Source organism: Zingiber officinale, chromosome 9B (genome assembly GCF_018446385.1).
Source record: "Zingiber officinale cultivar Zhangliang chromosome 9B, Zo_v1.1, whole genome shotgun sequence".
Taxonomy (NCBI): domain Eukaryota; kingdom Viridiplantae; phylum Streptophyta; class Magnoliopsida; order Zingiberales; family Zingiberaceae; genus Zingiber; species Zingiber officinale.
In genome coordinates, this window is record NC_056003.1 from 44,204,046 (window position 1) to 44,276,134 (window position 72,089).

The 72,089-nt window shown below is 37.5% G+C and overlaps 1 protein-coding gene, 1 long non-coding RNA gene and 1 other non-coding gene across 3 annotated transcripts; 2 read left to right on the forward strand and 1 right to left on the reverse strand.

The window, feature by feature from the left end:
- Positions 1–24,966: 24,966 nt before the first annotated feature.
- LOC122025528 (glyceraldehyde-3-phosphate dehydrogenase 2, cytosolic) lies at positions 24,967–32,203 on the reverse strand. Its single transcript, XM_042584342.1, has 12 exons — positions 32,060–32,203; positions 31,945–31,968; positions 31,745–31,845; positions 31,373–31,488; positions 31,181–31,280; positions 30,003–30,149; positions 29,859–29,919; positions 29,660–29,757; positions 26,124–26,266; positions 25,630–25,713; positions 25,408–25,497; positions 24,967–25,293 (listed from the first exon to the last, which is right to left on the reverse strand). Exons 1-12 carry the CDS (start codon positions 32,061–32,063, stop codon positions 25,248–25,250), a joined length of 1,014 nt encoding a protein of 337 aa, XP_042440276.1. The 5' UTR covers positions 32,064–32,203; the 3' UTR covers positions 24,967–25,247.
- Positions 32,204–43,014: 10,811 nt separating this feature from the next.
- On the forward strand, positions 43,015–43,968 carry LOC122024168. Its single transcript, XR_006123351.1, has 2 exons — positions 43,015–43,132; positions 43,722–43,968. It is a non-coding gene; the product is annotated as an uncharacterized LOC122024168 (long non-coding RNA).
- On the forward strand, positions 43,230–43,305 carry LOC122025979. The gene has a single exon (XR_006123967.1). It is a non-coding gene; the product is annotated as a small nucleolar RNA Z199 (small nucleolar RNA).
- Positions 43,969–72,089: the final 28,121 nt, after the last annotated feature.

Sequence of the window (72,089 nt, forward strand, 5' to 3'; positions counted from 1 at the left end):
AAGATTTACTTGGTTCGGAGCATGTGACAACTCCTACTCCAAGGTCTGCATGTGAGAATACTTTCGATGGCCAATTACTAATTAATCGAAGGTTACAACAAGATTTATAGTTGAAGTAGAAGTAACTTTGAAATACAACAATACCGACAACTTGGAGAGTTGAATCCTTAGCACAATCGTCGTCGGGGCAGCTTTTGAGCGTCGAGGAGGCATTTTTTTGAGCAGCTCCAAGAAGCGGAACTTGTTCGGAATGTTGTTCTGAAGCTCCTGGTTGAAGGCTGCTTTTATTGGCTGTTTCAGACGCCTAGAACACATAGTTCGGCCAATCAACGTGTGCCACATCAGCTTGCAGATAACTTTTGGGTTCTGGGCGTCTAGACCGACTCCGAGCACCCGAACCAACTCTGAGCGGTCGGATAAGCTTTTTCTAGCCCCTTATTTTCTGTAAAATAGAGTTAGTCCAGACAAAAAAAATAATATATATAATATGAAATTTGACAGTCTCTGACTGTCCGGTTCTGACTTTGAGTTTCGTCAAAACTCTAGGTCAAACCGACGCTTACTGTTCCCTCTTCAGGGAATGTGTCCTCACCTACTCCTCTCAGGAGAAGTTACCTGTTGCCAAACCAGTCCTCCAAACTGACTAGACTTTTTCTCAGGCCCGAGGCTTCCGGACTTCATACCCGATGTCCACTCCACGACCCGTCCAGACATCCACCCGGTCCGCGACCACCAGGATTTCAACCTAGAGTCTCCGACTCTAGGATTTTGCCCAAAGAGCTCGACCCGCAAAGACTTTCCACCTAGGGTTACCACCCCCTATGACCAAGGGTTACCGCCCCTAGGTTTTTCCACCTGCTTAATCGCAGCTAGGACTTTTCATCACCTAGGGTTACCACCTCCTAGGATTTTCCACCTGCCTAGAATCCACTAGGACTTTTACCAAAGAACACTTAGGACTTTTCCTGCAAGCTCAATCAACCTTATTAGATAACAAAATAACTTAACTTTTGACCCTTTGACATAATCAAAACGCAGGTTCGATCGTTTGGTACTTCCCGCACCAACAATTTTGACCTGATGGGCGCCCAAGTGTGGAAAAGACTGTGGCAAGGTTTTGAAGGCGCGATTCAACAAGTTTACAAGGTCAAGCATCTACTGTCTAGTACCTCCTTGGAGTTCCTCGATCTACATAAAGTGTGGGAGGAGTTGTCTAACTCAGAAAATCTGGATAAGTGAGGAGTTTTTATCATTATTTTTTAGGGCTTACTTGTATTGGGTCGAGAGGTCATATGTAGAAGTGAAAAGGCTTTTGCGATTTTGTTCAATTGTGTAGTGGTCGGATGATGAGAGTATGTCTGAATGGTCGACCGGGTGGTCATTGAGTGGGTGCCGATCGAGAACCACTGTGAGGTCTTCCAATCACAAAAATACTTGGAGAAGAATTTTCGGAGCGCCTGACCAGATGGTCATATTGAGGGTGTGTCAATCAGGAATCACTGGGATTCTTCCAATCATACAATACTTTGAAAAAAAATTACAAAAAGCCCGCTTGGATGGTCATTGAGTGTGTGATGATTGGGAACCACTGGGATTCTTCCGATTGCATAATACTAGGAGAAGAATCTATAGGGAGTCCGACCAGATCATCATTGAGGGTGTGTGCTAATCAACGCCATTGATTTGGGATCAGGGAGCTACTAGCTCCCGATAAGGGAGGGTGAGCCCTTAAGAGTACATTTGTTGATGAATGCCACTGATCCTGGATCAAGGGACTACTAGCTCCCAATCGAGGGAGGGTGAGCTCTTAAGAGGGCATCTACTGATGGACACCGCTGATCTGAGATCAGGGGACTGCTATCTCCCAAACATGGGAGGATGAGCCCGAAGAGGACATTTGTTGATGAACACCACTGATGCAAGATCGGGGGGTTGTTTGCTCCTAATCAGGGGAGGGTGAACCCTTAAAATTGTTGGAACCTTGATATCCGCTAGAGGGGGGTGAATAGCGTCTCGTCGCAAGTTCGTCGGTTGTGTCTTGATGATATGCAGCGGAATACAAAGACAAAAGCAACCAATGCTAACACCTAGGGTTTACTTGGTATCTACCTCAAGATGAGGTGACTAATCCAAGGATCTACACGACACGCTCACTCCACTATGAAAACCTCCTTCTCAGTCGCAGCCGGAGGCGGAGAAGCCTCGTACAACACTCACACACAACACAACACAAATACAACAAGAGGAAACAAAAATACAACGCAACACACTCCTCTTGTTACTTACTTGTGTTTGTCGTCACCTCTTGAACCTTGGAGAACCTCCCCAAGTGCCTTCAAGAACTGGTGTGAGTAGATCGGAGAAGCTCGCTGTGAATCGCTGAAGACGACCCAAAAGATCGCAAGAGATCTGCTGAGGAAAATCTCTGCCTGTGCTTTATACAGTAGCTCTAATCGATCAAATTCATCCTCAATCGATTGCCACGTCACATTCGGACAATCTCAGCCATCCATCGCCTGCAACCTGCGCAACGGTCACTGCCCAATCGATCGACCGATCGATTGGGGCTGCTTGAATCGATCGGTCGATCGATTCAGAGTCTTTCTGTGCTCTCGCGTCCGCGCGAGAGCTTCTGCTGCCCAATCGATCGCCCGATCGATTGGGAGAGCTTCTGTGCTCGCGATTTCCTGACCCCAATCGATCGGCCAATTGATTGGGTCATTCAACAATCGCAACACACTCCAATCGATCGGCTGATCGATTGGAGCATGTTCAATCGATCGCCCGATCGATTGAACACCCTGGACTTGACTCAAACTCAAGTCCAGCTTCCCAAACCCAACTCTCGGTCAACCGTGACCTATTGGGTTTGCACACCTAGTATTTGGTTACTCCCGACCAACCTCGAACTAGCCTTCTAGCCTCCTCCATCAGCCTTGGATCCCTCATATATCTCCCCATCCTTCACGCCTTGCCTTCTGGAGCTTCCATCGGCCTCATCCTAGTTGTCGGGTTCTCCTCGCCAAGTCACACTAGGACTTACCATGCCAAGACCACATGCTTGGACTTACAACCTTTGCCAAGATCACACTTGGACTTTCCAATTGCCTGGCTCCTCACCAGGACTTTCCTTTTGCCAAGATCACACTTGGACTTTCCAGTTGCCTGACTCCTCACAAGGACTTTCACCACCAAGTCTGGTCAACACTAACGTACTTGGATTTTCACTCTTTCCAACCTTCCTATTGGACTTACCTTTGCCTAATCTCCAATTAGGACTTTCCCAATCAAGTCTCTTGTCAACCTTGACCTATTTGACTTCTCTCTTGCCTAACTTCCAGTTAGGACTTTCCCATATGCCTAAACTCTAGTTGGGACTTTCCCATTGCCTAAACTCCAGTTAGGACTTCTCCACTGCCTAACCTCCAGTTAGGACTTCACCACTGCCTACCCTCTAGTTAGGACTTCACCATTGCCTAATGTCTAGTTAGGACTTTACCACTGCCTAACCTCCAGTTAGGACTTCCTCAGTCAAGTCTCCTGTCATTCCTGACCTACTTGACTTGTCTTCTTCTCAACCTGGTCAACTCTTTGACCATCTCCACAACCGAGCGATTGCCCTAGCAATCTCCATATATTGTCAAACATCAAAACTCAAGTCTCGACTCAAGCTTGACTCAACTCAAGCTTAATCAAATTGGTCAAACTTGACTTAGGAAAATTGCTCCAACAATCTTCCCCTTTTTGATGTTTGACAATCCTTCTTAGTTAATACCTCTAAGTTAGGCTAAATCTCATAACCTTAACTTCTTCTTTATCACAAGGCTAAATCTCATAGCCTTAACCTTTCCATGACAAAGTATGAATGAAAGCCTAACTTAACCTTCAATTCTCTCCCTTTGTCACACATAAAAAATAGAAAACAACTCTTCTCCATAAGAGTTAACTCTTCATTGTTTACAACCTCATATGTTGTTAACAACCCCACAATGAAGATCTCATATTCTTCATTGTCTCCAAAGCTCCCCCTTGAGCTCTACTTCACTTCACAATGCTCATCCTAGAGCATGCATCAACTTCCCAATGAACCTCCCATTCATTGTATTCAATGCTCCCCTTGAGCAGTAATCTTCTTCTCAATGCTCATCCAAGAGCATATTTCACTTTACCAATGAAGGTCTGATTCCCTTCATTAACCCAATGCTCCCCCTTGAGCAGTAATCTTCTTCACAATGCTCATCCGAGAGCATTTTCATCATAGCAATGAAGATAATCAATCTTCCATTGCTCCCCAATACTCGACCCTAAGTATTAATTCATCACGAAGGTTTAACCCCCTTCTAAGGTCTTTGAAAAGATTTTTATGTTTTCAAAGAGTAACTCCCCCTAAAAACATGGCCAAATTTCTATCATTGCACCAACAATGACTTGGGATTCCTAAATAATTAGGAAAACTAAAACTCGAAGTTTTGAGGTTCAAAATTCAATAAAGAAGCTAAACCTCAACCTAAACTTCACCTAAGTCTACCTTAACCAATCCATACTTGTTTTCACATGAAAACTCACCCTAAATGTATACAAATGTATTCCAAAGGGGTTTGGAATGGTTAACGGGACTCGAAGTGACTTGAAGTGCTGAAATCAGGCTTTTCCAGTTCAGACTTCCCAATCGATTGAAATTGGGATTCAAACGATTGAAATCACTTCAATCGATCCATTGATCGATTCTGCAAGTGTTAGAGTGTATACTAAAAGCCTAGCTTTTGGTATAAACATTTATCTAGAAATAAGAATCACATTGGTCAAATGTTTACATTTATGATAAATGTAGTTGTTCAATTAATTTATATTGTAGATAACATGGTGTGTGGTGTCACACACAGAAGATCATGTTATCGGTTTCCTTATAAATTATAAACAGTAGCTCACGACTAAAATGGAAAGGAACAAACCATTGGAAGGTCGTAGTATAATTATGTATTAGTTTATCTTAACTATATAATTACACTAGTACACTTAGAGTGTATTGAGTAGGACCATTAGAGGTCGTTTCTTTTATACTGACTTTATAAAGAAACAAAGACCTCAGTTATTATGGAAGTGTGTGCTCTTAATCCTAATATAATAACAAGCACATATATTTGATATTTATTTCTTTAATTTATCAATGGGTGAGATTTAGTTCGATGAATCAATAAGCCCGATAAGTTGGGAAATGATATCACTTATAGTGTGTGTTGTTGATTATAGAAGGAAAGCGTGTCCTAGTGATCTAGGTTGAGAATGTCCCCAAGAGGAGCTCATAAGGATTGTCATGTTAAACCCTGCGGTGGATTTAGTCCGACATGACGATGAAGTTGAGTGGTACTACTCTTGGAGCTAGATATTAATTAAGTGAGTTGTCGTTAACTTACTTAATTAGTGGACATTGTTATCTTAAACACGGGAGACTAACACACTCATAATAAGAAGGAGCCCAAAATGTAATTTGGGATTGGTGCGTAGTTCAATAATAGTTCTTTAGTGGAATGAATTATTATTGATGAAATTAAGTTGTGTGTTGGCGAACACGGGATGCTTAATTTCATCGGGAGACCAAAACCAATTCCTCCTCTCGGTCCCTATCGTAGCCTCTAGTATATAGAGATTTATACCCACCATACCCACCTTCTTACCCATCCAATGGGGCCGGCCAAGCTAGCTTGGAACCCAAGCTAGGGCCGCCAAGTCCAAGTGGATGAGCTGTAGGGGCCAAAGCTTGGGTCCCAAGCTTAGGTGGCCGACCACTAGAATATTAAAAGGATTTTTATTAAAATTATTTCTTATGTGGATATCATGATTTTAAAGAGAGTTTAAAATTAAAATTTCCTTTTATAACTTTCTACAAAAGATTAAGAGAAGAGATTAATCTCTTTCCTTATTTGTAGATTAAAAGGATGGTTTTAATTTTGGTAAAACTTTCCTTATTTGTAAATCATCTACATGTTTAAAAGAGAGTTTAAAATTTGAAATCTTTCCTTATTTGTTAATTAAAGGAGGATTTTAAATTTTAAGAAAACTTTCAATTTTAATCATGTTCATGATTTAAAAGAGAGTTTAAAATTAAATATTCTCTTTTATAAGTTTCTACAAAAGATTAAGAAAAGATTTGATATCTTTCCTTATTTGTAGATTAAAAGAGATTTTAATTTTAGAGATAACTTTCTTTTATCCACATGTTTAAAAGAAATATTTTAATTTATAAAATTTCCTTTTTATTAACCACCATGAAGGGAAAAATTATTTGAGAAATTTTTATAAATTTCCGAAAGCAAATTAGGAAGTTTTAATTCTTGTGTGAATTAAAATTTCCTTGATTTGTGGAATGGTGTGGCCGGCCATTGTATTTGTAAAAAGGAAATTATTTTTAATTAAATAAAATTTTCTTTTTCATGGCAAAATAATTAAGGAAGTTTTTAATTAAATTTCCTTATTTGCCAAGACCAAGGATTATAAAAGAGGGGGTAGAGGTGCCTTCATGGGTGATCAACTCTATTATTCTTCTCCTCTCTTTTCCTCCTTGGTGGCCGGCCCTAGCTTCTTCCTCTTCTCTTCTTCTTATGGCCGGCGGCAACCTCTCTTGGAGCACTTGATGGTGGCCGGTTCTAGCTAGGAGAAGAAGGAGAGAAAGGTGGTTTTGTTTCTTGCATCCCTTGGAGCTTGATGGTGGTGGCCGGACCTCTACTTCTCTTGGAGAAATTGTGGTGGCCGAAACTTGCAAGGAAGAAGAAGGTGCTTGGTGGTTCTCATCTCGGAAGATCGTTGCCCACACAACGTCCGAGGTTAGAAGAGGAATACGGTAGAAGATCAAGAGGTCTTTCTAAAAGGTATAACTAGTAATTTTTGTTTCCGCATCATACTAGTTATTTTTGGAAATAATACTAAATACAAGAGGCATACGATTCTAGAGTTTCGAATTTGTTTTCGATATAGTGTTCTTTTGTTTTTTCTTTTCCTTGTGATTTGATTGTTCTTTCTGGTTAACCTAAAGTTATTTTAGGAAATTAAATATTAGCTTTCTATTAAAGGTTTTGTCTAGTCGGTGGTGGTTGCTCCCATATCCAAGAAGGCCATGTGCCTCGCCACGTCAGTACTGGGAACCTTTTATGGAAATTAATATTTAATGGAATTAATAACTTAAGGAGACTTGGGTCGAACGTGTTAAGTTCCGCAGGAGATCCAAGTCAAAACCTAAAAGAACAAATAGATTAAGTTTTGGATCAAACGTGTTAAGTTCCGCAGGCGATCCAAAATTTAATTTAAAAGAACACATGGTAGCTAGGAAAAGGTTCAGATCTTTGTACAAAATTTTTGTACAGAGGAACCTATAGGTTTTCCGAGTAGCAACCAACAGCAAGCTACTACTCGCAGAAATTCCCTCTGAATCGATCGACTGATCGATCCAGACTGGGCCAATCGATCGGCTGATCGATTCACTACCCTTCTGTTCGTGGGAATTGGCTTCCCAATCAATCGGCTGATCGATTGGGTTTCTGATTTCCTGAAATTCAATTTCAGTGAACTTCAGAAACTCCCCAAAAATTCTACAAAAATCTAAAAATCATGAAAATTCATGTAGACACTACTTAGGGTATATACTATCAAGGAAAAATAAGTTTCTATCAAAATACTTCCTATTTTCAAAGATTGACACAAACTTTGAAACTTGTAAAAACTCTAGTGTTTTCTTCCAAGTTTGTGCTCAACTATTCAATGATGATTACTATCAAAAGATAGCCTTCATCAAGGTTTTTCAAAGTACATTTAAAATCATTTTCAAAACCAATATCCAACCATGTTCTTTGGGGTCAATGCACATAACTTGTACATTAGCTTTCCCAATGATTGGAAAACACATAACTATGTGTTTTAATGAACCTAAAACTCAACAAGATGCACTAAATCAACATCTTGAGTTTTGTTCACCATCCTAACATCTCACTTGTATCTAATGTATACTAAAACACATACAAGTCACCTTATGATTCTTTGTGAGATGTAAATTTAGTTTTATCCTAAACTAAGGGATCATGCATATCTATCTAGACATTATGAGACTTATGATTATCCACCTAGGATGTCATTTTAGTAGAATCCCACTTGTTGGGATATTCACCATTCATAATAAATGTCTTTGTCCTTAATCACAAGGAAATTAACTTAATGCATGATGCTGCAAGGAAATTCACCACTCATAATAAATGTCTTTTCCATAAGGAAGTCACATCCTTCTTGACTTTAGATTTGTATCTCAAACCTCTGTAGCCATTAGATGACTCTTGCCTAGTTTTCCCTAGTTTTTGCTCATTTTGACCCTTAAAAATATTTTCCATTCTTGCTAGGGTCATTTCTAAATTATCAAGTCTTGACCTTAAGACTTAATTTTCTCTTATCAAATCCCTAGATTTCGGTTTCTCATTGAAACCTTGAGCATTTCTATTTTGGGACTTATATCTAAAGTCCTTAGAGTTATTTCCTAAGTAATTATCTACCTTCCTAACCTTATGCATGGTAGTTCTAGCATGAGGAATATATTTACCCTTAGTGTCATCATGCTTCCTACTTTCATGATAATTAGCACTAAAATAATAAGAATTATTTCTAGCATGCCTCTTATCATGTGTCAAAGGAATAGGTTCATTAAATGATACCTTAGTTTTTACCTTGGAAGCTCCCCTTAGACTTGTGCTTCCTCCTTTGACTTTAGTTGGCTTCTTCCCTTTAGGACATTGACTTCTATAATGTCCTCTTTGATTGCATGGTAAGCACACAATATGCTCCTTGCTCTTGTGTTCCGTGGGACCAACCACTTTAGGCTTCTCCTTAGCCTTTAGTGTCGTTTGGCTCTTCTTCTTAGCCAATTTGGGGCACTTACTTTTATAGTGCTCATGTTCCCTACACTCAAAACAAATGATATGATTTTTATCTTTAATAATTGAAATCTTTATACCTTTGCTTGTAGGGTTGATGCTTGATCCTCCATTTGATTTTTCTTGCAATGTAGAGATGACATCATCTTCTATTTCTTCCTCTTCACTTGAGGATGTGGACTCTTGATAACCATGATTTTACTGCATTATTTTGATTCATATACGCATGGTTTGATGTTGATTTCATAGTTTAAATCATGGTTATATCACATCTTGTGCATAGTGTGTATTTTTAGACTTAATTGCAAATTATATTATTTTTGGTGTTATTTGATGCTAATATTTAATTCTTATTTTGCAGGCATCAAAGGATCTTAGATTTGGATCTATTTGGACCGAAATTGGGCTCGAATCGGAGTCCAAACAAGAAGATCAAGCTTTGAAGCATTATGGACCGTTCATCAAGAATAGGACAGATCTGAACCATCCGTTGAAGATCTGGCCGATCCAACCTAATGGGGAGCAGATCTAAGCCATTGATGAAGATCCAGAAGTTTTGATCCAGATTTGAGTTCATCCAGCCATTGATCCAGCCAGATTAATCTGCACCGTTCAATGATGACTGTGCAGATCCGGGCCATCCAGTGATGATCTGATCGATCCGACCTACGGAAGAGTAGATCCAGACCCTAGATCAACATCAGTACCTTCAGATCGGATTTTGGGCAAACTTTCACCGTTGATTTAGCTCCAAATCAATCCCAGCCGTCCGTTCAGATCCAAATCTGATTCAAAACAGAAGCTACAGTACCCAGCTTCCTTCGTCGATCTCTCCACGCACAGCAGCTTCGTCCCGGTGGCATTTCTTCGGATTTCGACCCCTTTCCTTCTCCAATCCATTTCCCAAGCTTCAACCTCGGTGGATAATCTCTACAGCAGCTCATCCCGATCATTTGGAACCGTCGTTGGGTGTTCTCTCCGACGGAAATATGCTCTTGGATCTTCTATGTTTCAGCGCGATTTGGAGGTGTTCCTCCAAATCAGCGACTCCGATTCACATCAGCGACTATCGGCGGTGGTCCTCCGGTGTTCCTGAGCTCCATCCGACAGCATACCATCATCCGCAACTTCATCCCAGATCCAGAGCTCAGATTTGCAGATTTTCGGACCATTCTTGGGTTCGGGTTGTTTCCAGCGTGTCGGGGGTGGTCCGTCGGCACTTGTGAGTATTCCTCGAATTGATTTGCAGCTTAGAATCTCCACTGAGGTCCGAAATTGGGTGGTTTCGATTTTGGTACTCTTGTGTGACGGCAAGAGTATGAAGTTTGTGAGTTGATTGTGAGAGGATTGGTTTTTATTTCATTTTATTTCTTTTTCTTACTGTTCAACAGCTTAGAACAGATTTATTTTAATAGTTGTTATGTTTTAGCAAGTAGTTTAGCATTTCTTTACTTAATTGAAGCTTAGTTTAAGTCTTCTTTGAAGCTTGTTTAATTGATAAGTTGTAGGTTTCAAATTAGGGTTTAAATCATGCTTTAGATTAGATTTATTTCTGTCTTGTAATTTCATATGTAGTTTAAGTGTGGTGATGATTAAATTATAATGTAGGGTGACAATGCATTATGGTTTGATTGTTGGCACATAGGTAGGTTTTAGTTATGCTTTAGATTAATTTCTTTACTGCTGTGTTTTCCTTTGTAGATTTAGATTCAAGCTTAAATCCCCCCCAACTCCATTTTTATATCGAAAACCCCAAAAAATAGGAATAAAAGACAATCCTAAATTACATTCTACCGTTGGTTCCTCGGATCGATCCTGGGCTCGTTACTACAACATTATTGTTTAATTAAGGGGTTCAGTGAAATATACATTTTATTAATTTGATAAGCCTATTTGTGACATTTAATATAGATTTTAGGCCTTATCAACTCTTCCACTTCTTCATCTCTTGAGGATGTAGAAGATCTCTCCTCTTCCACCTCTTCCTTCTCTTTCTCTTCCTCCTCTTCCTTTTCCTCCTCGAATGTTGATCTCTCGTCAACATCGGATTGCATCTTTTCTTCCTCCTCTTCTTCGGATGTTGATCTCGTGTCAACATTGGATTGGTCCTTCTCTTCTTGGACCAATGAGCCCTTCTCCTTGGGCTCTTCCACTCCTTGAACTTGTGTAGGGTCTTCATGATAGGCAATGATCTTTTTCCAAATATCACTTGCATTTGTGGTTTCACCTACACTCAACAAAATATTAGAAGGTAGTAAATTATGCAAAATTCTCGTTACCTCCTTATCCATCTCCGATTGCTCTCGTTGCTCTTCGGTCCAATGCCGAGGTCGGAGGCGTTTACCCTTCTTGTCCGTAGGAGCTTCAAATGGGTCACTCAAGATAACCCATTGGTTCCAATCCATTTGGAACTATGTCTCCAGCCGATTCCTCTAAAAGGCGAAGTCTTCCTTGTCGTATGGCGGAGGAATCCGGATGTCCCATCCAAGTGGACCTCCCAAGTCCATCTTCTTCTTCCTCTAGCTTCTTGCTCTCTTGGCGGTTAGTCCGTAGAAGAGCGACCTCACTCTGATACCAATTGTTGGGACCTTGATGTCCGCTAGAGGGGGGGTGAATAACATCTCATCGCGTGTTCGTCGGTTGTGTCTTGATGATATGCAGCGGAATACAAAGACAAAAACAATCAATGCTAACACCTAGGGTTTACTTGGTATCCACCTCAAGATGAGGTGACTAATCCAAGGATCCACACGACATACTCACTCCACTATAAAAACCTCCTTCTCGGTCGCAGCCGGAGACGAAGAAGCCTCGTACAACACTCACATACAACACAACACAAATACAACAAGAGGAAACAAAAATACAACGCAACACACTCCTCTTCTTGCTTACTTGTGCTTGTCGTCGCCTCTTGAACCTTGGAGAACCTCCCCAAGTTCCTTCAAGAACTAACGTGAGTAGATCGGAGAAGCTCGCTGTGAATCGCTGAAGAACGGCGCAAAAGATCGCAAGAGATCTGCTGAGAAAAAGCTCTGCCTGGGCTTTATACAGTAGCTCCAATCGATCGAATTCATCCTCAATTGATTGCCACGTCACATCCAGACAATCCCAGCCGTCCATCGCCTGCAACCTGCGCAACGGTCACTTCCCAATCGATCAACCGATAGATTGGGACTGCCTGAATCGATCGGCCGATCGATTCAGAGCCTTTCTGTGCTCTCGCGTCCGCGCGAGAACTTCTGCTGCCCAATCGATCGACCGATCGATTGGCAGCTCCCAATCGATCGCCTGATCGATTGGGAGAGCTTCTGTGCTCGCGATTTCCTGACCCCAATTGATTGGCCGATCGATTGGGTCATTCAACAATCACAGCACACTCCAATCGATCGGTTGATCGATTGGAGTCTATTCAATCGATCGTCCGATCGATTGAACACCCTGGACTTGACTCAAACTCAAGTCCAACTTCCCAAACTCAACTCTCGGTCAACCGTGACCTATTGGGTTTGCACACCTAGCATTTGGCTACTCCCGACCAACCTCGAACTAGCCTTCTAGCCTCCTCCATCAGCCTTGCGTCCCTCTGATATCTTCGCATCCTTCACTCCTTGCCTTCTGGAGCTTCCATCGGCCTCATCCTTGTTGTCGGGTTCTCCTCGCCAAGTCACATTAGGACTTACCGTGCCAAGACCACATGCTTGGACTTGCAACCTTTGCCAAAATCACACTTGGACTTTCCAATTGCCTAGCTCCTCACCAGGACTTTCCTTTTGCCAAGATCACACTTGAACTTTCCAGTTGTCTGGCTCCTCACCAGGACTTTCACCACCAAGTCTGGTCAACACTAACATACTTGGATTTTCACTCTTGCCAACCTTCCTATTGGACTTACCTTTGCCTAATCTCCAATTAGGACTTTCCCCGTCAAGTCTCCTGTCAACCTTGACCTACTTGACTTCTCTCTTGCCTAACTTCTAGTTAGGACTTTCCCAGATGCCTAAACTCCAATTAGGACTTTCCCATTGCCTAAACTCCAGTTAGGACTTCTCCACTGCCTAACCTCCAGTTAGGACTTCACCACTGCCTACCCTCTAGTTAGGACTTCACCATTGCCTAATGTCCAGTTAGGACTTCACCACTGCCTAACCTCTCGTTAGGACTTCCCCAGTCAAGTCTTCTGTCATCCCTGACCTACTTGACTTGTTTTCTTCTCAATCTAGTCAACTCTTTGACCATCTCCACAACCGGAAGATTTCCCTAGCAATCTCCATATATTGTCAAACATCAAAACTCAAGTCTCGACTCAAGCTTGACTCAACTCAAGCTTAGTCAAACTGGTCAAACTTGACCTAGGAAAATTACCTCAACAAAGAGGACATTTGCTGATGGACGTCACTGATCCGGGATTAGGGAGGAGGTGAGCCATTAAAAGGACATTTGCTAATGGACACCACTAATCCAAGATTAGAGGGTTGTTAGCTCCTGAACGAGGGAGAGTGAGCCCTTAAGAGGACATTTGCTGATGGACACAACTGATCCAGAATCAGTTTCTTGCTCCCAATCGGAGGAGAGTGAACCCTTAAGAGGACATTTGCTAATGGACGCCACTAGTCCTGAATTAGGGAGGAGGGTAAGCCTTTAAGAGGGCATTTGCTAATGAACACCACTAATTCAGGATCAAGGGGTTGCTCGCTCCTGATCGAGGGAGGGTGAGCTCTTAAGAGGACATTTGCTGATAGACGTTGCTGATATGGGATCAAGGGGTTGCTTGCTTCCGATCGAGGGAGGGTAAGCCCTTAAAAGGATATTTGATGATGAACACTACTGATTCGGGATCAAGGGGTTTCTAGGTCCTGATCGGGGTGGGTAAGCCTTAAGAGGACATTTGTTGATGGATGCCACTAATCCAAGATCAAGGGACTTCTTGCTCCCAATCGAGGGAGGGTGAGCCCTTGAGAAGACATTTGTTGATGGATTCCACTGATCCTGGATTAGGGGGTTGCTTGCTCCCAATTGAGGGAGGGTGAGTCCTTAAGAGGATATTTACTAACAAACGCTACTAATCCTGGATCAAGGGGTTGCTTTCTCCTTATCAGAGCTGCATGTGCCCTTAAGAGGACCTTTGCTGATGAATGTCACTGATCCAAGATCAGGGGTTGCTTGCTCCCGATCGGAGGATGGTGGACCCTTAAGAGGATATTCTTTGATGGACGCCACTAATCTAGGATTAGGGGTATGCTGGTCCCGATTGAGGGAGGGTGGGCCGTTAAGAGGATATTTGCTTATGGACGCCATTGATCCGGGATCAGGGGAATTTCCAAATTCCGGAGGGGGAAGCGTCAATCGAACAAAGCCTATTTATTGATCAAAAGAGAGTACGTACAAGATTACGTACAAAGTATTCAAAACATAGCAAAATAGTACATAAAAGATATTTTTAGCTCCTATAAGGTTGTAAGTGGTCGGCGCTCCATGGTTGATCCAGTTCTTTCCCTTTGGGATTCTGAAGGTAATAAGCTCCTAAACTTAGCTTGCACATGATCCGATAAGGTCCTTACCATTGTGGTTATAGCTTACCAACATTCTCGATCGGTTTGAGTTTTCGCCATACAAGATCATCGACTTGGAATGCTCAGGGAATAACTCTCTTGTTATAAGTTTGGTGCATCCTTTGCCAGTATGACATGAGTTGAGCGGTGGTCTTTTCTCTGATTTTAGTGATGAGATCATGATCAAGAAGCCTAAGGTCAGTGTTGTCTTCGTCCTAGAGGGTTCACTTGGTAGATTCTTCACCAACTTCGACTGGGACAACAGCCTCACCTCCGTAGACCAAGTGATGGAGTCTGACCGATACTTTCTCTATGAGTGGTTCGGTAGGTTCAAAGGATGCTCGGCAATTCCTCCATCTAACTACCTTTTACATGATCCAGCTTGATCTTGAGTCCAATAATTTCGTGATTGACTACTTCAACTTGCCCATTTCTTTGTGGGTAGGTTACTAATGTAAAGGCTTGTTGAATGTCTATCCATTCACACCATTCTCTGAGCTTGTGATCTTGAAACTACCAACCATTCTCAGAGACAAATTTATACAAAATGTCAAATCAGCAAACAATATTTTTTCATAAGAACTTCATCACAGCTTCTCAATTATTTGAGCCAAGGCCTTTGCCACAACCCATTTGTAGAAATAATCGATAATAACCAAAAGAAACTTCTTCTGTTAAAGCCTGAATGGGAAAGATCTCACAATATCGATCTTCCATTGATCGAAGAGATAGGAGACTATTAAAGTTTTGAGAAGCTCGGTTAGATGATGGGAGAAATGCTGATGTTTTTGATAATGAATACAAATGGTCATGAACCTAGCAACATCAGCTTGTAAAGTTGGTCAAAAGTAACCAACCAATATAATCTTCCTAGCGAATGTCCGACCCCCGCTGTGATTTCTGCATATGCATTCGTGAATTTCTCATATGACATAATCAATATCATCATATCCAAGGCATTTAAGAAGGGGGCATGAGATGACTCATTTATATAGATGATCACCAATTGGGGTAAACCGACTCGGCCTTCTCTTAAGTATCCAAGCTTGCTCAAAGTTGGAGGGCAACATTCCATGTTGAAGGAAATAAATAAAGGGCATCCTCTAGTTAACAGGCTCATTCTGATCAAATTCTCGATCAATTAGAGAAATAAACAAGGTCTGTGTGACAAAATCTTCCAAGGTCCAATTAGCCAATGTGCTTGTCATTTTAACCAGCTCATTGGCTTAGAGATTGTCCATCATGGGGGTCTTTTGGAGGACAAGTTCATGGCAGTCTGCCTTGAGTTGAGAGAAGTCCTCAGCAAAACGCTTCAGCCACTCATTCTTTATTTTGAAGCCTCCTTCTATCTGCTAAGAGGCCAATTGTAAATTAGAATGAATAATAATTTGAGAGGTGTCGACACATTTGGCAGCTTGAAAACCAACAAGTAGAGTTTTTATATTCAACCTCATTATTAGAGACTCAAAAATTAAGATGAATAGACAGTTGAAGTACATGCTCTTGGGCAAAGATCAACAATATTCCCACTCTGTTTCCCTGTCTGGTAGAAGACTCATCCACATATATTTTCCACATTCCCTCTTAGTCGGGATTGGCTGCTTCAGTCATTAAATCAAGTAAACCTTATGCTTTGATGGCCATTTGAGGCTAATATTGAATATTATATTCACTGAGCTTTGTCATCCATTTAATCAGTTAACCTAAAACTTTTGGATTGGTTAACATACGTCCTAAATTGTTGTTGGTGAGGATGGTGATTAGATAAGATAAAAAAATTAACCGTCAAGTGGTCAGGACCAATCTGAACTCCAGCTTCTCAAGGGTAGTATATTTACTTTCTGCATATTTTATAAATGACTGAAAAAATAAATAGAACATTGTATGTTAGCCTCCTCCCTTAATAGGGCAGAGTCGACTACCCCTTCTCAAGGGTAGTATATTTATTTTTTGCATCTTTTATAAATGACTGAAAAAAATAAATAGAACATTGTATGTTAGCCTCCTCCCTTAATAGGGCAGAGTCGACTGCCCCTTCCACAGCTCATAAGTATAATAATAGTCTCTCTCCCACAACGAGCTTGAAAAGAAGAGGCAGATGAGATAAATATTCTTTGAGCTCGATGAAGGCTTGGTTGCAGCTTTCATTCCATTCAAATTTGGAAGTCCTGCGAAGTACTTTAAAGAACGGCAAGATCCAATCAATCGACCGAGAGATAAAATGTGAGAGGGTTGTCATACAACTGACCAGCCTCTGTGCTTCCTAAGGTTACATGGAAGGTCATATTTTTAAATGCTTGTACTTTTCTATGTTAGATTTAATCTCTCGTTCGGTAACTACATAACCAAGGAACCACCCACTTTTAACTCCGAAGAGACACTTGCTTGAGTTCAATTTGAGTCCATATTGTCTTGAGTGTTGCATGTCTCTTCTACATCGGACATTAAATCTTCAGCCTGCCCGATCTTGATGAGAAAATCATCAACATAAATTTCAATATTTCTTCCAATATGTTACTTGAACACTTGATCCATTAGTCGTTGGTAAGTAGCTTCTACATTCTTTAGTTCGAATAACATAATTTTATAACAAAAGGTCTCATTTGAAGTGATAAAACTGATATTTTCTTGATCCTTCGACGCCATAGAACTTGATGATAGCCTTGATAGTTATCCAGCATACAAATAAACTTCATCCCGAAGTGGAGTTCACTAATTGATGGATGCGAGAAAGGAGATAGCAATCCTTAGGGCATGCTTTGTTGAGATCCCGGAAATCAATACAGACTCACCACTTGTCACTCGATTTGGGTACTATGACTACGTTGGCGAGCTAGGTCGGAAATGTACTTCCCAAATATGTCCAACTTCCAAGAGATTGTTGATCTTTACTCGGATGATTTTATTTTAATCAGATCCAAAGTTCATCTTCTTTTGTTTGACCGATCGAGAGTTAGGGAATATATTGAGGTGATGCATCATTATAGTTGGAGAGACGTCAGTAATTTCTTGAGCCGACCAGACTAAGACATCATGATTTTTAGATAGACAAGCCACCAACTTTTGTTTAAGTTCTGGATGGAGATTGGCTTCGACCCGAGTGGTCTCATTTGCTCGTTCAGGATGAATTTGAACTTCCTCTTGTTCATTTGATGGTTGGTCTATTAGGGCATCATTAGCAACTTGTAGTGTTCTTGAGTTCTTTTGGCTTTGTGAGAGTCCGTTCTGGTAAAATCCACATAACACTTCCTAGCAGTTAACTGGTCTCCCTTTACTTCCTTGACTTTGTCTTCTATAGGGAACTTTATTATCTAATGGCACGTAGAAATCATTGCTTGAAAAGCACTTAGCGCCGGTCTTCCCAAGATGACATTGTAAGCTGAGATTGTATACACCACAATGAAAGGCGTCCATCGAATTCTCTCCAAAGGTTCTTCCCCTAAGATTAGGGAAAGATTTATTTGTTTGAGCAGCTGTACTTAATGTCCAGTAAACCCGAAAAAGGTGTCCATGGGCTGAAGTTTTGCATTATTGATTTGCATCTGGTCTAGGGATTTTCTAATTATAATATTGATCGAGCTACCTGTATCCACAAAAACCCTTTCCACATCATAATTAGATATCAGGGTGTGAATTACCAGGGCATCTTTATGAGGAGTTTCTAATCCTCATAAATCTTCAGGCTCAAAACTTATGGGTGGTCCAACTCTCTTTTCTTGACTAGTACCAAGTGCATAATTTTTCAACCATCGACAATGAGTCTTTCGGGCTCGGTTGCAATCTCCATCTGTTGGACCTCCATATATCATGCCAATAGTCCCTCTTGAAGGAACTTTGGCCTTGCCTTTGTCTTTTCCTTTGTCTTTATCAGCCTCCCATTGCGGTGAAGATATGTCTCTGGCTTGTCGAGGGGGCGTTCGAGTGCATTGATCCAACCAATATAGTTCATAATTATGGTGAGTGGTTCAAGGAGGAGTGCAATGAGAAGCTCCCAGAGACAAGAGCCTTTGATCTGGTGGGCGTCGATCGGCACCTCATCGAAGTTGTTCAGCATAGTTATAACAATCTTGGTGGTGTAACCCCTTGTTTGGTGACAGGCACAAAAATGGTCCATCATTTTAGGAAATCACCGACCTAACCCCTCAGCCGGATTTGGAACAGATTTTATTGTCTAGACTGCTCTTTCTCCTTATGAGTCATTGACTGGTGATATGTTGACCGCAATTCCTTATGTTGTAAGGGAGGAGGGGCCTTGCATTCAAAATGAACAGATGGTTTGGTCTAGGTGCCAATGTCTTTTCTCCGAGAAAATTGAACTTCTTCCATATAAACATACTTGACCAATTAGCCAAGCAAGTTATTAAAATTGGTCATGGTAAGCTCTGCGAGAAAGCACTCACTAGTATATCAGAGGTAGCTGAAGGAACATCTTGAGTCACCCGATTAAATCGCTGAATGCAATCTTTCAAATTCTCCTTAGGCTTCTGTTTAAGAGCAAATAAGTTTAGTGAAGTCTTATGATATCTTCTACTACTAACAAAGTGGTGCAAAAATACTATTTTGAAGTCCCCGAATGACCGAATTGATGATGCAAGAAGCCGATTGAATCATCTTTACACCAAACCCAAGAGTGTATTAAGGAACTTTCGATATTTAATGCCATTAGAATATTGGTGTAGCAGCGCAACATTCTCAAATTTGCATAAATGATCTTTCGGATATGTGGTGTTATTATATTCTCTGATCGCCAACACTCAAAAAAGAATACTTTTGGAGAAGGGATTGTCTTTTGGGTCTCTCGACCTGCTAGCCACTGGCGCTTTACCTCGAGAGGGATCTCGGGAGAATGTCTCTCCGGCTGATGATTCTATAGAGGGTTCCCACCAAAAGGTTATTCCTACTCGAGCAGGAGTAGTTATGCTTGAGGTGTCTCAGTCGGCCGCGTTTGTTGTCGTTGAGATACTGGAGGTGCCTCAGTCGAGGCAAAAGGTATATATGAGGGAGAAAGATTCACTATTGGAGGTTCTTGTGGACTCACCATTGGTTGTGGATTCACCGTTGGAGGTTGTTGCCATGATATTTGTTGTTGCTCCAGCTCCTCATTTTGCAACAGCTACAATTCTGTCGAACTCATCTTGCATTATAGTGATGGTGGTCGGCTTCCAGAGTAATCCATCTCAACGTCTCTATTCAAGACTTAAGATTCTCATAGACGGCGCTAATTTATTCCTATCCAGAGATCTTTGAAGGATGAGTCATCGGTTAGTTAGAGAGGGTGTTGACGAATTTGCTGAAGGGGGGAAAGAATCCTCCAATGTTGCCACCCTAAAAGAGAACAAAAAAGGGAGGAGCAGAGAGTGAGAATAGCGGTCGATTGCCCAACGATTCCACTCCGATGATCAAGAAAGTTTTCGGCGAGAAAGATGGAGCTAAATAGAAGAAGATGAACATTAGAAGATTAGATGTCCCTTAGCTTTATCTGCTATTGCAGACCACTTTTTATAACAACGCCATTGAATCTCTCTTACATCTGCATTAATGGTACGTTACTCATATCCGCATTAGTGGCACGTTACTCATATTCACAATAATGGTGTATTATTCATATTCACACTAATGACACATTAATTGCAGTAGGGACATGTATCATAATGTGGTGGAGGGTGTCCCCTTGGATGGGTCTAGTGGTTAGCGCATGAGGTGTTACCACCATGAGGTATGAGATTCGAATCTCGACAAAGTCGAGGTAAATGCATCCCTTATGTGCTAGTCACTATTCCAAAGGCTAGTAGCCGCCCGTGATTTATCTCCTCCGTGTTGGCTCTGGGACGGGTTGGCCGGGGCGCTAGGGGTGAGCGTATTCGCCTTTTTTGCGACTAATGTGGTGGAGGGTGTCCCATCGTATCCACTATCGTAACGATTTGTATCATTTGGATCATTAAGGCATATCCAATTGGTCTAAGGGGTGTGCCTCCGGTCGGCTTGACCATATGCCCCTGATCGGATTGACCATTTGTCTAGTTGGCTTGACCATATGTTAGGTCGGCTATACCATCCAAGACCAGAGCCCAATGAGAGATGAAGTATAAGGGGAACAAGCCTAATCAGGGTATGGGAATTTACTCAAGGATAAGTAAATTTGACTGAGAAGTATGGAGAGCGCCTAATCGAAAAAAGTAGAGAACCTCGATCAGGTGAAAGCGCATAACATCCGATCGGGGTCTCTCGTGGTTAACTGAATGTTTAGCTCTCTCCCAATTACAACCGACCGGGAGATGCAAATGTTAGTATTAGACCTAGTACCAATTATGAAAAGATTGACAAGGGCACTTTTTGTATCATATTTCACTTATTAATAAAAGGCAAAGTTGGTTATTATATTTACTTCAGTTTAATGCCGAATGAATAAGTATAATAATGTCCAAGGGTAGTAGGTTCTAGTCTACAATATATCAATTAGTTGAATTGATAGTGGGATGTTGTGGATATATAGAACACTACTCTTAACTATTCCTAGTCAAGCATTAATATACAAGGACAATATTAATGCGTTAAGACTAGCATGTAGGTCAACGGATGACTTAATCTCACAAGTCATGGATATAAGATATCAGGTTGACACATAGGTATATATTAGAGAATATATACTAAATGACCCGCCATGAGAATGTTTCATAGATCGTTATATGAGTATCATAAGCATTCTTATGTGACTATTAGTATGAATAGTCCTTAGACCTGAAGTCACTACAGTTCCCTACATAAGAAGTTGTATATTTTGGTATCGACAAACGTCACATATAATAAGGTGGACCATAAAGTCGATCATTGGGTATGGAATAAGTTATGCGGAGGGATGTAAGTGATATCTATCCCTTCTATATGACGGAAGTAATATCTGTGAGCCCCTTGATTAGTAGGACACAAGAATGCATGGTCATGCTTAAATAAATCAATATACGCTATTGAACTTATTTAATTGAGTGTGTCTACTTAGAGATCAAGAAACACAAAAAGATGATGACATGGTCTATGCCTCATTGATCAATCTAGATATCAATGATAGAAGGATTAAGTCATATAAGATGATAGACACAAAAAAGATTAGGTCGGATCTCGATATTCTCGTCACTTGGGTAGCAATGATGTCTTGCTAGATGTCACTCATTGTTTATGTATCTAAAATAATTTTAAAAACATCGTCAACGTTACGAGAACCTATTGGGTCACACACAAAGAACAAGTTGATTTGGAGATAGGTTCATATGATGGATCATTAGATTAAGTCTAATTCAAATTGGACTCATTAAGTTAGACTCAATTGGATCCAACTATTGGATTGAGTCCAATTCGAATTAGACTCATTGAGTTAATTTGGATTGATGATTAATGAGTTAGACTCATTGATTGATTTGATGTATTTGAATTCATGAAGGAAGAGGAGTGTTCAATTTAGAATTGATCATGAATGGATGAAGAGTAGTCAATTTTGAATTGCTCATGTATTGGATGTATTGGATGGAGGCAAATATTAATGTCAATTAAGACATTTGACATTAAGACAATTTCATGAATGAGTACAAAAGGGGTTTTGGATTAATTTTCATGAGGAGAATTTTGTTCTTGCTCTTCTTTTTCCTCTCTTCCTTCTCTTGGCCGAAACCTCCCAGTGTGGTTGCTAGCACAACTTTAGGTGGTTTTTATTCTCCACTTCTTGAGTTCATGAAATGGACGGAAAAGGGGTTTTGGATATTAATGTCAATTAATATTAATGTTAATTAAGGCTTGTTCATGTGGATACCGAAAGAGGCACGAACGTTTGATCGTGCTAAGATCCTAGCTGTCAAGAGTTCGTGTTCACGCACCAAAGGTATAACTCCCTTTAACAAATATTTAGTATATGATTTTCTTTCGCATGGATCTTCTAAAAAGGAACTTATTTTTTCACTGCTCTTTCTACATGTTTAGCGTTATAGTTTCTTACAGCGAATAGTCGTCCTGACAGATGCTCTCCTCGACTTAGCTTCTCGTGACTTTGATCTCCACCTAAGCATGACTTTGACCTTCGGGGAAATGTGGAAGCTCCTCATATTCACCACATCAATCTACATGCATAAAAACCATCACTCTTTGGTCTTTTAGTATTATGTTTTGTTTTCTATGAGACACATATTGAGGAGGGAAAGGAATCAACGTGGAAAATAAATCCTTGAAGCGGAGGAAGAGCAAGGAAAAGGAAAAGAAGAGGAGAAAAAAATCCACAGGGAGAAAGAGGAAAAGGAAGGGAAAAGTAAAAAAATCAACGAAGTCCACACTAGCGCATGAGACAACATAGGGCCGCCCTTGCGGTGTCGTGCAGGCGGCTGCTTACTGTCACCTGTACGGAAGGTGGGTTGTCGAGTGAGCCGGATGAGTGGTGCCACTTGAACGAGGCGGCCTCGGCCTTCGCTCGATGTCACCTCGCGCAGCGGTTGCTCGGTGCTACTCATGTTGGAAGCGGGTGGCCACATGGTGCCGCCGCACAAGGTGACCAAGTGGTGTCGTCCACGCGAGGCAACCTAGGCCATCGCGCGATATCACCTCGTGCAGTCACGTGGTACCTACCTATGCGATACACAACGGCCTCGCGGGGTGTTGCTGTCTGTAAGGCACGACCGCCTCACGCAATCGCACGGTGCTGCCATGTGCGAGGCGTGCTCGCCTCGTGCGGTTGTGTGGTGTCGCCCTGCCCTAGGCACAACCGCCTTATGGGATCCATGGTTGGCAATGGAGATGTGGCAAAGGAAGAGGGAAAAGAATATTTTTTTTGTCCTTTTTGGGCAAACAGAAAAAACCTAAAAATGATCCACTGATATATTTAGGAATCCATCTGTCCATTATTTGATAACAAATAAATAGTGGAAAGGAAGTGTAATCTATCCTTTCTCATGTAGTAAATAATAAAAGACTTTCCCTACGGACAACTTTTCTCAATTTTTAAATTTGCCCTCCCAACTTAATTGGACATTTTGAAAAATGAACATTTGGAATGACGTCAACTCCCAAACATTTTTTTTTATATATAACTCAGGTGTCTAGTTCTTACAATCCAATTGATCTTGGAGGCGATCAACCCGACCCCATGAAAATTTTCTACCAGTCTCCAGGATAAATCATGGAAGCGCTATACCAAGTCATCGACAATGTACCCCCGCGATCTTCGTCATCCCTAAGACTGTTAAACACTGAATCAATAATTTGCTTATGAATGCAAGCTCATAGGCTTTTTCCACCCATGAGTACTTCGGGCCACTGCCGCCCAATCTAAGTTTTTCTACTAAATTCAGTATCAACACATTTTCAACAAAGAATTGAACCGTGATACTCTCTTTATCTCCGCTATGTCTTAACCGCTACGCTGTGCTCGTGGGGATACTCTCAAACATATTTTGAATGTCATTGTTGTGCCCGTGGGGGCACTCTCAAACATATTTTGAATGTCATTGATGTAGTGATTCTCGATGTCCAAAAGTCATACAAGTGGAGGTTTTCTTATTGGCCAATGTTGTGATTTACTTTAATAGTAGACACAAAAAAAAATTAAAATTTTCCCCCTTTTTTTCTATAATTTCTTTCTATAATCATGAGAGATAATTCTTCTAGTTTGCTAAGAATTGGCCTATCAAGTGGCATATTTATAAAATTAAGAAATAATCGAATTTAAGATCGAGGACTTACCTTCCCATGTGATGACTAACTTCAATTTTCTTATTTACTCCCTTCCAATAGTTTAGGATAGTCATGGAAGACCGCTAAAATTTGAAAATTTCATCTTTCATAGAATTTTAGTGCCGCTAAAACCTAGTTGATTATGAAAATTTGAAACCATCTAACATTCTAAAATTAAGATTGTTATTAAAATTGAACCTAAATTATTTATAATTGGAAGAGAAAAAAAAAAGTGATGGTATGACAAAACTTTCTATGCTCTAGGAACATTTTAGGGGGTTCATTTGTGAGATTTGGATTATTTGGGTGTCTGTAGCATTTTTGTCAAAACTAGTGCATGTATCTAAACTAGCCTAAATTGGCAAGAAAAATATAGAACAAATCCAAAAGGTCCAAAGGAGACGGTAAGATGAAACTTGGGCAATTTAAAGTATTTTATATAGTAATTTTAAAGTATTTAGTAGTTTTTACCAGAACTGCTGCATGGACCTAAACTTGTTTACATTAGTAAACAAAAGAATTCATTTGTGAAATTTATATCACATTTCAACAACCAAATGAAGTCTTATGTAGACCAAAAATATCAATTTTTCTCGTCCATGAACAAAACTAAAATAACCCACACTCCATCATTATTTCCTACCAATTTTATATATTAAAAATAATTATCCTTTTCAACTTCATTCAATGAAAATCCATTTTAACAAGAAAAAGTAATTTCGATGAAACCGCAAACATCAATCCACATTTTTGTAATTTTTGCATCCAGGAAAAACTGCACGCTATAACAGAGCAGCTAGTCAATTGTTTTGAGCATATAAAAATAAGTAGTTTGAAAAGGTAATAAACTCCACTGACCCTAATAAGGCAATAATGGAAAATGCAGCAAAGTTTAACGGAAAAGCACACTCATTCAGCCTCATGTTCAGCTAAGTCACCTCAAATGGGAACGAGGGACATTTTATCACACAAATTACTTGATAATAGAGTCGTGTTAGGCATGTCCTGACCAATTATTTATTCGCGTAGTACCATTACTAGAGTACAGAACCACCACAGCCGGATGAGTGGAACAGCTTCACTTAGTTTTGGCAATATGACGGATAAGGTCAATGACGCGTGTGCTGCAAAGAAAAATAGATTAAAAAAAAAAAATTACTGCCCAAAACTTTTAACAAACCACCCGAAACTTCAATGAACAGGTGGGTGAAGTGCATTGAGGATGATGAAGTAATTACCTGTAGCCCCACTCATTGTCATACCAAGATACAACTTTGACAAAGTTGTCGTTCAGAGCAATACCTGCCTTTGCATCAAAAATGCTTGACCTAAAAGTTCAATTGCGATAATAAAATTATTAGTTTATAGCAAGCATATGCGAATTTCATGAGGAAATGCCAACGTAACCAACCACCATCTGGATAAATTTCCATATGTATATAGATAACGCAATGAAGTACCTGCTATCGCCCAAAAAGTCAGTGGAGACCAAATCCTCTTCCACGTAACCCAAGATGCCCTTCAGCTTTCCCTCTGATTCTTCCCTGTTTGCAATAGTTGTAAGTGTTAGTCAACGGACCTTCATGAATACATGCAACTGCAGCAAAATTATAAGTGTCGCATGAAACATAAAAGACTCGTGTTACTCGAGTCATGTCATTTTGTATCCATAAAAATCCCTATAACGGCACGGCGGTTGGGCTTCTTGATGCATCTCCCCCCAACATAAAGATTCATTCTCATATGTGATCAAATCACAGATTGACCCGTATGACACAGCAAAAGCATGTTAAATATGTGAATATATGCATGCATAAATATTTAAAAATGACAGTTGATTTTATGAATTAAACTCCATGTTCTATACATGTTCGGATGTAACTTAAAAAGAAAAGGAGCAATCTCACCATCTGACCAGACAAGTAATTGCAGCTGGTGACGAGAATGTACTTACTTGATGGCAGCCTTTATCTGCTCATAAGAAGCAGCTTTCTCGAGCCTGACAGTGAGATCCACAACAGACACATCTACAGTTGGAACGCGGAAAGCCATACCAGTCAACTTTCCATTCAAAGCAGGTAGCACTTTTCCTACAGCCTGTGAATAGTGAATTGAAGAACACATTATATTTAACAAACCAAACAAAGAAGTTAATTCAAACTTCAGACAATACAAAGATTTAAATATAGACAAATTATATCAATATTCAGCACAAGAAGCAATCAATGAGTTGTATATTTAACCTCTATAAAATAGTAAACAACATAACAAGAAATATTCATGAGTATGTCCATATTCAAGTAGCACTGCTCTTGAGCATGTTAAAATGCAGGCAATAAAATAACAATAAAATAACAAGGTTAATACTTAATTAGTAATGTTTTTAAAACTACTACATCTCAAAAAAACATTCGATCTAAGATATCTACATCTGTGGATGTGAATTAACATTAAACACCCCTACCTGGTTATAAGTGCAGCACAGAACAAGTGATTATCACAATTCTAAAAATCATTATCATAGATATAAATACATAAAAATTAGAAGTTAAGTAATTACAAGATATAATGATAATGACTTTTTCAAACAAGACCTGAGGGGTTGATACAGAAACAAGTATGCGGTAAATTAAAGAAGAATTTCATTGTTTGAGATTAGTAAATCACATAACCAAGAATAGATAGACCAAACAATAGCAATTAGATCCTAAAATACTCCCAGAAGACAAATGAACTGAAATTGATGGATCAGAAGAAGAATCTGAAATTAGACTTCAGAAGTAGCTGGAAAAGAGGCAACTGAAGTAGCTGGAAAAGGGTGTGAATTACTATAATACCATCACTACAATTTGCTGACAATCAAGGTAAACAAGGCAAGGGTAACACAATAATGCAACTTTGATTATACTAATATTGGAAAAATAGGAAGCACAAACAGGAAATAGATCAAAATTCTCAATCATAACAATCTAACAATAAATTATCTAAGAAACAAGCCACCAATAAGTTTTTTTTTTTTTTACCAAATTGCAGAGCCCAATGCATTAAGCAAGTGACATGTATAAAGTTTAGACACAACAGGAATTATCAGCAACAATGGCTAAGGCAACTGAATGGTAAATGAAGGCAATGTCTAACCCAACTTTAGTTGTGTGCTGAAAACCAAGAACCTAAGCAGAAGAGGGCTGGCAAAACCATCAACATAAATAAGAACACAAAAAAATGTGAAAATATATTAACAACAGAAGATAATAAGAAAAATGAAGCAGTCTGAAACCAGCTGTGGTCGCAGAACAAACTAAATGCACAATTTGAATCACCTGTGCGGACAAACCATAGTAAATCAAAAGCATGAACATGAAATTTATGGAGACAGCATAAAAAGTTTTGACGAGGATCAGTTTGATAAGTAACACCAAATTGAACTACGTATACAACATATTGTCCAACTTGCATTGTGTTTTTTAAGAAATGTTCTAACTGATGTTATTCTACCAAATCTTGTCATTGGAATAAATATCAAATATACAAGATCAGCGTCATAATTATTTGAGGCGTGAGGCACCCAAAAGCGCATAGGGAGTCATATGCCTTGCCGAAGTAAGACACTTTGGGTATAAATTTTTATAATTCAAACATATATAGGGAATTTCTACCAAAATATTTCACTAACAAAATTCAAAGATTTCACAAACTATTAAACAATAATATAAATATAAAATTCACTAACATTCAAATATTGAAATAGTTTATCTTCATAATCAAAAAATTAAATTTCAAATTAAAGAAAAATCAAAATCAATGGAATGAAAATTCTAAACTAAAATACAATTTGAATTTGTGAGAAACGAAAATACAGAATCATTATAATGTAAATTCTAGGAGAGCAAAAAACAAAACCAATAAGAGACCATATGAACTTAAATTTGTGAGGAAAAAAACATGTTACAACGAAACAAAAGGAGAAAAACAAGAAAGTGTAACCAAATCTTTATAATGTTGATGTTATAAGCAAGAGAAGAGTTCACATTTGACAAGGGAGTGGAGGGGAGGTTGATGCTTATTTTTTAGGGGAGAGGAAGAGTCGTAATCGAAAACATCAGTGGAATAAATTTGTAAGAGACTAAGGGAAGTTGATGTTCATTTTCTAGGAGAGAGAAAGAGTCAAGCAAGAAAAATATGTCACGTGCATGCAAGTTAATGCAACATAATTAATTTAAAGGGTATTTAAAGATATGGGTTAAACTTTAAAAAAAAATTAAAACTTCAATAAAGCATGGAAAATCATACCTTAACCTCTCAAAAAAGGCATGCGCTTAAGCGTGCTTCATTCAAGCCTTGTGCCTAGGCGACATGTTGTGCAGCTGAGGCGCTAGGCACATGATGAGGTGCACGCCTTACCCAAGTAAGACACTTTGGGTTTAAATTTTTACAATTTAAACATATATAGGCTAACAAAATTCAAAATATTTCACAAACTATTAAACAATGATATAAGTATAAAATTCACTAACATTCAAATATTAAAATAGTTTATCTTCAAGACCAAAATTAAACTTCAAATTAAAGAAAAATCAAAAGCAATGGAATGAAAATTCTAAACTAATTTAGAATTTGAATTTGTGAGGAACTAAAAAATAGAATCAGTATAATGTAAAATCTAACTAATTTACAATTTGATTATGTGAGAGAAAAACAAAACCAATAAGAAAACTTATGATCTTAAATTTGTGAGTAAAAAAACATACCGTTATGACGAAATAAAAAGAGAAAAGCAAGAAAGTGTAGCCAAATCTAGAAAACCGATGTTGATGTTGTAGGCGAGACCAGAGTTCACGTTTGATAAGAGGGTGGAGGGGAGGGGAGGGGAGGGGAGGTTAATGCTCATTTTTGAGGGGAGAGGAAGAGTCATGCAGGAGAAAATCAGTGAAATAAGTTTGCAAGAGAATAAGGGAGGTTGATGTTCATTTTCTAGGGGAGACGAAGAGTCGAACAAAAAAAATGTGTTGTATGCATGCAAGTAATGCAACCTAATTAATTTAAAGGGTATTTAAAAATATGGGTTGAACTTTAAGTGTGTCTTAACCTCTCAAAAGGCGTACGCTTAAGCATGCTTCATTCAAGTAATGCATCGAGGTGACTACCCATGCGCAAATGGCGCGCTTGGCCGCGCCTTGCGCCTAGGCACAGCCAGGTGTGCGCTTTACACAATTATGGTCAGCGTTCACTGAGTTGTTTACAAAATTTAACTGTACAGAGCCCTCCATTTTTCCTTCCAGTCTTGGGCTTGGCTAGGAGTGGTTGATGGTGTGACGGTGTCAATCCTAAGTTGCTGACAGTTTGATTGTATTTCAGCTGATGTCCTTATCATATGATAGTTCACAACTCATGACACGGGAACTTCTTTACGATTGAAATTTGACATCCAACGGAAGGAAAATGACATGCTTCCTTGAATAATAATTGTAAAAGTACGCCACACTTAAGTACCTTAGCTGCACCTGTGCTGCTGGGAATGATGTTAAAACTTGCAGCTCGTCCTCCCCTCCAATCCTTGCTAGACGGTCCATCAACAGTTTTTTGAGTGGCTGAAAGAAACTAAGTAGCTCAATTAACGTATCAACTATAAATGAAAAAGATTCATATAATTTTATATTTCAATATTTCATGGATCATCAAACAACATTACCAGTGATGGAATGCACAGTCGTCATCAAACCTTCAACAATTCCAAATTTGTCATGGATAACCTGTCATAGCAAAAAACTCCATCACACATTAATAATTTCAAAGCAAAACCAATTGTGGATTCTCATGCTTATCAGTTAGTCACCTTGGCAAGAGGAGCAAGGCAATTGGTGGTGCAACTAGCATTGGAGACGATGTCAATGTCAGATGTGTATGTATGTTCATTCACTCCCACCACAAACATGGGTGCATCCTTGCTTGGAGCAGAAATGATGACTTTCTTGGCACCACCCTGTTATCCAAAACAATAAACTTATGTTTTCAAGACATTAATAGTAATAGTTCCAGAGGATCTTCCATCAAATTCCTTGAAATTATTGAACCACAGCAATAATTTTATCAAAATCAGTTTGTTACCCTGTGAAAACTATAACATTTTGAGGAACATTGTCAGTATGAACCACTCCCCAATAATAAATATGATAAAAAAAAGGGAAAAAAACTAAATCTATAAATCAACCACATCTTTGGCACCAGAAATTACATAAATGCTTCAAAATGCTAAATGGAGGCAGGCCAATTATTTGACATCACCTTAATTATTTTTCAAAATGAATGCAATTCCATCCATTTAATTCATATCAAAGAGCAAAGCTTTAGGCAATTTCCTTGTCACTGGCAGTCAGTAGACAGGTATGCTATCCCACCAATTGTATAATGCTAGGAAAGTCTACATACAATTATGTAAGTTAAAATGAGGGTAGATAACATGAACTAGAATGAAGCTATTTGAGAAATGCTAGTTAAAAAAATGAACATATATGCTTCAAAATGCTAAATAGACACAGATCAATTCTTCGACATCACCTTAATCATTTTTCAAAAATCAATACAATTCCATCCATTCAATTCATATCAAAAGATCAAAGCATTAGGCAATTTCCTTGTCACTGGTAGTCAGTAAGCAGGTATGTTATCCCACCAATTGTGTAATGCTAGGAAAATCTACATATAATTATGTAAGTGTGCAAAAATGAGGCTAGATAACATGGAGTGGAATGAAGGAATTTGGGAAATACTAGTAAAAAAAAATGAACATTATTGGCAGGAAATTGCTCAATGTGTGTGTTACTAAATTGAATCAATCTCAATCAATCACTAGTATTAAGTAAACATAAATAACAAGATTAAGTATAAACAGCATAAACTATTCCTCATTCAATCAAATTGATCCCACTCATTCCAAAGCAAACTCAGATTAGTCTTCATCAGTTATAGATTCCAGCATCATAAAGCAACTTGGCATATGGTATCATCAACTACCTTCAAGTGAGCAGCAGCTTTGTCCTTGTCTGTAAAGACACCAGTAGACTCCACAACGAAGTCAGCTCCAGTCTCACCCCAAGGAATCTCCTCAGGATTCCTAAACACAACCACAATCTCAGTAAATAACACCAACCTAAATTTCAGTGACAACAGCAACTTCTTTCAAGCAGAGAATAGCATTTTAAACACCTGATGCCAAAGACAGTAACCTCTTTCTCTCCAAAGAGAAGGGTCTTGGAATCCTTCACTTTTATCTCGTGATGCTTCCATTGCCCATGCACAGTATCATATTTAAACATGTATGTCTACAAATATAACCGAGTTAGAAAGTCAGATCTAAGATACAGCTAAAGAAACATAGTATAAACTAAAATCATTAAAAATGTAATCCATAGAATCTACAGTTTGGATCTATATATGTAGCGACCATCCACTTCTAAATATTATATTTTGACGGAAGATAAATGAACAAAACACAATAGATATACAAATCAGACTAGTAAAGCCAAAAGAAAGCATTAACAAGCAACCGCATAGGTAGATCGACACGCTAAAGAGTACCATGTAATCGGTGGTAATGAATGGATCATTGACGGCAACGAGTTCCACATCCTCACTCTGGAGCGCGACTCTGGCGACCAATCGCCCAATCCTACCAAAACCTATAGCGAGCCAACAAAACAAAAGATAAACCCAACAGAAACCAAGATCGACAGTCGTAATTATAAAGACACTCCTGTGAAACAAAAAAGAAAGCCTACCATTGATGCCGATCTTGATCTTGGCTGCAAAAAGTCATACCAAACAAATGAAAGAAGAAACAAAAAAAAAAAAGAACAAAAAACAATTAAGGATAGTAGAGATGAACAGATATACCCATGGCGGCGAATGGACGCGGAAAATGATCTGATAAGAAAGAAGAATGAGTGGACGAAATGTAGCAGCTAGTGGGTGGAGTTTCCGCTGTATATAAAGAAGTCGGAGCAAAACACCATCGTCTAGGGTTTCTTCACCATCACCGCAGGAACTTTGTTAGTCAAACTGAACCGCCTACGTATCCGCAAGTAATTGGCTGCCAAGGGTTGGTGAGGATTGCTAGAGGACCATGATGTCGCTGACGAGGACATGCTGTTGACGATTGGATTAATTCGATCTTGCCAGTGCCAGCAGCATATTATCATAGGACACTAATTCATTATAATATTCATCATATTATTAAAAACAATATGAGTCTATTATCATATATTTATTATAACAATATATTTTTTTCATTCATATCTCTTTTAATATTAATACTTATTATTTATAGATTTCACCGTCCACTCACTCATCTCTTTTACTATTTTTTTAAATAATATTAAAAAATTTACAATTTTAAAAAAATAAAAAAAATTGAGAGAACACCTTTGAACACTCTCTCTCCTCTCTCTTATGAGTGGACATTATAATATTCACTCATAATGGAGAAGAGGTATTAAATGGATATTATAATGCTCATTTAACATCTCATTGAGGATGCTCTAATGGGATCCACTCGGGACATAGGGTCATCATCCAAGCGTGGAAAGTGAGAGCACTCTCTATACAAATGGATGGAAATTATCTTTGGTTGGAACTCAATTTAATATCAAATACATGATTCAATAGAATTAAAATTGTCAACTTGAGTTGGGTTCATCAGGTTGATCCGTCTTGCCAAACAATTTAAATTAAACAGGTTGGGTTCAAATCTTATCAACTCAAGCCCACCCACGAGCCAGCCCGCCTAGGCATGTAACTCGCGTGGGTCGCCCCGCGATGGGCTTGGATTGGCCCACGGGTTGAGATATATATATAAAATTACGTTTTATGTCAATTTATTATCTTTCTTTGTGATAATTTTGAAATAAAATAGTATTTTCTATTAAATATATGTACTTGTTTATGCCCCTTTATATTTAAAATATTTATTTCTAAATATATTTGATTGATGAAATCTTTCCAAAATAATATGTTGAAGATATTAAACTTATTTTTTTATAAAAAATGATGGGCTCACGGGTTAGCTCGCCTAACCCGCAACTCGCCTTTGATTGGGTTAGGTTAGAGATTTCTCAACTCACCAAGATGACGGGTCGACCTGCTCCGTCCCGCCAAATGGTTAACCCGCCACAGACCGACCCGCCTCGTCACGGATTGACCCGTCTGATAGCTCTAAATAGAATAAGGGCATCTTCAATAGCTCTAAATAATTTTTTTTAATAATTTCAATATGTCACACTAATATTATAATATTTGTTTTTAACCATAATATCATGATGCCGCAATAGGACATCCAGGTTATCACCCATGCACCCGCTATTCAAACTCCAACTACGGCATATTTGTAGGAATTTTTCCTCCAAATGGGGCACGTAACCAAAGGATGTTGGACTTGTAGACTGGCTGCCATGTGCGCTTCCCGATTTGCCCTGGTGGTCGGTGGAAAACTTCCATAGGGCTGGACCGATCATCCTAGAAATAGTCAATGGGGCTAATTGGGATTATCACTTTATTTTTTTAACCCTATGTGGTAAAGTTGATTCGCTCGGCCCCAGCTCCCCCGCCAACCCGTCCCTAGGCTAACACGGAGGAGGTAAATCACGGATGGCTACTAGCTATTAGTGCAAATGGCCAAGACACGGAGGAGGTCATGCTCGGTCACGCCAAATTTCGACCCCAAGATCTTATGTGGTAACACCTCATGTCTTAACCATCGCACCGCCCTGAGGGGACTTATTTTTTTAACCCTATGTTTCTAAGAGAGGTGAAGCCAATAATTAATAATGACATTTAATTACAAATGATTTTTAAAATAATTAAAAACATAAATTATTTTATAAAACATTTAATTATAATACTTTATTTCATAAGAGGGTTAAATGCTAAAATCTAGCGAATTAGAAATGGATTCTTTCTTAATTTTAGGATCATTATTAAAGATATTCAAATAATAACATATTTTATAAGTTAGTTATATTATTTTCTATTTATTTTCATATTTAATTTTTAAAAATTATCTCTCTATATTAATGATTAATTATATTTTTAAATAAATGTATTATTTAAACATTTATATTCATTTTCTAGCTACCCAATTCTGGCCATTGAGATTTACCTATTTCATAAATTATTAGTAATAATTTAAGTGTTTCTTTTAAAAATAAATATATTTGAGATAAGTTAAAAAAATATACAAGTAACTATAATTAAATTAAATTTTATAAATTAATAAATATTAAATGAAAATTATAACTTTAATAAAATGAAAATTATAAATTAAATTAAATTAAATTAAACATCATTAATTTATTGATTTATTAATTATAAATTAAAAATAAATTAAATTAAAGATATAATTAATTAAAATATAAAATAAAAATTATATAGCGATATTAAATAATAAATAATAAATAAATATATGTGATTTATAATGTAAGTCCACAAAAAAAAGTTGTATAGAGATTTTTTTTTGTTGTAGGGAGAATAAGAGATTTTTATACTTTAATATGGTATTGATGTGACATATTGGGAACTACAAAAAAAAATTATTGAAAGGTTTAACCATTGGAGATATCTTAAATGTACTTTTTTGTGATATAATTCATAACATATAATTGTATGATTTTATGTATATTACATCAATTTCGATACAAAAGGGTAGGTTTAAGTTTTCACTGTTGCTTTTAAACTATAAACCTCAAACTTTACCTCTACAATGGTTCAAATTTTTTTATTCAACTTTTTTTATTTTAAAACCCCTTACAAACCTTGCATTGGAGAGACAACAAAAAAAGGGAAATTAGCAGGTAGAATTGGAAATTAATCGAAAGGCCCATCATACAGACGTTCTAATTTTGATTGACCTTCCACTTATTCATCTCTTTTCACTTTTTTTTGCCCCTGGGTTATGGTGCAGTCGTAAGGGCGCTCAGTTGTCTCACATGCACTCACAGTTCGATTAATCATTTTTTTCTTTTCTCTTTTCTTTGCATTTAACTTTTCTCTTTTCCTCCCATTAAACTTTTCTTTTTCTCCTTTACATGCTCCATATAAGTTTAAACTTGAAACACATATGGAGAGTCCAAAATAAATAATGGATGATACATTTTAACTCCTTACAATTTCAGAAATCCTTGGACTTGAAAATAAGTATAATCTGAACTCTCTGGGTCGATCATTTTGACCCAAACTCACTGATAGATCTAGACTACTTAAATTTTACAAACATGCACTCATCTAATAAGGTTGAATGAGAGAAAAATAGATATGATATTAAATCTTAGTTCTAATCAAGAATATGGGGAGACTAGGACTACGTTTGGCCTAAGCCTCATTGAGCCTAATCTGTTATCATATTAGGACCAAGTTGGTTCTGGTCTCCCTACACCAGACCCATAATGTTTTTTAATCAGAACCAAGGTTTGACATTATATCTATCTTCCTCTCACTCAAGCTTACTGGATGGGTGCAAGTTCACAAAAATCTAAATAGCCTAGGTTCATTAGTGAATTTCGGTCAAAACTCATCGATAAACTTAGAGAGCTCATATTACACATATTTCGAGTCCTGTGAATTTCTAAGATTGCTAGGAGTCCAAAGGTATCCTCCATTACTTATTTCTGACTCTTTAAAGGTGCTCCAATATTATGTTAATTTTTAGGTAAAATCCTTGAACCCAATCTCCTAGATACTAAGACCACGTTGGGCTTGGAGTGGGGAGGCTAGGACCATGTTGGACATGATCTGCTCTAAGATCAAGCCCACTGTGGTCCTAGTCTCCCCACACTATGCCCACACTGCTCATTGATTAGAACTAAGATTTGACATCATATATAGCTTCCTCTCACTCAACTCTAGCGGACAGGTGTAAGTTTGTAGAAATCCAAATAGCCTAAGTCCATCAATAGGTTTGGTCAAATCCACTGATCTACCTAAACAACTCAGATTGCACTCATTTCAGGTTCTATTTATTAATATTGTTTTTCTCTTTGCTCCCCTTGGATCATAGCCTCGATATGGTCTATCGAGGTAGTGTATCTGATCCTTGGGGACTCAATATAGTCCAAGTCCAACTTGATTGACCAAGTTTGACTTGGGGACCCATGCTTGAACTATGGTTTTATTATTTCTATTTACTAAAGATAAATATGATTTATATTTTATTTTGGTCTTAAATCCAAGTCCGACTTTGTTGTAAACGGCTCGCTGTTTTCCAAGAATCAGATCCAAATTCTTAGAACCCATAGTGAATCGTTCCAACGTGTCCTTGAGTTCTTTAATTTGAGTTTTCAAATTGGAATTTTCTTCCTCAAGTTGTTGGACTTGAGTTGAACTTCCAATTCGAATAGGCTCAGTTAAAGAACTCGAGTCTGTCACTTCCTTAAGGGTTGTTACCTCCTTTTGGAGTGACTTGACCCGAACATTGGATTTAGCCAATTTCCTAAGTAAGTAAGGAATTAACTTTTGCAAATCATCTAATTGAGTTTCGGCAAGTAAGGCACTTACAGTGGGGTTCGGTCCTTCGGAAACAGATGCGGATCCGTGGCTTTGCTCGGACTCAGTTTCCGACTCGCTCTCGGTTTCTGAATCGGACTCGAACTCGGACTCGATTTCAACAACATGTGCTATTACTGGTAGAGCAAGAAGGCTCGCTTGCTCTTCTTCATCCGATTCGGATTCGTCTGATGACTCGGACCAGGTTGCTTTCAACGCCTTCCTCCTTCGTTGCTTCTGATTTGGACAGTCCGGCTTGTAGTGCCCCTTCTGGTTACAGCCGTAGCAGGTGACTCCACTCTTGTCCTTCATGTTCGTTCGAGTCATCTTTTTTAGTTTGAGTCTCTTTTGTACGCGCCTTACTAGATCGGAAATAGCTTTGTCGTCTTCATCGTCTGAGTCGAGTTCATCTTCCGACTCTGGTTCGGTTCTTCGTCGTAATCTCGGTTCGCGTGTTCGACTGGTACCTGCAACCAAAGCAACCCCCTTCTTGGTTGGCTGTGCATTAGTCTGCTCGTGAAGTTTAAACTCAGAAAATAACTCATCTAATTTTAAATAAGACAAGTCCTTGGAGACTTTGTAGGCATCTACCATTGCTGTCCACAATGTACTCCTCGGAAATGAGTTTAGAGTGTACCTTATGACGTCCCGATTCTCGATTTTCTGCCCGATCGCATGAAGAGAGTTGAGGATGTCTTGAATCCGTGCGTGGAGCGAACTTGTCGTCTCTCCTTCCTACATTTTTAGATTGTACAGTTTATTAAATAATAAGTCACACTTACTTACCTTGGTTTCCGATGTGCCCTCGTGGAGTTCGATTAATTTCTCCCATAGCTCCTTTGCCGTAGAGAATGGACCAGCTCTGTTGAGCTCCTCCTTGGTCAGCCCACACTGGAGGGTGCAGGTCACTCTGGCGTCGGCTTCTACCTTCTTGATTAGGGTTGGATCCCAGTCCTCGCAAGATGTAGGCTTGCCATCTTCGTCGGTTGGTAGTTGCAGTCCCGTCTTGATTATCATCCAGGTGTCGAACTGGATTTTCAAATATGTCTCCATTCGCCCCTTCCAATACCCGAAGTCTTCTCCGGAGAAAAGTGGGGGACGAACAGTGCTGTAACCCTCTTGTTGAGCCATTTGTAACATGCAAAATAGAAAAACAAGAAGATATGTTCCAAGACTGGGTCTTGAATTAGTAGTGCGGGAAGTATAATAATAAATACGAACTTGAGCGGTGTTGCACCGACTTCGAGCAAAACCGATTCGAAGAAGAAAAAATTAGAAAATAACTAATTAGCTAATTATAATTTGACTCCGAAAAATCAGAAAATGACCACGAAAAAAAATACGTGATTGGTGGTTGCACCAGATCAACGCGACCCCGCTCTAATACCAATTATTGGATCGATAAGCGCTAGAGGGGGGGGGTGAATAGCGCTCGCGGCTATTTCGTTTGATTATCGGAATCGTAAAAACTCGTTCAGAAATAACGCAGCGGAAAGTAAATAAAAAAGGACACGAAGGATTTACTTTGTTCGGAGCCTAGATCAACTCCTACTCGAAGGCCCGCGATCCTTGATTGCTTCCGGTGGGCAACAACTATAAGTTCGTTAAAAGTACAATAAGAGATTTACAATTGTAAGCACCAAAACAGATTATACCGACAATAACAGAATCGAAACTGATGCTCCGGGTCGTCGGTATGTCGTAACAGCACCTCAGAATGATCTTGTTAGCAGCACGTTGAAGAAAGGAAGCCTGGAAGTTGTTGTCTTAAGCTGGACGTTGAGTGCTGCTTTTATAGTAAGCTCAAGGCGCCTTGAAAGCCTCCGAAGGTGCCTCCACAGCTCCGAGTCCACCGTGCAGATGAGCGTTGACCATTCTGCGCTTATCCCATCTGAAGGCGCCTTCATGCACCCGAAGGCGCCTCCATCCGCTGGTCCAAGACGCCTTAAACCTCTTCCAAGGCGCCTTGGACTGTGCTGCGCTGGTTTCTTCTGGTTTGCACCCGAGGCACCTCCAAGCTCCATGGAGGCGCCTCGGCACTGTTCAGCCGAGGTCATTTTTGCACTTTGGTCCCTACAAGATATGTTAATCCTAAAAATATCCTGCAGCACAAAGTTAGCACAAAATAATAATATAAATATGAAAAATGGAATGGTATGACAGTCTCCGGACTGTCCGGGTCTGACTTCGGATTTCCGACCGGAAACCCTAGGTCGACCCGACGCCTACTGTTTCCTCTACGGGGAACGCGCCCTCACCTACTCCACTCAGGAGATTTACCTTTTGCCAGTTCGGTCCTCCAGACCAACTGGACTTTTGCTCAGCATTCGTTGCTTCCTGTCTTCATGCTGGACATCCGGTCCTCGACCCTTCCAGACTTCTACCCGGTTCGCGACACCAGGATTTTAACCTAGGGTTACCACCCCTAGGATTTTTGCCCGAAGCTTCGACCCGCCAAGACTTTCCGCATAGGGTTTCCACCCCTTATGACCTAGGGTTACCACCCCCTAGGGTTTTCCTTTTGCCTAACCGCAGCTAGGACTTTTCTCCACCTAGGGTTACCACCCCCTAGGGTTTTCACCTTGCCTAACCGCAGCTATGACTTTCCTGAAACACTCAGTCATACACATTAGATAACAATTAAACTTAACTTTGAATCCCTTTGCCATTATCAAAACTATGGTTCGATCGTCGGATGCTTCCCGCACCAACATTATCTATTTCTATATGTTGTAGGTGTTAAATTCCATTTTAGTTTCTCAATAGGTATGCCTGCTGCTAGTTGTCTCTATATTTTGTAGGTATTGAAATATGTTCCAATTCTTCACCATGTGTATAAGTCTTTAGTTGTTCCGTCAGGTATTGAAATATGGGTAGGAACTGAATTTTCCATTTCTTTCATCTCCTTCACGAATGTATAATTCTGTGTCTTCTTTAAAGGATAAAAAGTATACAGAATGAACGAGATGTGCTAATGATAAAAGTATAACATGAACAAATAGGTTGCTTAAGTTTATCCCTGCAGAATTTTAGTGCAGTTTAGACCTCTTTGTAGGCAGATTTGATTAAGCTAGTAAGCAGATTTGATTAAGCTGATAGTGCAGAATTTTGATTAAGCTTGTATGCAGAATTTTGATTAAGTTTGTGTACAAATTTGATTAAGCTAGTAAGCAGATTTGATTAAGCTTGTATGCAGAATTTTGATTAAGTTTGTAGGCAGATTTGATTAAGCTAGTAAGCAGATTTGATTAAGCTTATAGTGCAGAATTTTGATTAAGCTTGTATGCAGAATTTTGATTAAGTTTGTAGGCAGATTTGATTAAGCATAGTATGCAGATTTTTGGTTTAAGCATTCCGATGTTAGAAGTTGTTTAAATATTTCAGTCTTTAAGGAAGCATTCTTTTATTAGAAGTATTAACAAGTTTAAGCAAGATAAAGAAAAGAAAGAAAAAGGCCAATGCCTTAAGTAGATTCCAAAGTCAAGACTTTAGGGATTTTGACACACAAGGTACTTGTTAAAATGTCAAGACATTTAAAGAAGAAGTAATAAAAGATAACAAGTATTTTATTTTTAAGAGGCTAGTACCCGACTTCCGAGGTTGTCGTTAAATAAATCCAGGTGACCAATTCTGTGGTCTTGGCCCTGGTAAGACCGAGGTCTTTATCCTCGTAGGACTGGTGGCTCGCTACCCCAGTTTCTATTAGGGAGCGCACTTTGGTACTAAGCATGGGCCCAAGAGAAGTTGATCATTATTTTGAAGTATTAAAAGTATAAGCTTTTGAACAAGTAAAATAAGTTTCACATAAGTAAAAAAGTATAAAGTATAAGATTTTAAACAAGTGAAATAAGATTCAGAAAGTGTTTAAAATTCAGCAAGTTTAGTTTTTTATGCTAGCATGATTGTATAAATTTGTTTTACATGTTTAGCATTTCAGTATGTTTCTTTTGCTTGTAGATGAGCATGAGTAGTTTTCCTTTTGAGCATTCAGCTTTTAGATTTCAGTATATTCACATGCATATTCGAGTTTTGTGAGTTAGATAGCGCTTACTAAGCAATTTTGCTTATAGTTTGCATTTCCTCTTACTGCAGATAAAGGAAAAGGAAATCTATAGCAAAGGAAGGCGACAAGGAGGTGCGGATGGATGTGTGATGCCTGGACTATAGAAGCCTTGGGACTTAGTTTAAGAATTTGTTTAGATTAATTCTTTATTTAGGTTGATAAGAAAATTTTGGAGTAAGAAGTTGTATTTCATTATGTTTCCGCTATTCATTACTTGCATGATCTAATTTATTAAACTGCGTGGATTGTGTTATTTTGCTTGTGTATATATGTTTATGTTGTCACCGGTACAGGGGAGATGCTGCCAGAATTTTTCGGTAGGAACTTCTCTGGGACGTGACAAATTTAAGTGTTGCTAATATTAGCATAAGTAACACTAGTTAGTAGGGTTAATAGTCAAGTAACGGTCACCTTAGAGAGTAGTAAGGAAGGTGGGTCGTTACATTATGTGCCAAAGTTTAAAATAAATCTGTCGACTGATACAGTCAAATCGATTTACTTTAGTATCAAAGTTAGTTTTGAGCAAAATCGATTGATGGTTCAAACGATCTCAGATTGATATAAAATTAATTTCTATGTATTTGTTTAGTTTTCCTGATTATATTCATACATTTAAATATTAATTTAATCAAATATAGTAAGAGCAGTGATTTTTTTTAATATGAATATTTTGGAAAATCGAATTCAAACATATTCGTGTTTAAAAAATTGTTGCTCTAAATATATTAGTTCAAATTGACATTTGAAAACATGAATATATCATGAGAACTAGACAAACACTTAAGAATTAGTTTCATATCATTCTGAGTTGTTTAAGTCCATCAGTCGATTGTGGGTAAAATTGACTAATGGACCAAACATCCTCGAATTGATATTTACTTTTTTTTTTTACGTGTTCATCTATTTTTTTTACTATGTTATTGTCCTCAAATATCAATTTGATTCCATATACCGAGAGCAATGATTTTTTTTTTTAACATTAATTAGATTTTTTAAACATATTCATGTTTTCAATATATTTGATCAAATTGATATTTGAAGGCATAAATATAATTAAAAGAATTAAATGAGTATATCGAAACTAGTTTTATGTTAATTTGAGGTCGTTTGATCTATCAACTAGTTTTACTTAAAATCAGCTTTCATACTAAAGTAAATTGATTCAACTGATTTTTATTATCAGTCAACTGATTTGCTCGAAACTTCAGCATAGAAATAAATAGATTTGATTGATATTAAATATCAGTTATTGATTTCCAAACAACAATCCATTCGACTGATTTATTTTTATTAGTCGACTAATTTTTGGACAGACGGGTAAAACGAGAAGTGAGTACATGATTTGATAATCTTGAAACTAACATAAGTGATTTGGTAATTTCAGGAATTTATCTATGTGATTTGGTAAAAAGTTTAATATATTTTTTTTAGCATATAAAATTTGCCTCCGTGACGAGTTCTCCTAATGACACTGATAGTGTAGATGATTCTACAAAAGATAAAATTCGTCATCCTACCATTCTGATGCAATCCGAGCGCAACAAAATAAATATACTAATTTTAAAAAAAAATATATCCCAAGTCCTTAATCTTATTTATATCCCTGATAAATAAAAATTTATGTATGACTCCGCTAGTGATATTCATACGTACTAGATCATGAACTTAACACGATCCAGCATCCTTTGATTACGTCCCCCATTTAGAGGAAAAATTTCTATAAACACGCTATAGTTGAAGATCAAACTACGAGTGTCTAGGTGACAACCTAAATATTCTACCATGACACCATAATCCTAGGATTAAGGAAACTAAATTTAGCCATCATATGAAAAAAATAATTTTTCAATCTTTATTAGAATTTGATCTTTATTTAATTCTATAAATCTATTATATGATAATCAACTCGATATTTATCAATGCTCATGATGGCTCATACGAGTACATATTTTATGTGTTGATTAAGTCAAAATAATATGGATATATGATAAGTGTATGAAAAATTATGTACGAAAATATTGATTGAATTCGCGAGAGAATAATTTTTAGAAAATAAAATTCCTTCACATAAAGAGGTCATTTATTCTCTGTGGAGCCGATGGTCACAGAAATTAATAAATATGAAAAATATAATGTATAATTTACATGATTGGCCTTCCGTTAGGGAGGGCTGACCGAATCGATCAATCACAAATTCGGTCGACTTAAACAAACCCAATTAGGTTTAGGGTTTCCAAAGGGCTATAAATAGCCCCGCTATCGTATCTCAATTCCTGTGCGCCGGCTGCTGCTAACGTTTCTCCTCTCGTTGCTTTTGCTGCTGGCTTCCTCTTCAGTTTCATCATCTTCTTATTCGTTTCTCCTAACCCTAGGTGCTACTTTCTTAGATTAAACTTTCCTCCTCTGGTCTTCTCCTTTCTATTCGTTTTGATGTTGCTTTCTTTGAATAAACTTTTGTTTTTCTTTGGGGAATCAAGTGACGAGAACGTTCTGCAACAAAATGATGATTTATTTCATGATTTTGGCTTATAAGTCTCTGATGATACTCATACTTTCTTTTTCTTCAATTTATCGTTGGATTGTACATCTTTTGAGCGTTTTTTTTTGTTTTTGGATTTCCTAGTAAAATTAGGTGGGATATGATGTAAATTATTTGGTCCGTGTTTCTGATTCTATAGTGACAGAAAGCATTATATCCAACTCTGATCCCATCATACGCAATCTCTTTATTAATAAGCTTTTTTTTTGTTTGGAAAACAAATATTTTTATTTCTTTGTTTGCAAATTTCTTGTGTATTTTCTCACTTTAGAATGATTTTGGTTGAAACAATCGACTAGATTGATTAAGTTGACTTAGGCTTGAGTAGCAAGATAAAATCTAGTTGATTAGTAATGTTGACTTACTTTCATTGGTAATCCTCTAATGATTATTGGGTATATGCTTGTTCCATTTGATTGTAGGTTAAAATTGAGTTGTTAGCTGAAGAGCTAAAAAGTGAAGAGATCACCTATTTTTTTTTGCAAAAGTGCTCAAAGGTCTACGATCATGTGGATCAATTTAAGTTTTGGTTATCTTCATTTTTAGTTTATTATTATTTTTTTAGAGGAAGCTTATTGTAAATCCTTGGTATTAGCTCTTGTAAAGGATGATTGTAATGGATTTAAGTGAGGCCTTGGAAGCATGTTATATAGTTATATTTTATTATCATATTTATTTTTTTATTTATAAAATATATATTTAAGAAGGGAAGTTTTCGACGTAATTGTAAAGTTAATGTTGTGTTCTAGAGGTTATGAGTTATAGTTTTGGAAATAATCTTTTGTAAGTTGCGGACGATATATCTTATAAATTGTATGAGTATGTTCTTTTTATAAGCATTTACGTAATCACCAAGATCTTATCTGTCAACTTTTGTTTAAATCTATAGATAAAATGAAAAATACCTTAAGCTTGTGTGAAATAAAGCACGAGGCATGTGAATTATTTTTATGCGTGGTTAGTTTCTTGATTGTGATTAGAAAACGCATAACTCAGCGAAGATTGGTGGGTGCATAGGAATAAACTAGATGAACATTGGTTGTGATTTGAAAAAGCTTAAATTAGGGAGGATTTTGGGTCGTGAAGAAACTATATCAATAATATACTCAACATAACACTAATGAATAGTGTAATCAATAAAAACATAATTTTGACTTCTTGTGTTGATGTTTATGAAGATGGACATTGGGGTAATAAATAGGATAAAAAATTAAAAAAGTATTTTGAAGTTGATGTAACTAAATAGAATACTATTAATGAGATATATGATGAGTTTTAACCTTTTAGTCTAAGAAAAAAACCCATAGTAGTCTAAGATATGTGACCTATTAGAGATGTGTTAACAACGTCCAATAAATATCAAATTTTATTTTCAATCATTATTTTGTTAAAGTGTATCATGAATTGAACTATAAGAGTTTAATATTTTTTAGAGATTGAAATGATATATATATATATATATATATATATATATATATATATATATATATATATATTTATTTATATTTATTATTGTAATTTTCTAATACTTATTGATCTTGGAATTGATAAGAGGTAGACCACATGTGAGCTTATTATTAAGAGCACATATATTGAACAATTAATAGGATATTATAACGTTCATGGGCGTTAAAATCAATCCATGAAGGTGTTATAATGTTCATAGGATAATAAAAACATTGAAATCGTTCAATGACACATGTTGTCATTTAGATATTTCCTGATTAAAATCATGTACATTTTTTGATTAATCCTAGTGATGGGTGAAAATTTTTTATAATATCGAACCGATCATCTCAAGAATAACTAATGAAATTAATCGTGATTATCATTTTTTTTTCTTCCTTCAATGAAATGAACACGTTTAATGATTCATTGCACACGTTTAATGATTTGCTTTTATATTTTTTTCTATGTTCCTATGCGTGTCCCAAAGTTATTTTTTTATTAATATATATATATATATATATATATATATATATATATGTCTGTTAAAGAAATAAAAATAAAAAAAATTAATTTTTTGTTCAAACGGATAGTTTTAAATCTTTCCTTTTGATTTTTCAATGGATAGTAAAAAAAAAAAAAAATTCATCTATAAGTATTTATCATCTTATTTCAAACATCTAAATCTCTCTAAAAATATTTTCTTATTTTTTTTCCAAAATGGATTAAAATGATTGACAAATTTTTAGATTTATGAATTATTAAAACTTGCTGGAAGAAAATCCTTCTTAAAATTTATAATTTTCATCAAATTATTTATATTTTTTATATCTATTAAATTATCCACATAATTCATATCCACTAAATTCATATGGTCCATATTCATTAATTATTTATATAATCCATATACATAAAATTATCCATCTAATTCACATATAATCGGTGCACCTTTTATATCTTTGATAGAAAATGATCGGTTTACTTTGATTTTTGTTCTAGAGACTTAACTGTTTGATCGTGAATCCTCAATTGAACTCGTAAATTTGGAGAAGGCGGATTCTGACATTCGGGTAGAAGAAAACGGTCAACATGGAATAATGTTGAAGACGAGGTTTTATCGAGGTCGTTTGTTGCTATTAGTGATGATTCAATCATCACCAATGATCATAAGGTAAGGTGGATGTTTTTTAGGGACGTATTGCAAGCTACTACAATGAGAATCGTCGTCCATGTACATCTAATAAAATTGCTAGTGTCAACGATCACACTGACGTAATACTATATAAAAAAAGGTATATCTCTTCAACGTAAATTACAATAGTATTTATAGTGCGTATCAACGACCACAATGATGAGGACATATTGCAGCTTGCGTATGAAAAATATCACGAGGAAGTGACCCTTTACATAGAGATCAGGTATTTTTGTACCTATTTGAAATTGACCTCAAGACCTATTATAGCAACACTCATACAAATACCAACTAAAATAACTCGTTGGGGCAGGTTGAGATCCTATCTTGATCTTATAGGTGTTACTCTATCTCTAGTTAAACCATCAAACATATGCACATCTCTATTGTATCTTTTTAAGCACATCTCTATTGCATCTTGTTGTATAGTTTTCTAAGTGATATCCAAAGTACTAGCGGAGCGCCTGGAAGTTATGGATTGTTTATTAGATTGGGCATAAATGACTTTTCTCCAAGACTATTTCATAAGTCATCCATCTCGAGCATGTATGGAGAATCGTAAAAGGCCGTCCAATGTTTACTCCACAGTCTGTTGATCACTTTGTTGGCATGAAGAAGGTAAGGACCTTGGAGTCGGGGGCAAGCAACACCTCATCTAACTAAGATGCGAATCTACATTTAGACCTAAATGAAGAGAAACTCGTCCAATGTATCAGAAGGCAAAAAAAAGAAAGGGAAAAGACAAAATGAAATCAGACATTGAAGATATGACAATAAATTTGGACAATATGTTTACAAAATTTATTCAGTATACAAATATAAAAATGACTAAAGTTGAAATGAAAAAAAAACAACTAAATGTTGAGGAGATGAAAGCAACGTTGCTGAGATGAAAGTAAAAACTACCTTAACCAAACTTCAACTAAAGGAATAGGCAAACATTTCGAAGGACAGTTCAGAAATGACAGAGGAGCAACTTATCATTCATGAACATCTATGTTAAGAGATTAGGGAAAGATGAAATGTGTAATTTTCATTTATTGTACTTTTTAATTAATATAAATTTTGATTATTATACTTTTTAATTAATGTAATTTTCTATTATTATAGTTTTTCAATTAATGTACAATTCCTAGTTGATTAATATAGTTATTGCAAAGTATCCATTGGAATATAGTTGTAATATAGCCATCGACAAGAAAAAATAAATAAACACCTTGGAGTATATAATTCTTCATTCTAAGAACATTCCTCCAAAACGTTTTAATATTTAAGTAGCACCAGCTCCGACTCGACAAGTGAAAATAAAGTTCAAGTTTAAGTTCTTGATGAAGATTATGATCTAGGGAATAAGTTAATGTCATTGATACTTCAACAAAGTCGACAAATAGTTTAAGCATATCAAAATAATAACAAGATACAATGAAGAAGAAGGTTCATCTAAAGAAATTGTGAAGCCGGACATGTAAGACTCTTCAATGATTATTTCTCCACAAACCCGATGTATCCAGATCAAATATTTTGAAGACGATTTCGCATGCGAAGAGATTTATTTTGTCTCATAGTGAATGTACTTGAGAGTCGTTCATCATATTTTCAGCAGAGGGACGATGTTGTGAAAAGAAAAGGCTTGTCACTACTATAAAAATGCATGACTGTGATTCACCAATTGCCTTATGGAGTCTCAACCAACCATCTTGATGAGTACCTATGCATTGGTGACTCAACTGCCATCAAGTGCCTTTTCAAGTTCTGCGGTTAAACTATTTGGTGATCGATACTTGAGAAGACCGAATGCTGATGATGTTCAACTTCTTTTTCAAATGCATTATGAGAGGCATGACTTCCCTAGAATGTTGGGCAGTTTTGATTGCATGCATTGGAAATGGAAAAATTATTCAGTTGCTTGGAAAGGTCAATTTACAAGAGGCCATGGATCACCAATAATTGTGCTTGAAGCGGTCGCATCTCAAGACTTGTGGATATGACATATATTCTTTGGTGTCATAGGTTCACATAATGATATTAATGTGTTGTATGAATCTCCCATATTCAATAACATCTTGCAAAAAAATGCCTTGAAGATTAATTTCACGGTCAACGAGACTCAATATAATAAAAGGTATTATCTAACAGATGGAATATATCCGGAATGAGCTACTTTTATGAAGGCTTTTTCTTGTCTGAAAGATCCCAAAAGGAGGTTGTTTAAGGAAAGACAAGAGGCGGCAAGAAAATATGTTGAACGAGCATTTTGGGTACTCTAAGCTCGATGGACAATTGTCAGAGGTCCAGCTTATTATTGGTACAGAAAAAAGTTAAAACATATTTTATTATCATACATTATTTTACACAACATGATTGTTGAAGATGAGAGAGTGATAGTTGACATTTTGGGTATGAGATTTTGATTTTATTTTGGGGATTTTTAATGCGCTCTTTTAGTTTAATTATCATTTTTCATATGACATATGAATTAATTCATTATTCAGAGCTTTGAAGATTTTATGTTATAATGAAGGGGTTATTTGCTAATATTTGTGATTGTTTCTTTTAGGTATTGAAGAAGGAAGTAATTGAGGCATCGATTAGATTTTATGGGAGATTTGAACCATTGATGAATTTTTGAAATCTCAGATTTAGATTTGAGCAGTGATGATCGTCGAATCAGATCTAGAATTATAATTTGAGATTTGAATCGACGATGGGAAGGGGATACAAAGAGGAAGGGGAGTGCACAGACCAGGGGGTCGGCGATAAACACCAGTGAAGAGAAGGGAAGAAGGAGGAGATGATCATCAATTTGAGCAGATCCCTTTCCCTTACTTCTGACAATCTTCTTCCTTTTGGAGTTCCACCACATCCAGCCAAAGAGGAGGGTTCCCTTCCTCTTTCATCCAAGTCTGTGGTTACAACCAGTTACTTTAGCTAGATTCAGAGCCATCCACAAGATCAGTGAGTGCTTAGGGGAACCCCAACTCATCAAATATCTACCATTAGATTCCAATTCTACAGAGAATTACCTCCAATCCCCAGCTGAGTCCACTTTTGTTTTGTCCATTTTCATGAATTTGAGTTAGTATGAATTTAGGGGGGGAGGGGGATTCTAATTTGTTCTTATGCATATCTGAATCATTCTTTGTTTTGTTCCTTGGGATGGATACATGGATTTTGATAGTGTTAGTTCAAGAGATAGATTCATGTTTCTATTTGATTAGACTCTATTTTCTTTTTCTCACTTGGTATTGAATGAGTTGTTGCTATTTTAACTTCGTTCTTTATCTAGTTTTGTTCAATTCAATAATAGACATCTAGTTTAGGAGAGGAGGGGCACTAGAATTTACACTAGTTCGGTGGCATTCATAAACACAATCATTGGATGTCTTACTCCATGAGTGTTAACTAGTTTGTGTTCCTTACCTAGCTAGAGATTGTGATTTGGAAGAACCCCCATATCAAAAAAACCATGCAGCAGAAAATCTGATCTAATATTTACAACACTTTTGTGAGGTCTTCATGAAATGCTCCCAGGTTTTTTTTCTATTATGATAGTTTGAGAGAAGTTCTAAGGGGTATTTGAAACCAAGTTGTTATGACACGACCCTTTTGGTTATTAAATTTGACGTCGTTATCGGGGACCTCAATGGTGTTTGTGAATTTTTAGATTGACATTTGCTTCTTCGTTTGTTACTTTGTAGACCGTGATTATGTAGTGTGTAGTGTATGCCTAGGAATTCCAGCAATGAATTGGTTCAATTTGACCCAGAAATTGAAAGGACATTCCATACTAGAGAGCTCAAAGGGATTTGCCCTCTATATCTACTTCCAATCATATGTCTTAAGATCCTGCAAGGAGAATGACCCTTAACAGTAATAGAACACTTAGAGAGCTGGCAACATTTGGTGGTTCATATAAGCCTTTATGCATTCAATATCCTGAGTTAGAAGTGGGTTTTGAGTTGAGATCAAGGATCATCCATTTGCTTCCTAAGTTCCATGGTCTTGCTAGTGAAGATCCGAATAGACATTTGCAAGAATTCCATGTAGTGTGCTCCACAATGAAACCTCATGGAATTTTAGAAGAGGACATCAAGCTCAGAGCTTTTCCATTTTCTTTGGCTGATGCGGTGAAGGGTTGACTATATTATCTTCCCTCTTGTACCATTACTTGTTGGAGTGATATGAGAAGAGTTTTCTTGAATAAATTATTTCTTGCTTCCAGAACAACTTTAATTAGGAAAAATATCTATGGTGTACAATAATCATCTGGAGAAATGCACATGAGTATTAGGAAAGGTTCAAGAGCTTATGTGCTAATTGTCAGCATCATCAAATAAGTGATTAGTTGCTCATCCAATACTTTTATGAAGGATTGTTAATCATGGATATAAGTATGATTTGTAAAGAACTAGAGCGCTAAACACACTTATGCGCAGCGGAAACCATCTAGTTCCTCCAGGAGATCCATGCGAAGGGAAAAGAAAAATATACTAAGTTTTCTAAAAGAGCATGAAAAAGATTATACCTTTGATGCGTGCACACGAACTCTAGACAACTTGGATCATAGCACGATCACATGTTAGTGCCTCTATGGTATCCACACGAACAAACCTTGCCTCCATTTGTCTCACAAATTCACAAGTAGGAGAAAGAAAACACCTAAGGTTGTGCTAGCAACCTAGAGTAGGTGTTTCGGCCAAGAAGAGAGAAGAGGAAGAAGAAAATGAAGATCTATCCAAAAAATGAAGAGAAAAATGCTTAAGTATTTTTATCCAATGAAAATACTTAATGAGCATTAATTTAATTAATGAGCCTTAATGAGTTTTTACACTCCATTAACGACCACACTTGAAACTCTTCATTTTAAATTCAATTTCAAAAATTGAATAAAATGATTCATTGAATTTCGAAATTCAATGAATATCTCTATTAATCCTCACTTGAGTCTAATTCAAGTCTAATTCACTTAAGTCTAACTCAAGTCTAATTCAATTGAGTCTTACTCAATTAATTTCATGCAATTTCAAATTCAATGAATCACATTTCATTAATTTGAATTGACTCATTGAGTCTAGTTTAAATTGAACTTAATCTAATAATTAGATTCAATTAAGTCTAACTCAATAAGTCCAATTCGGATTAGACTTAATCCAATGATTCATCTTATGAACCCATCTCCAAATCTACTTGTTCTTTGTGTGTGACCTAATAGGTTCTCATAACGTTGGTAATGTACCCAAATCAACATTTAGATACATAAGCAATGAGTGACATCTAGCAAGACATCATTGCTACCCAAGTGACGAGAAAGTCGAGATCCGACCTAACCTATCCGTGACTATTATCTTGTATGACTTGGTCCCTCTATCCTTGATATCTAGATTGATCAATGAGGCATAGACCGTGTCATCCTCTTATCAACCTTTATGTTTCTTGATCTCTAAGTAGACATACTCAATCAAATAAGCTCAATATCTCATATTGACTTATTTGAGCATGACCATGCTTTCTTGTGTCCTACTAATCAAGGGGCCCACAAATATCGCTTCCATCATATGGAAGGGATAGATCCCATCTATATCACTCACATCCCTCCGCATAATTCATTGCATACCTAGTGATCGACTTTATTGTCCACCTTGTTACAGGCGACGCTTGCGGATACCAAAGTACACAACTCCTTATGTAGGGAACCGTAGTGACTTCAGGTCTAAGGACTATTCATACCAATAGTCACATGAGAATGTTTATGACACTTATATAACGATCCATGAAACATTCTCACGACGGGTCATTCAGTATATATTCTCTAATATATACCCATGTGTCAACCTGATATCTCATATCCATGACTTGTAAGATTAAGTCATCCATTGACCTACATGCTAGTCTCAACTCATTAATATTGTCCTTGTATATTAATGCTTGACTAGGAATAGTTAAGAGTAGTGTTCTATGTATATCTACAATATCTCACTATCAATTCAACCAATTGATATGTTGTAGATAAGAACCTACTACCCAAGGACATTATTATACTTATTTAATCGGCACTGAATTGAAACAAATATAATAACCAACATTAACTTTTATTAATAATGAAATATGATACAAAATTGAGCCCTTTACAATCATCTCATAATTGGTACTAGGGCTAATACTAACATGATTGATACTGCTAGTGGGGGGGGTGCTTTAGTTAGTAAGATGTCTGATGAAGCTAGGGAATTAATAGAAACTATGGCAGCAAATTACAACAGTTTGGCACTAGACCCATGGTGGCAAGAGGTGTTCACGAGGCTCATGTTTGTTTTTCTGATCAAAATTGAGTAGAGAGTAAGTTGGAGAAAATGATGACCAAAATTGAGCTTGCAGCTAAGCAAATATCATTAGCTCAATAACCTCAAGAGTAGGCTACAGAACTAGTGCAAGCAATGAGGGCTTATGGGTTTTGTTCTAGCACAATACATTCAATAGATGTTTGCCCAAGTTTGCAAATAGATGAGCGATTTTTAACAGCTGAACAATCTGTAACAGCAACAAACATTTTCCCTAATAGACCTCAGTATCATCAATAACATCAACAAGCAGTTGACAAGTTAAATATGATCATATGTTACCTATTTATAATCTTGGTTGGAGAGATCACCCAAACTTGAGGTGTGGAAATGTTACAGTTACAGTTCAATAACCTTTCCGATAGCAACAAACTCAAACTTCTATGTTCTCTACAGCATAACAAAGATCCCCTAGTTTCTATAACATCCCTCCTAATATAAACCAACAATACCAACAACAAACTCTATAATTTTAGTAACAAACTCCATAGTTTCAACATCAATTAAGGCAAACTCTTGTCACTACTCAATCTGATTTGTCAACCCAGGATTCAAGGGAACTTATGCAACAGATGATGCTCCGGCAACAACAACTTTCATTGTAGTGGGCTCACACAAGTCAACAACAACAAAGAACTACTGTTGCTATACAGAATATTGAGAGACAAATGAGTCAAATGATATCTCATCAGGGACAAACTTAACCACCGAGTTCAATTAAAATACATTCACAAACCATTCCAAATCCAAGAGGTCATGTGAGTGCCATCACCCTTAGGAGTGGAAAGTCTACCTCTGATCTTATACAGAAAGTTTTAGCTGAAGATTCAGGTGACGTGGATTCAGATGTGCAAATCCAGTTTGGGTATATTCCAGCTGTGTAAGTACCTTCGAATGTGCCAATACCATTTCCCCAAAGACCAGTATAACCTAGGAAGGGTATGTTGGTGGAAAGGCCAAAGAAGTCTAGGTGTTAGTGGATATTTTCAGTAAGGTGGAAGTAAATATTCCTTTATTGAAGGTGATTAAACACATTCCAAAGTATGCTAAGTTTTTGAAGGACTAATGTGTTCACAAGAAGAAGCTAAACGGTGATGAGTTGGTTAGCATGGGTGGGAGTATTTCTACATTATTTCAACCCATGTCCTAGAAATGCAAAGATCTGAGAGTATTTACCATTCTGTGTGTTATTGGTGAAAACAGTTTTGAAGATGTCATGCTAGATTTAGGAGCATCCATAAATGTCATGCCAAAATCAGTTTTCCAAGCCCTTGGAATAGACCCTCTTCAACCAACAGAGATTGTAATTCAATTGGCCAATCGACACTACAAGAAAAAGCTGAAAGACAATACTTTTATGTGTTATCTATGTGGCTGAAAAAGCGTTGTTAAAAGTATTGTTATAAAAAACCCACTCAAAGACAACGCTTAAAAATAATTGTCATTTTTTACAATTCTATGTGAAAATCGACAATAGACTTCGGATATTATCTGAAGTAATAGGTAGATAATTACCGAAGTAGACGCACGTGAAGTAAAAGGGTCAATTTTTTACTTTACCACACTTTTACCGAAGTCTATCACCGGTCCAAAACCAGTTCAAAATCGGACCATTTTTGAAGTAAAAAAACTCTATTACTTCATCGAGACTAGTAAAATGACTGAAGTAGTTGATGATATATTACTTCATAGGTTTCGTTGTTTGACGAAGTAAAATAGGTATACAACTTCACAAATTTTGAATTCTGGTGCAGTAAAAGTTTAATTTTACTTCTGCATAATTTGTCTTGGTTGAAGTATTTATTATTGTATTACTTCATCGTAGTATAGCAGTAATAGAGTATATTTTACTACAATAAAAAAATTCAATGTAGCGAAGTAATTTATACGAACTACTTCATCAATTTGATCAGTAGTGAAGTAAATAATTTCTTTAACTACACCACTATTTAAATTTAGTGAAGTCTTGTTTGTCGTATTACTTCATCATTTATTTATAGTATCAAAGTAATTGACCATATTTTACTGCAATATAATTTTAATTGACAAAAATTTAGACCACCAAAATTAAACAAATATATCACAAATATGTATCAAATACAATCCAAAAGTGTATTCATAAAAGACATGTTTAACCATAACCCAAAAACTTTTATATCCAAAAATATCTAAATACATGTCTAAAATTTATATCATAGCCTACACTTAGGCACCCACATAGAAGTAGACGAATTCGCTCCATTCACTTCTGACTTCATCATACTGAGATTGATTGTAATACTGTTTATTTTTTGATGCTGCAAACTAAAACATTAATAGAAGTTTGAGGATCAATAAAAAATGACTCAATATTTTATAAAAAAAATATTTCATAAAGAAGAAATTCACCGTTCTCTCCAATTGTGGATCTTCATCCAAGACTATCTCTTTCATGTACCACATCACACAATATCCACATTCAACACCACCATTTTGTTTAAGATTACCCTAAGGAAATTGAAAATGTCATGCAAGAAGTCACAATCCAAATAATAAAAATTATTAATTGTTGTCTAAATACATAGTCACAATACATACTGTCAATTGTTTAAAACCTGGTCCTTTTGAAATACCCCTTGATGCATTGTATATCTTGACTCCACTACATTGTAAACAATAGAAAATTATTTTTACAACCTATAATGAATTGAATGCATTCAAAATCAGTATAATCTACTACTTACTTGGTCACAATAGTTTGACAAGCATAGTCTCGGTTCCTATTACTCAAAGAGTCCAATAAATATATCATATTCTTATCTTCATTAATTATAGTCAAGATCCAATGGTACTTGTACAAATGAAAATATAACATTGAGTAGCATGTAGTAGAAATTGATAAATAATTAAAATCTTACCCAGTGTTATATGGGATGAAGCAGATGCTATCTCTGTTCGATGCTCTCAATTGAGCAGCAATATGTTGTGACAATTTACTACCTTCTTCACCCACACCATATGTAGGTATGTAACCAGGATCCACAAATGACACATACTCAGCTCTTTTTTCTTTCTTTAAGTATTTGTAAGGGTAACTGCAAGGTAATGAAAAATGATGAAAAATATAAATATACCCCATGTAAACCAAAGCAAAAGCATGTGAACTAATATTGTGAACAAAACAAATCATATGAACAAATATTGTATTTAACACATAACATACCCCATGTAAATCAAACTACTGATGAACTACCTTCTTCATATCGAGCATCATTAATCATCTCATTTTCTAAAATTTATCTTCCCTCCAATCCACATCCTAGACAAATAAATACATATAATGTCATTTACTAACTACATCATCAAGATAAAATTTGCGTACCTGTGTTTCATTTAGCATATTGTTAAGTTCAAGCATGGTATCATGTTGCCTACATACATCATCATTAAAGTAAATATTATGTCACTCAATGGTTTCTTCAAATTGTATACCATTAATAAGAATTAAATATACATACTCATCATGTATTGTAAAAGATTATCATCTCTGTCGTCTTCTCCCCCTTATCTTCCTTTGTTGGAACCAATATTCTTCGTCCCTCTTTTTGACATCTGCATCACATAAATAAAAAATTCAGCAAAAGACTTCAGCAAAAGAGAATACAAGAAAAAATTCAGCAAAATAGAATTGCAGTAAACAATAAACAAAATTCAACAAACAAAAATTCTTGTAGGACTTTCCTACAGTAAACAACAAAAAACAATTCCTATAGTAAACAACAAATAAAATTCAGTAAAAGAGAAATGCAGTAAATAACAAATAAAATTCAGCAAACACAATTTATGTAGAACTATCTTGGCGTAAACAACAAACAAAAAATTTCTACAATTAACATCAAATAAAATTCAGCAAAAGAGACTTGCAGTAAATCATGTTCTATGTAAACCACATGTTTTCATGTCAAAGACCAAGAAGCAAAATACATAGACAATGTAAAAAAGAAAAATCCAAAACTGACATGCTAGTAGGTAATTTTGATGAAGATCTACATTCTTAAAGTTATCATACAACAAAAACCAACCTCCAAAGCTCCATCAGGTTCTTGCTTAACTCTCCCAAATTTGTCCTGATTTAAGAAATACATTGCGATATAGTAGATTTCAAATGGAAATTTGAGACTTGAGATATCTAGATAGAAAAACAAGAATGAATTGCCTAAATCACTCGTTCTCTGAAAGCTTTCTAACTCCATCTAAAACTAAAAAAATATTATTTGCCATTCTAGATATTAGCATTTTTCATATCAACTAAAGCAACCACAGAATTTTATAAAAATTCAAATCCATACAAAAACTGCAAAACAAAATTCTACATTGGTTTCCATCTATCACATTTTGATATGTAACACGGTAACACCAATAAAAGAAAACATGAAAACTTCTCTATATGATGGCAGACATAATGTAGTTTGTAAAACAACATTTCCCACATGTTGACACAAAGCTAGATAAATAGATAGTACTCATATGTACGTTCTGCAATATTGGCATTGGTCAAATAAACTAAATTAAGAAGAATATGTAGAATCTGATCTTGGGTTAGTCATCTAAATTATTTTGATAAATGTTCTACTTTTGACAATTAAATGAATTTCTAAAGTGAGAACTTGCAAGGCTACTGAAATATTTACTTAACTGGAGAACATGCTTGGAAGTTTAAAATGAAAATAAATTCTAGATATAAGATAAGAATGCATTTATGATTGATAGGAAGTGTGGGCCTTCGGAGTAAGACTCCTGTTGTACAAACAGTAGACATGTTTTGCATAGAAGATTTTGCTTCTAAAGGAATCTGGTAACCAACTGTTTCTACATTACTTTCACCCCTTTCAAAAGCAATGCTTGTTGTGATAGATATGACAGATAACCATGGCCAAGGAAGGGTAGCGGCTGCCAAAGGCAGGGTTGCTACTAGCAGCCACGGCCATGGCAGAATTCTGTGGCAGCGGCCCAAATAGCAACCACCGTGGCTAAGGAAGGGTAGAAGCTGCGAAAAGCAGGGATGCTGTTGGCAGCCACGGCAAAGGCAAGGCAGCCACAGCCAAGGCAGGGATGTCGAGGCAACGACCCATGTAGTGATCGCCGCACCATTTGGTTGGGCATGCTGCCAAGGAGGTGGTCGGTCGCTTGCGCGTCCATGGTGACTGTTGCCTCAAGAGATTATCTGGTCACACACGCGTATGTGGCAGTGGACGCCGACAGGAGCAAGGATGTGCAGCATGGTAGTCACAACAAGAGGAAGAAGAAGAAATTTGGGATTTTCTTCTGAGAGAGAGTAGCAAAAGTCGATGAGACACATGAAGTCGGGGAGATACACAGTAGAAGAAGTCGACGTCGGGGATAAAACGCGAAGGAGAAAGATGAGATGGGATCGAAGCTTTCTGCAGAATTAGGTTTTAGCAGGGGTTGGGAAAAAAAAGTAAACCGGCCGGTTCAATCCCTAGCTACCCCACAAATTTTAATCCATTCACTTATTACTTCGACACTTACAAATATAAATTTTATTTTATAAGGTATTACTTCATCGAATATATATTTTGAAGTAAAATATCAAATAAAATTAAAAGCGAGATCTGTATTTTTAAACTTACGAAGTCTAAAATCAATTTACTGCATTAAATTTATTATCAAAGTTTATTATCATATATTACTTCATAATTACTAATTGCCGAAGTAAACAGTGACGAATATAACACTTTTGCAATGCTTAAAAAATGTTATCTTTTTTTAAAAAAGATAATATTTTTTTAATGGATAAAAAAGCGTTGTCTTTTTTAAATATAATTTTTTTTAGTAAAAGATAATCTATTTACAAACATTGAATATGACACAAACTTTCCAAACAGAAAATAGGAGTATCCACAAATAAAAAATATGAGTATTCACAATCTTTTTTAAAATCCAACTATTTAGTAAAAGATACAACTTTATGTAATTTAAAAAAAAAATATGTAAACATAATACACAAACTTTGTATCCATGTTAAGCCTATACAAAGTAAAAAAATCATTCTTGGATTGAATCTTTCGAGTAATATCATATCTTCTCAGAAAATATGAGTACTCTTCTTTGCAAAAAAAACTCCACTTTCAGTTTCTTTCCACTTCATTTGCAAAGAAGAAAATTACAGAAATAAATTATAGAAACTACCAAAAAAAAGGAGATTGAAATAAATTACAGAAACTACCCTAAAAAGGGAAGAAAAGAAAGTATGTCTATTTACCTACTAGTGCATTTGAAGCAGGAAACCTTAAACTTTTCTAGTAGCATGCAAGAAAAATAAATAAAAACTAAAAAGCACAAAATAGAACTAAGTAATGGATTTTATCTTGTACATACTAGAAAACAATAGATAATTAATTCATCAACAACAATTAAGCAATGTAAATAATATAAGAGATATATAAGAGAGTTTAACTCATGTGTCATTTGAACATGGGAAAAACAGATGATAAATATTTTTAATTTGCTAAACATAAACAACAATGCAAAAGGGCTGTGATTTTTAATTAGTCAGCAACCTAAAGGGGGCAAACGAACAAAGGCAAGAATTTACCCTGCGAGTACCTTGAATTAAAATATTTTTGACCAACACAATATATATCTTCTTTGGCATCCTATTCAAGTGCATGACAAAAAGTTTTGCTATGATTCATGAGCATTACCAAGAAAGCATTTTGAGTGTAACTAGTTAATGACTTAACTCTCTTATCTACGTGGATTTTGACTTGAATGTAGATTGGGAAATTGTTTATAAAAATTCATCTGTGAGTTACAAAAGAATGACCGCAAATATTGTATATAACAATATTATACTGATTTGAAATATCTCAAAAAGAAAAGTCCTTGAATAAAGCTAGCAATATTAGAAACAAGCTGACTTGGCCGGGATTAAAGATGAAAGTAACTTGAAACCATCCAAATATGTAAATGAGTTGACACAAATCAATGCATTTACAAAAAAAAAAATTTATTTTAAAAATATTAATAATTTTTTACATCATATAATTTATTTTTTTAGAAATTCAACTAATCTTACACCGTATAAAATTATTTTAGAAATATATATAGTTATAATTGTTATTTTATATAGTTTTTTATTTACACAAAGTGATGTGACCTATTTATGACATGATTTACACGAAGTAACATGAATTTCAACCTATATTTGAATGCCTAACATCAACCAATTTATCAATGTGGTGGATCAAACAAGCTGTTTGAACACAACATATGTACATTGGTGCAATATCTCTAGGTCAAGATTGATCTGGTTGACTAAACTTGAATTGACTCAAGCCTGAATCTTGATATTTGAGTTTCGATATTTGACAATACATGGAGATTGCAGATGCAATCGTCTGATTGAGGATATTATTGATACAATTCCCTTCTAATTAAGGACTGACCAGTTAGATATAAAGAAGAGTTAAGTAGGTCAAAGGGTTGACCGGATACTTGACTGAGAAAGTCCTAACTAGAGGTTAGGTAAGGGAAAATTTTGGTAAGTGAAGCCAGGTGAAAGACCTAGTGAGTAAAGTTAGGCAGTTGGAAAATCCTGGTGAGTGAAGCTAAGTGAAAGACTTAGTGAGTGAAGCTAAGTGAAAGACTTAGTGAGTGAAGCTAGGCAGGTGAAAGTCTTGGTGAGTGAAGCCGGGGGGCAGTGGGAAAGTTCCGATAAGTGAAGTCGGGCAGTGGGAAAGTCCCGGTGTGTAATACCCCGGTTCTGAGATTCTGGTTAAGTATGACTTAAAATGTTAGATGATACTATTCATATCACCAGGTGCATCTTCCTTTTCGGAAGCCTAAACTTAAGAACTCCAAAGTTAAGCGTGTTTGGATTGGAGAAATCTGAGGATGGGTGACCTCCTGGGAAGTTTTCCAGGGTACGTGCGAGTGAGGACAAAGCATGCTGAAAGGACCTCCGGTGGTCTATGGAGCTAGTCGTCAACTGGATGGGCAATTTTGGTGGCGTTCCAGGTTCGATTTGGGTGGGGCCCGCCCGGGCCAGAGCGTTACATTAACGCCACAATGGTCGAGAAAAGGGATCACTTTTCATGCAGGTATTTTAAAGGATGCCAAAGCATGAACCCGAACCAAACTTGAGACGGAGACGAAGTTGGAGTTCGACTTGGAGTCTGATGAAGAAGAGTAGCTAGTGAACATGGTAAGGAAAATGTTCACTTGACACAAGAGAAACTTCTCCAAGCATGACATGAAGAAGATGTCCAAGTCCACATCCAACAACCCAAAGGCGAATGTCATGTGCTACGGTCATAACAAGAAGGGGCACTACAAACATGAATGCTCGAATGAAGACAAGACAAAGAAGACAAATCAGAAGAAGGCACTTCAAGCAATGTAAGATGATTCCTCCTTAGACGGATCAAAAGCTAGCGAACCAAAGAAAACAAGTTACCTCGTGTTGATGGGAATTGAAGGCGAATCAGATCAAGAAGATGAGTCGAGCAATAGATCCGCATCCGATTCAGATGAACCAAATGGGGTAAATTCTAATTATACTAAAATATTTTTCAAAATAATTTATTGCTTGAACAAAAAGTTAACAAAAACTGAGGAACACGCTAAACTCCTCCTTAAGGAAAACAACACCCTTAATGAACAAATAAACTTAACCTCTTTAACTAATCAAGTTCAAGATAGAAATTCAACTCAAGTTACAAACCTTGAGGAAGAAAATTATGTCTTGAAAAGTCAAGTTAAAGAATTAAAAGATCAGTTGGAAAAGTTTACCTCGAGAACCAAGTATCTAAACATGATACTTGGATCCCAAAGAACTATGTATAATAAATCTAGACTCGGATACAAGTCTAACTCTACCCTTAAATTATTTCTAACCCTAACTGAAAATAAAAAACTAACTAAAGCTTGGGTTTCTAAAACTAATTTAACCAACAATGTAGGACAAAATCAATATTATATAATAAAAGATAAAATTCATATTATTAAAAATAAATCCCAAAATAATTTAAATAAATCAAGAAAATTTACAAAATTAAAACATAAATCCAACTAAAATTACAAAAGTCACAAACAAAACTATAATCAAGCTAACTATAACTATAAGCCTAAATAAAAAGTTTAAAGGAAAATCTATGATTTAGGGGAGACTTCAAATTAATTGGCATCTCTAAAATAATAGTTTACCCGGCTAGGTAATTAGGACTAGTTAAATTAGAGATAAAATTTAACTTGACAAACATTACTGGAGAAGTTTTAGGTGATAATAGGTTAGGAAAGCTTTGTCTATGCATGTCTAGGAAGATATGACTTTGACCTGGTGCATTTGGCTTAGTGGAACTAACTGAAGTTGCCCTTTACTGATTCTAGCTAGTTAGATCAAAGTTTTGTAGGCAAAACTATTTAGAAAATTTTGAAGCACGTGGTTATTCTACTGATGTCCAAATGACTCACCACAACCTAGACATTTATCTAAAGAATACTTGCTTGTTGGACCCAAAATTAAACTTAAATCTAACATAAGTTAACCAAACCCTGAAATTTAAATTAACTTATCTTACAAAATTATATGATTCTCTTGATTGAAAATATAGATCGGGTAAGATGAATAAAAATTAAATTAAAATAAAATAAATGAGAATAAATTAAATTAAATTAAAATTAAATAAATTAAATAAATTAAAATTAAATTAAAATAAAATAAATTAAATTAAATATAAATAAAATAAAATAAAATAAATTGAAAATAAAATTAACTTAACTTAAATTAAAATAAATTAAAATAAATTAAAATAAATTAAAATAAAATAAATTAAATTAAATTAAACTAAATTAAATTAAAATTAAAATTAAATGAAAATAAAATAATATTAAAATTAAAATTAAATTAACTTAGAATAAATCAAATCAAATTAAATAATATTAAAATTAAACTACCCTAAATAAATTAAAAAAAATATTAAATTAAATTATAATTTATTCTAATTAATCAATAGTCAATTACTCCTACTTATCTATCATAATTAATACCAATTTAATAACCGATATTAATAATAATCCAAAAGGTAATAACTTAATTAATTAATAATTGATTAATTCAACTTTTAACTAAATTAATATCAATGAAATAATCAAATTCAGAATTAAACAATAATTTATTTCATAGCACTAATAAATATAAAAGAGTCATTATCTCAATAATTAATTCCATTGAACTTATTAATCTATCATATCTGCAAATAATTATAAGTATATTTTTCCTAAAAACTAAGACCTTAGGTGTAAGATATGATAATTAAATAAAAAATGTTATTGGAGCAATAATCTTATGAGATTTTTTAAAAATTTTTAGATATTTTTTGGGATTTAAACGGAGGACGTATGACATATTTTAAGGGGATGAATTTATTGGACTTGGAGAAAGCCTGTTTGGAATACCATTTAAGTGAGAGTTGATTTAGAAATTAATTTAAGGGTTAATTAATTAAACCTAAGTTATATATATATATATATACTCTCCTTCTTCACCTCATCGTCGACCCTCCTTTCCCTCTCTCTATCTCGATCCATCATCGATCGCTGGGCATTGACACCGACCACCACTATGAGCCGATCATCACCGGTGTAGTCCTCCTCAGCCTGCAATGCTCTCGCGACCTTGAAGCTGCAACGTCGCCTCCCTTCTTCCACACGTCGTTGACCGTCAAACTCTCTTTCGATCTTGCCGACGCTCGTGCCGCTCCGCTTGATTGCCGCACCGCCACCTTCTCATTATTGGTTGTAGATGCCAAGCACTCGCTGGAGGCTAGCACCCAAGCTTCCTTTCCGACCGTACCCTAGCTACCGATTCTACCGCGTCATTAATCGACCACCGCCAGCACCCGATCCGAAGCTCCTTCTCGTCTTACACCCCTACCCTCTCCCTCACCATGACATCGGGTGTGTGCCACCAAATATCGACGACACCCAGCCAACGCCGGCTAAGCAGCCATTAGATCCAGTGATCGCCTAAGTTCACGGCCGATCTGTTCCCTGGGCACCGATGCCATCTCTAATGGTGTCATGCCAGTAGATCCACTAGCCTTGCCTTCTTGTCTAATGATCTGTGGAGAAGCAACCTGGGGCGCCACTGCAAGTTAGGACCCAATCGGGTGCCATCATTGAAGGGCGGCCATCCAAGGCATTCCCCATTTAAATCTTTATAGATTCATGAATTTAGTGTGGTGAGTTCTCTTTGTTTGTTCTTCTCTGATCCGAACTAATGAGAGACATCCAACACAGTGTACTGTCAGGTTCTTGCTGAACCGATCATGGATCTCATCGACGCATACTCTTGTTGGGGTCTAGACTAGAGAAGAGGTGGTCGACTGGGGTAAGTTGAGTTCCTAATTTCTAAGATTTCAAAACCCTAATTGCTCTACTGGTTGGATGTGGAAGCAATCCATGGATATGGTTGATTGATTTCTAGATTTGGTATCAATAGTATTAAGTCGTTACTGAAGTTGTGGTATCTGATCATTGTTCATACACAGGTGAGCTTGTTTCAATGACTTTTTCTTTGAATTCCTATTGAGGATGATCTTTTCTTTATAAATTCCATATGGGCTATTAGATTATGTCTATATTGATTTAATTGAAGTATGTGATAAAATGATGGGATCTGATAATGTTGAGATAGGTAGTGACTGGTTGATTCAATTGGAATTCTTCATCGGAATTAGGTTTTGAATTAATTAATAGGTTGATACATTGATTGCAGATCTTTAGTTTTGCATCATATCCTGTATTTGTAGGATTCGAGCTGGATGTGATCTTCTAGACTTGAAGACGTTTGGCACGATCTACTTATGAAGGTGGGTATTTCTTCCTTGGCCTCTTTAGTTCATTAAACTTAGTGCATGATTGTTTTGATTGATGGATTATGTTGCTTTATCTTAAATCTATTTGTTTGTTATCCTACTTGATACTTATCTACTTGACTTTAGAGATGATCTAGTTATTTCATGTACAGTTGTAACGACCCGCCTCCTACTAACTAGGCTGTGAAGCTGATCGCTACATTATGCTGTGCTAAACTACTATTGCGGAAATCTGGATTGATTAAAATTTTGCTAAACTGATTACTGTAGAATCTGAACTTAATATTCTAAGTGTACCTAGGAGTTGTACACATGCTAGGGAAGATAATCTATGCCTCTCGGATGACCTGCTAGCTGTAATCAGGCATTTCAATCGACCCATGGATCGATTGGGCTGTCGGATCGATCCAGTGATCGATCCAGCTTGATACTGGCACGGAAGAAAACTCTGGATCGGTCGGCTGACCGATCCATAAGCTATCTCGCTTCTGTATGTGGCTGGATCGGTCTACCGACCGATCCAGGAGTACACTGATCGGTCGGCAGACCGATCCAGTGGCTCACTGATCGGTCGGCTGACCGATCAGTGAGTTGCTGCACCCTCTGTTCGCCTCTGGATCGGTCGGCTGACCGATCCAGTGGCACTACCCCATCTCTGATCGATCCGTAGATCGATCTGGGTTTCTGATTTCGCACTTAAACTCTGATTTCAGCACTAGTTCGTGCCAAAATCCCATATAAGAGTTCTAAAATCAATTGAAATAAGTTCTAACATCTATTAACTAGCATTCCAACATAATTACTAACAACTTAAACAAATCTTCCATGGTTTAAACATTCTAAGGTCTAAAAGTGCATAAAGGTACTCGAGAAAAGAAACTAAGTTCTTAATTTGCTAAACTCCCTAAGGATCTTCATTCCAGGTTCCTGCCACACACACCATCACTGCATTGACCTTCAGCTTCCTCTGCTAATCCATTTTCCCTTTACCTTTATCTGCAGTATAAGGAAAAAGTATCTGTAAGCTTTAAGCTTAGTAAGAAACCATCTACCTCACAAAAACATGCAACGATGCAATCATGTTTTTAAAGAATGCTATTTAAAAACATGCACTGGATTTGTTAAATCATGGTATACTGAAGTTACATGGCATAAACACTGAAACATGACATGCATAATAAAATCTAAGCATGGAGCTATCTCATGGTATCAACTAGGAGAACTAAACTGAAACTGAAACTAAAACTGAGCTAAAACTGAGCTTAAACTATATTCACATAACTAGGTTACGAATTTGAAAGCTATTATCATAATAAGTGAAAATAGTAATCATGCTGCTGTTTGGGCCCGACAACTGTACTTGCTGTGCGCGCATCCCTAGCTAGACCCGAGTTTGCAAGTCCCGCATTTAGTAGGGTTTACTAGGTTATCTAAACCTAGGGACAACTGTGGGAGCCCAACCCAATGGATATCTAATCCTGTACAGTGCCACTAAAAATAAAATACTGAATATAGCTACTAATTGTTTATTTTGCTGTTTCTAGGTTATCTGAACCTAGAGCTAGGTTATCTAAACCTAGAGGCGACTGTGGGAGCCCACCCATTGGACCGTAGTCCCATGTTAGCTGAAACTAGACTAATATACTGATTTAAATGCTACTAATGCATTTAACTGAGCTGTTAAAAATATCTGAGGTAGTATTTAGCTACAATAATCATTTTGTCGAACACTTGGTGTGCTCCAACTCTCCCCTCTAATAGGGAGACCACCTCTAGGCACCCGACAACGTCGAGAGCCTCCAACTGAAGGAGAACAACGTCTGGCCCATCTAGAGGTGCTCAACTAGATCCCTAATCTGCGAGGAGGGTTTAAATACACCTTGGGTGCCGAAAAATCTGCATATAGCTAAACTAAAGGCATGCAATCAAACGAAAGCTACTTATATTGCTGGTGAGGGGTTTCTTACCTCCTGTTAGGAATTTCTTACGATTATAATCGCTGGATTTCCGGAGGAGACGATCCTTTCGACGATCTTCTCGCGTCTATGCGTTCCTCTCGCGGAGGGGAACGTTCTCGTGCTGGAGTCGTCGCCGGAAGGTGCTCCTATGGTCCCTTGGAACGGAACCCTAGCTTCCTTGTGGTTGGCGCCGAGAGGAGGAAGAGGAGAAGAGATCGGCGGAATTAGGGTGAGGGAGGAGAAAAGTCACGTTAAGCAAATAACTCTTCACCTATTAATTCCCTATTTATATTAAGTGGGTAATTCGCCCAACTCTAATATAAATTTAATTGCCTCCCTTTCCTTTCAGCACGGCCCTGCTGGGTTCAACTGGTTACTAACATTATCCGTAAACCATAGGTCTCGGGTTCAATTCCCGCCTAAGCTATTTTGCGGTTCTAATTATTTTTGCTACTTCCGCTATTCTAAAAATTCCGGAAAAATATCTAAAAATTCCAGAAAAATCATAGAATATTTCTAAAATAGTTTTGAGAATTTTCGGGCGTTACAATCCCCCATACCTTATAAAAAGTTCGTCCTCAAACTTAGAATAATTCTGGGTACTTCTGTCTCCCAAGTTGCCTCTTGTGTGGTGCCAAATAACTTTACTAATGATACTTCCTTTGTAATTTCTTAACCGGTCTATTATCGAATAGGCCGATCGCCATATGAGGTCTTGATCTGCATGGGGCTCAATCACTGGGTGGCATCTGGGTATGCTTCTTGCATAGAGACATGAAATACATTGTGGACGGTGACATTTCTCGGGTAGCTCTAGCTCATATGCTACCTTGCCCACTCTTGGCGATAAGGTATGGTCCCACATATCGGGACTTAGCTTGCCCTTTTCCCAAACCGCATTACTCCCTTCATGGGAGCTACTCGAGGAACACTTCCAACTGAGAACTCTAAAGGTCTGCTCCGTGTATCAGCATCTCTGAGCTGCTCTATCCTCTGGCGGATCTCAGATAGTGCGGTGGTATCGCCACTAGATGTCTCAAGTTCTAGTTCTTTCGCCACCACTCTCATACCAGATGGAGATCTACACCTCCACCCATAGAGAGCCTCGTGGGTGCCATGCCGATAGTGGCACGATAGTTGTTGCAAATTCTGCTAGACTCGGATATTTGCACCAACTTCCTTTGAAATCTAGGCACATGCTCGGAGCATATCTTGAGTACTGATTTACTCGTCGTCCATCGTCGAGAATGGAAGATAAACTTTAACTTCATGCCCAAATTTGTATACACTAAGTGTGATGTGAATCTCACCGTATGAAATAATGGTTCGTGGGACTCCATACAATCTAACGATCTCCTTGAGATACAACCGAGCTAGTGTTCCATGGAGTAGGATATCCCGATAGCTAAGAAGTGGGCTGATTTAGTCAATCATCGACTATTACCCGATGGTATCAAAACCAGTTCGGGTAATCCCACTATAAAATCCATAGAAATATCTTCCCACTTCCATTCCGGGATCCGAATGGGCCGCAAAACTCCTCCGGTCTCGATGTTACGCCTTGACCCTCGAGTTAGGCGGTCGACATATCGAGCGATGTCTCTTCATCCCGGGCCACCAAAATGTTTTTCATGTCTTGGTACATGGTGGAGCCGGATGCATCGTATAGGGAGTCTTGTGAGCCTCCTAGGATTTTCCTCTGTAGTTCCTCCCGATCCGACACATAGCCCGTCACCAAAATACAACACCCCGCTATCGAACACTCTCCACCTTCTAATTACGCTAAACCTTGCTTGATTCTCTGAATTTTGATCTCCTCGAGCTGTCTGGATGTCACCGAGCAAGGTAGACTCTAATGTCATAGTAGAGAGCTGTCCGACTATGAGCTCGAGACCAAAATATGAGATCTCCTTCAGTAGGGGCGGTGACATGGCTGCTAGAGATAATAGGGTAGCGCTGGACTTCCTGCTGAGGGCGTCTGCTACCCTATTTGCTTTTCCTGGTGGTAGAGGATATCTATGTCGTAGTCTTTGACCAGTTCTAGCCATCTGCATTCTGAGTGAAGAAATACTTCAGACTCTGATGATCTGTATACACTCTGCACTGAGCTCCATACAAGTAATGTCTCCAAATCTTGAGAGCGAACACCACTGCTGCAAGCTCAAGGTCATGAGTAGGATAGTTCTTCTCATAATCCTTAAGTTGTCTGGAGGCGTAGGCGATCATCTTGCCATTTTGCATCAGTACTGCTCCTAGTCCCAACTTCGAGGCATCACTATATATGTCAAAGCTATCTGCGTTCTCTGGCAGAGTCAGAATATGTGCACTGGTCAATCTCCTTTTCAGCTCGCTGAAGCTGTTCTCGCAGTCCTCTGTCCACTGAAATTTGCTGTCAGTGGGGAGGCTATCCTGGAGAAGTCCTCTACGAATTTCCTGTAATAACCTGCTAATCCTAGAAAGCTTCTGATCTCACTGGCATTCTTGGGTCTTTTCCAATTGCTCACAGCTTCTATCTTACTGGGGTCTACCATGATACCATCCTTTGAGATGATGTGACCCAGGAAGGACACCTGATCTAGCCAAAATTCACATTTCGTGAACTTGGCTGCTGAAGGGTCTGCAATACTGTTTTCAGGTGCTCTACGTGTTCTTCCTGAGTTCTTGAATAGATAAGAATGTCATCGATGAACACGATAACGAACTTATCTAAGTATTCTCTGAATACCCTGTTCATGAGGTCCATGAAAGTAGCTGGAGCATTTGTCACGCCAAAGGGCATGACTACGAATTTGTAATGTCCGTATCTAGTCCTGAATGCTGTCTTGGGTATGTCCCCTTCTTTAACCTTCACCTGATGATAACCCGATCTGAGGTCTATCTTAGAGAACACTGCTGCTCCCTTTAGCTGATCAAACATGTCATCTATTCTGGGAAGAGGATACCTGTTCTTGATTGTGACTTGGTTCAGCGCTCGGTAGTCTATACACAGGTGCATGCTCCCATCCTTCTTCTTCACGAACAATACATGCGCTCCCCATGGTGAGTGACTAGGACGTATGAAGCCTTTGTCAAGCAGCTCCTGTAGTTGTTCATAAAGTTCCTTTAGTTCTGCTGGAGCCATGCGGTAAGGTGCTTTGGAGATAGGATTTGTACCGGGAATAAGCTCTATCTCAAATTCGATCTCCCTGTCTAGTGCTAGGCCTGTTAACTCTTCAGGGAAGACTGCTGGGTAGTCACATACGACTCGGACCTCTGCTAGCTGTTGGTCCTTGTCCTGACTACGTGTGCTAGAAATCCCATACATCCATGTGCCTTCATAGGTGAAACTTCTTGGGCTTTCTTTGGTTCTTCTGTATCCATATGTGCTTTTCCTCCTATCTTTACGGCACTCGATGGAGGCACCGTATCCGATCAAGAAGTCCATTCCAAGGATGACATCGTAGTCATCATATTTAGCACTATCGGATCACAAAAGAGTTCTCTATTTGCTATAATGACTGGCACTGCCAGTGCGTGGATGCCATAATTTCTCCCGAAGGTAAGGTCGTCCTACTGAGTACCTCTGGAGGTCTCGCTAATTTCTTTGCAAATGCCACGGATATATAAGAATGGGTTGCCCGATCGAATAAGACAGTTGTACTTTGTTGAAAATACTAATCTGACTGTAATAACTGCCGAGGCATTTGCTACGTCCTCTCCGGTGAGTGAGTAGATCCTCGCATTGGTCATAGCCGGAGGGGCTTCTAATCGCCTGCCGATATGTGACCATCTAAAGCACCGCATCGATGTAATGGCCTCCATCTTGAATCGGTGTGGCCGAGGAAAAGGGTCTTGTTTGGACCTTGCTTGGCCATATGCCCTTCTTTCGCATTCAAAGCATCCTCGTGTGCCCTTACGACAAACTCAGGATGGAATTTCCACAAGTAGCACACTTTGGATAATTGGCTAGCTGGTCCTCCTTTGGGTAACTCCCTGGTTTGCGCTTGTTGCTGGAGTTCCAGTTAGAGCCATGGGAGCTGTGGCCCTGCTGCTTCTGAGTGCTTGAGCCTCCTTGACCTTTAGCTTCTGAGAGGACTTGCTTCTGCTGCTTGATGCTATTCTAGTAATGCTAAGTGATTAGAGCACTGCTCACTAATTCTTCTGTGGTTTGTGGCCTATGAACGCCACCAGCCACGTTCATTGCTATTTCCGGCCTCAGCATCTTAAGCATCAACCGGATTCGTTCCCTTTCTGTGCTGACTAATTCAGGGCATAGACGAGCCAACCTGTTGAATTTCTTCACGGCTTCCTCAACTGATAGGTTGCCCTGACGAAACTCAGTGAACTCGTCGTAGTGGCGGTTTGTGACCCGCATGTGAAAGAATTCTTCAAAGAACTCCTTCTCGAAGTCTGCCCATGTCATCTGGTTCACTGGGCGCTTCGCTCTGATTCTCTCCCACCACATACTGGTGTCCCCTGTCAGGCAGAAGGAGGCACACTTCACTTTTTCCTGTTCCGGCCAGTCCAAGAGCTCCATCGTCCTCTCCAGTGTTTTGAACCATGCTTGAGCATCCCATGGTTCATTGCTGCCTGAGAAATTCTCTGGCTTGACTCTCTGCCACTGGATCAGATAGGCTTCCCTCTTTGCCTCTGCTACTGGGGTTGCTGGTGCTATAGGCTGGACTGGTGGAACCTCTATAAATGCTGGGGTCGTTAGGTCAGGTTCAGGGGTGACTGTGGGAGTATTCTGCTGATTAGCCATAAGAGTGGCTATCTCCTGCTGCTGTTTAGCTAATTGCTGCTGTAACTGAGCCACTAATGCTGTCAGGTCTGGGGGAGGCACTGAACTGCCTGCCTCATGCTGGGGCTCAGTAGCTGGTGCCCTTCTAGCTGGGCGTCCTCGTGCCATTTCTAAAGACATAGAGGATAGGACATGCATAACTAATACAATCATAATTGTATAACTATTGCTATCATGTTATATACTATCACATACTAACATGCATCAGTTATCTATAAACATGAGCTATAACAAGAAAGCAAGAAACATAAATAAAGTAGAGGTATTCTTACTTGGAAGCTGCAGGTACAATGCTGATGTGTGTGTAGGAAGTATGGAACACTGCTCTGATACCACTCTGTAACGACCCGCCTCCTACTAACTAGGCTGTGAGGCTGATCGCTACATTATGCTGTGCTAAACTACTATTGCGGAAATCTGGATTGATTAAAATTTTGCTAAACTGATTACTGTAGAATCTGAACTTAATATTCTAAGTGTACCTAGGAGTTGTACACATGCTAGGGAAGATAATCTATGCCTCTCGGATGACCTAATCAGCATTTCAATCGACCCATGGATCGATTAGGCTGTCGGATCGATGGATCGATCCAGCTTGATACTAGCACGGAAGAAAACTCTGGATCGGTCGACCAATCCATAAACTATCTCACTTAGTGCGGTGGATCGGTCTACCGACCGATCCGTGTACACGCTTCTGTATGCGGCGGGATCGGTCCACCGACCGATCCAGAGACTTCGACCGTGCCATCTGGACCGATCGGCTGACCGATCGATGATCCTGATACTGCACCGGATCGGTCGGCCGACCGATCCATAAACTCTCTACGGATCGGTCGACCGATCCAGGTTCATCTCTCCGATCGATCCGTAGATCGATCCGGGCTTTCGATCGAAACTCTGATTTCAGCACTAGTTCGTGCCAAAATCTCATATAAGAGTTCTAAAATCAATTGTAATAAGTTCTAACATCTATTAACTAGCATTCCAATATAATTACTAACAACTTAAACAAATCTTCCATGGTTTAAACATTCTAAGGTCTAAAAGTGCATAAAGGTACTCGAGAAAAGAAACTAAGTTCTTAATTTGCTAAACTCCCTAAGGATCTTCATTCCAAGTTCCTGCCACACACACCATCACTGCATTGACCTTCAGCTTCCTCTGCTAATCCATTTTCCCTTACCTTTATCTGCA

What these genes read in the sequence shown, in the direction of transcription:
- LOC122025528 (XM_042584342.1), bottom strand. An exon ending in CAGATAAAGGCTGCCATCAA is followed by an intron (nt 25,714 to 26,123) that starts GTAAGTACATTC and finishes TATTGCAAACAG; the next exon opens with GGAAGAATCAGAGGGAAAGC. An exon ending in GACTTTTTGGGCGATAGCAG is followed by an intron (nt 25,498 to 25,629) that starts GTACTTCATTGC and finishes TTGAACTTTTAG; the next exon opens with GTCAAGCATTTTTGATGCAA.